Source organism: Xenopus laevis, chromosome 7L, assembly GCF_017654675.1.
Source record: "Xenopus laevis strain J_2021 chromosome 7L, Xenopus_laevis_v10.1, whole genome shotgun sequence".
Lineage (NCBI taxonomy): Eukaryota > Metazoa > Chordata > Amphibia > Anura > Pipidae > Xenopus > Xenopus laevis.
The window spans coordinates 95679505-95751593 of record NC_054383.1 but is presented as its reverse complement, the minus strand read 5'-3'; the positions used below and the strand labels follow the sequence as shown (position 1 = coordinate 95751593).

Below are 72089 nucleotides of genomic sequence, written 5' to 3'. Positions count from 1 at the left end.
GCAGAGCCGAGACCAGGGAGCCTGGCACTTGTTCTGGATTTAGGGCCGATCAGTTCAGTTGTTTTAGAATTACTTATATTATATAATTCCTGCCTGAGTCTCTCCCTGTTCACTCATAGCTCTGGGCTTAGATTACAGGAGGGAGGGGGGAGAGAGGAGCAAACTGAGCATGCTCAAGCCCTAGCCCTGGAGGTTTAAGCTGAAGGCAGGAAGTCTGATACAGGAGCCCATGCGTAGACAATAGAAGGAAAGAAATGTTGTGTTTCTTTTGACAGAAGACTCTGAGCAACACTACTTTGAGGGTTTACTGGTGTATTTACAGTATATAAACCTTTCTGATAAAGCTTATTTAATTTTAGCCTTTCCTTCTCCTTTAAGGAATGAAGATCCAAATTACAAAAAGACCCATTAACCGGAAAACCCCAGGTCCCAAGCATTCTGGATAATGGGTCCCATACATGTATTTTTATTCTTTTCTTCAAGTCCATTTTTAGTATGTAGCAGGGGGATATTCGGAGATCATTTCCAACTGGTTCCCTTTTTCAGTGCCACCTTCCCTAGCAACCCAGATAACCAGGAGACACTATTAATAGAATGATCAGTAATAAAATATATGACAAAATTTGCTTAGCTGTTGCTGGGTGTCATTGTTAAACTATATCATTCAGTTCTTTGTGAAGGGGCCATGCTCACTGCTGACTTCCAGGACAAGTGCCCTTTAAAGTCTACCTTAAAAATGAGTCCTTTACCTATACCCCTTGAGTTACTGTCTCAGAACATATTATGTAATAATAGGCACTAAGTTTGCCCAGGAGCAGTTACCCATAGCAACCAATCAGGAGGTAGGATTTACTGGTCTTCTGTTTAATGCAAACCTCGCCTTGGCTTGCTGATTTACTATGTTTGGCCAAAACATTTCTATTCTATACTTTTCAGCCTGGAATCTATTTCCTGAAATGAACAACTTGAGGAATGAACTGCTCAGAATGTTGCCATAAGTTTATATATTCCCACAAGTAGACTGTCAGTATCTGTTGTGTTCATTCCGTAGTGCTGAGATTTAGTGGGAAACGTATCTGTGCCTGTGCGAGACACGGGAGCTTTTAGTTGCACATTAGATCTTGTCATTTACACAGAAATACCACAGCCAAATTCAATGGAGGTCCAGGGTGCACCCAGCGGTTGCTGCTTTGGTTTGGGGCGGCTGATCTGTAGGTCGGAGTTCACTGGTAAAGCTTGGGACCCATCTTGTCTTGTCATATAGATATTAAATGGGACATAGAGGTCCAGTATTTTTTATTTTGAATACAATTCACGTCAAAGCTGTGTTCAGTTAGCTTTGCAATTAAAATACAATCCAGGCATCAGGTGTGGGGTGCAAGAATTAGTGCACAGAGGTGCAATCGAGCCCTGTATGTGCCACTGAGCAGATGTAAAGAACATGAGTCCCTTTGCCAAAGATGGACTTGTTAGAGTACCAGTGGCCCAATCCTAGTGAAGTCCAGCCAAGAACAATTCCCTTCAGTTCTTTCTTATTTCCACCATAGGTCAATATAACACCTATCACACCATCTACCTCTAATGATTGTGAGGAGCAATCCCATTATTGCACATTGTGACCTCCCACATTGAACATTTCATTAAACCCTGTAATATTTTGCATTGTGTTGCAGGTATTCTGGGATGGAAGTGCAGCTGTAGAAAGAAACAAAGCAAAAGTTCTTTTTCATATCTGATCTTCTGCAGGTCTCGCCTAAATACAGGTATGGAACCTGTTATCCAGAATGCTTGGGACCTGGGGTTACCTTACGTCTACTAAAAAAAAACATTATATAGACCATTATATAAACAATAGGCTTGTTTTGCCTTCAATAAGGATTAGGTATATTTTTGTTTGGATCAAGTACAAAATACTGTTTCATTATGAAAGAAAAAGAAAATATTTTTTTAAAAATTTAAATTATTCAATTAAAATGGAGTCTATGGGAGAATTTTCTGGGTAATGGGTTTCCAGATAACAGATCCTATACCAGTATATCCACATATATCAGTAATGTCATTCAGTAGCACCAGTTCTCACCACCCCTATTATATTTATAACTACAGCAAATGAAAGAGTTTCTAACCAAATGCAGCGATAGGGAAAAAATAACTGCCTTAAAGAGATAATGACACCTTTTTTACATCTATCATAATATGGGCTTTGCATGCTACAATGTAAAATACAATATAAAAGCACAATGCTTTTACGTTACCTGTCTCATGCCCCATGTTCCTGTATGAGGGGGCTGTCATATTTGTGCAGCAGGAGTCCGTTAGTATTAGAAACTTTAATTGGCAGGCTGAGGTGGGACAGTCAGGTTGGCAAAACAGTCAGGTTTAGGAACCTCAACTAACAATTACTTACAAAAACAAACCTCTCAGCAAACATGACCTATAGGTAACTTTTAATGTACATTCATATTTTAAAAAGTCGTTTTTTTTAGTGTCAGTATCACTTTAAATGGACATGTTTTACTTCTGCAAGAGGAGACGTATGACGTAACACAAATTAGAAAAAAATAACACTATATATATTTGTTGGCGTATGTTTTAAAATGGCTGGTCACGGTGACACCTGGAAAATGTGTCTGACCTTGAGAAGAACGTTCTGGCACCAGCTGTCCTGTGACTCTGACATCATGACTGACAGCGAGTGGAGCCAGGGAGCGGCGATGATGTCACAGCAACACATGTCACTACTAAAATTACTCATTTACCTCAACATTTCCCCCAAAACAGAACACCCACTGGAGGTCTCCTGACCATGAAAGGACTTACTAAAAAGGTAGTTTGTACAATAACAAACAGAAATGAGCGAATGGAAATGGACTTGGAATAATTCACTGACCAAGTTCTTTGATGGTCGCCTCTCTTTCTCTGGTGTAATGGCCTGTAGAGAAAATGCTGTATTTGCCTTTATTCTGGAGTGTTTATGTTAGAAATTCCATATTCTCTGCCAGCTGGAAAGTCTCCTGTTTATTGAGAATTTTTCCCTAAAATTAGAGCACTGTTCCATGAAATCTTTCTAGGCCCTTAAGCGAAGGTTGACAGACAGGTACAGTTTTCCTCTAGTGAAAGAGGGTCTGGTAGAGGGATATTAAATATGTCCTTCCAGCTGCCTCACACTACAGCTACTGGCCTCCCACAATAACCGGACTCTGTGGCTGATTTCTGATGGCCAAAGGGACTTGTCGTTATTACGGATGGGTGAATTTTTTCTCCTTGTTTCGCCGCAAAAATGACGCCCATAGACTTGTATGGCGGCGTGCGTCAAAAAATATTTTTTAAAACGCCCATAGTCTTTGATGGACGTTGGCGACATTTCGGCGGCGGCAAATTTTTGTCTAAACGGGTCAAATTTGCCCATCCCTAGTAGTTATACAATAGCTGAATGGTCAGAAAAGTGTTAGTCTGGAATTAGGCACAGATACTGCTTTTTAAAGGGGTGTTTAACCTTTACGTTCACTTTTAATATGGTCAATTGGCCTTTATTTTAAATTTTTTTGTAGTTTTTGAATTATTTGCCTTCTTTTCCACCTTTTAAATGGGTGTAACTGACCCCATCTAAAAAAAACAAATGCTCTGTAAGGCTACAAATATATTGTTATTGCTACCTTTATTCTATTCAAGTCTCTCCTATTCATATTCCAGTCTCTTATTCAATTCAATGCATGGTAGCTAGGGTAATTTGGGCACTAGCGACCAGATTGCTGAAAATGCCAACTGGAGAGCTGCTGAATAAAACGCTAAAAAAACTCCAATTCAAAAACTTTCCCACAACATAGGCATGAATGAGATGGCAATAGTCTGAACCAAGAACATTTAAAGCATAAAGCAAGTATAAACCTGTGGAATCACTGAACACAATGGAGACGTGGCCCAGGTGCTCCAGCCCCAGGCCCTCAGCTCAGGAGAGCGGACAATTCTTATATAAAGCATAAATGTTGGTGCAGGGCACACTGGTAAACTCACGTATTGATCAGACCAAAGGTAGTAGATAAAAAAATTGAAAGCTTTATTTACATAGTCATCTCTCACCTGACATGTTTCGTGTCACTGGGACACTTAATCATAGGCTTCAAGGAGATCATCATCAAGCAGATGGCATACAAAGTAATGTGATGGTATATTACCCCATTAAGTAAACACAAGGTTATTTCATCCACCTCACCTCTATGCTTTCTACATGTACACATGGTGGCATTGTGCTCTATACAAAGCTGCCAAGTCCCCAAAGAAGATTGTTCTCTCAAATACTTGCAGTGGCCAGATGGGTTATAGCCCGAAACTGGGTGGCCCCTAACCTATCTATCTCTACTACAATTACACCAAAGACTTAATTATATTCAAAATATGCACAGCTAGACTTGGAGGACAATTTGGATGCACATTCGGAAATATGGGCCTTTTGGGACACATATAAAATTACTACAGACGCTCCATCGGACAGAAAGTATGCCAAATGAAATGATCAATGACTTGCTTAAAGAATTTGAATATGGTACTAGTAATTTACTGAACGTGAATTAACACTTTTATGGGGAAAATGTCTAATTGCTACAATATATCCTAGGAATGCTATTCAAGCCGGTTATTTTAATTTGATTTTAATTTTTTTTTTCTGTTTTTGCTTGTTTTTTGTTTTTATTCTTTGAAAAATTGCAAAAAAGTATAAATAAAGAGATTTATAAAAAGCTCAAGAGTTATAAGGAATCATTTCGGCGGAGCTCACCAGTCTGTATGATGTTGTATTGTGTGTCTTCCAGGCAGCTACACTTGCGAGACTTCTGTAACTGTACCTCACACATGTGATTCCTTGACTATAACCTTCACCGAGTCCCTAAACTTCACCGAGATCACCGAGCTTTTAATTCTGAGGAAGTACCGGTTCATAAAGTTCCGAAACGCATAATCTTGTATTGCACAGATACTGCCTCAATACTGCCTGAATAAAGCCACACTTTGAAGTACTCTGTGTTGTCCATGAAGTTTCTGGGCTAGGACAACATCAGAGGTTTAAGAGGTTCAAGAAATCGCAAATAATAAAAAATGAAAACCAATTGCAAGTTGTCTCAGAATATCACTCTATTCTTGGATTCTGAGATGTAAAATTGTGTGTGCTTCAATGCTATTCACACCTTAGCACAAGGATCCCCAACCAGTGGCTTGTGTTGAACATGTTTCTCACCGACCCCTTGGATTTTGCTCCCTGTAGTCTCAAAGTAGGTGATACATTTTGAATTCCTGACTTGGAGGCAAGTTTTCGTTATAAAAAATAAAGGTTGGGGGCCCCTGCCTTAGCATCACCCAGCAAGTGTCAATGTACCAGGTCAGTCCAGATATGTTAACTCATCTGCATTTTTTTGGAAATCACCCTAATTTCTTTTTTTTTTAAAGGTAAATTTTATTATTAAAATGTATTTCAATCATTTTAAATAATTGAATAAAATAATCAAAAACATGACATAAAGCTTTGTACAATTTAAGGTACCAGGTCATAGACAAGTAAAGTGATAACATTTGCATGGGGATATAGGTGACAACATGTACATTTAGGGGCATATTTATCAAGGTTCAAATTGAAAAAACGTCAAAATTCGAATTCAAAAATACCAAACGAAATTAAGTGTTTTCTTGTTGAATAGGTCCGTTTTTGATCGAATAGGTCGGTATTCGGCCAAATTCAAATCGTTCGACTATTCCCTAGTCGAAGTACACAAAAATAGCTCGAAATTTGAATGTTTTTTCCATTCGAAAATTCACCTCGACCCTTGGTAAATCTGCCCCTAACAGTATTATGGCACAGAGAAATCTGAGATATATACAGTACAATCAGAACAATAATTTCGAACCAGGAGTTGCATATTTTATGGAACTTATTGTTATTGTTCCTCTGGCTTCTGCGGTCAGTTTTATGTCATTTAAGCCACTGTTACTGTCAGGAATTTGCACTGAATCTGTACTTAAACACACAGTATGAAAAATGTGTGCTGCAACTTGTATGATATTTACCAAAGAGTCATTTAAATTCACAATGACTTGCAATGAATGCAACTTGCAACGCACACAATTTAATTTAAACCACACATAATAATCGAAACCCCTTGACTGTGCTCTGGACAAGATCTGCCTTATTCAATCATTCCATTGGACTGAGTGGTCAGAGGAACAGTATCCTAGGGAAATGAAGGGGAGTGTAATACAGGGAATTTTGTGGAAGTACTGTTTCCCATTGCCCTGTATCACTAAAGGAATGCAGATTTTTTTTTTGCAGCCATCAATCAAAACCCTGTAAGCCTGGGAACCAGCCGTAAACATATGCTTTGGCATCCAGTCCTTGTATTACACACTAAAGTTTACATTTAACTCTTTTTTGTCCTACACAGATGTTACCTAGTTAACAAGGTGAAAAAAACAAGTATATTGTCCCTAATTACATACATTCTCTTATTACTAATCCAGGGGAACCACATGGTATCCCTGTACCCATAGGGAAGTTCCTAAGGTCATTAAAGTGAATGGAGTCTAACAACTTGGAAAAGGATTAATTCATACTCTTCTACGTAAAAATGGCGCCCGTACACTATCTCTAGTCCCACCAATGATGGCCGTACTCCATTCTAAAATGATACATTTAGCTCTAAAAGAGATTATGAATTTACATGAAACCATTGTTGCCCAGTTTACCCTGGGCATTTACTGGGCACCATTGGGTTTTATAGCCAGTCTTTATGTGATCTTCCTTTATTATTAACTTAGGAGCTGTGTTTCCTCTTCTTGCAGACTGCAGAAATAAAGCTTTTATTGAATAATGTCTAGTCATAGTAGATGAGTGGAACACAATACCTTTCAATGTATTACTGGTCTCCAACAGTAAAGGCTTTAAAGGAGCTGAGCTTCCTTCCTTAAAAATGGACAAAGGCCAGTGGAAAATCTATTCTTGGACTTAAGCAACTCATAGGAAACACAGAATTGGGAGAAAAATGAATAGAGCTACAGAGCAAATGCATAACATATTCTCTTCTTAGGCCATCATTAAAGCCTGATACATCTGTATGTATATAACTGTCTGTTATTTTCTTATAAAAAAAAAAAATACATATACAGACGAATACATTTGAGCTGCTGAAAAGTGATTCGCAGCTTCCCTGTGGTGACAGGAGGCTACAGATATGGCTCATATTGTCCACATGGTGTTAATAATAAGCTGCCTTTATTGTGGCTCAGGTATCTTTGATCTGCTGGCAGTTGCATTGCATAAACCTGAACTGGCTGCTAAGGTCACTGCTTTAATAACAAGAACATTTGGCCTTATTCACCCTTTTTCTCTTCAAACTAAATGTTTAGTGACTGAATAAAAAGTTCCACTCAGCATACTTGGTGCTGCTTTGCCCAGTAACATAAGGACTCTGCTCTCTCTCTCTCTCCAAGTCCTAATTCAGGATGAAAAAGCCAGTGTATTCTTTCCAAGAACTCAGCAATGAGCAAAGGGGTTTGTTTTGGGACTTTCCTCCTGTACTTCATTTGTTTGTATTGCACTATGTGCCATTTCTAACAGGGGGAGACTTACAAACTGGAATAATTGGACGATATCCATCCTTTGCATGAATATATCCAGAATCAATTAAATGTCACTTCTTCTTGAACATGGACAATTTAAAGCTTTCTTGGCCAGACCAAAATTACATGTAGACTCCAGACCAAGGCTGCAGCTTACTGGCCTATGTATGGAGCCAAAAGAATAATGTTCCTTTAAAATACATCAGGGTTTGGTGGCAGGTTGCCCATAGGGCTTTGGCCATTTTGAGCTGCTGAGGCAGTCCTTTCCCAGTGTTTGGAGCCAAAGATCAGCCCAATTTGAACAACCGGCTGGTCAAATAACACAAAGAGATGTTTGTTTGGTGACACTGTGCATCTGTTTACATAAATAAAAAGTAAAAAGTGACAATATTTATTTATGTTTCAGACTCATTGCCGGTATGAAAACATGATTAATGAGTTCCATATACACTTTTATGGCAATCAAGTGCCAAAGCGAAAAAAAGCTAAAGGCAAAAAATGTGTCTGTGCAAGTAATCAGAGGACTATGTCAAATAATGGGAGGATCCAATGGAAACAACCAAAATATTTCTCACACCTTATTGTAAACCTTTGTCCATTTCTCCCTCCCCTGCCAGTACGGCTCCTTTTGGAAAATTCCACAACGTGACTGTGGAGCAGCTACATTAGGATCTACAGTGTTTCTCAGCATGGGAAGCTTTCGGGGACAACCCCTTCTTCAGATGCAATTGGGACACTTTGTGCCAATAGAACATTTTGATAATTAGATATTGATGCAATTGGTGTTAAAGGGTTAATGAACTAGAGGGTTAATCACAAGATGTGAAGGGTATTTAAGGAGGAAGGGGTTGTCCCCGAAAGCTTGTGCCACTTTTCTGCTGCAATAAATGCTTTAAAGGCAAGAGCCGAAACTTCCTAAAGAAGTTGTTCCAGTTGGATTGGCAGCCGCCTGGGATTGGATGCACCCTGTAAAAAGTGATGTGTTGAAGAACAAAGTAATTAGCACCCCCTGGCTACTAGGGGCGGCAAAAATGCAGCTTCTGGTGATTTAACAGCCAAATTTTCAGTAGCCAAACCAGAAATTCATCTCTTCTAGCCAGTGTCGACTGGCTCACTGGGAGACCAGGAAAACTCCCGGTGGGCCAAAGTGTCAGTGGGCCCTCATGCTGCTAAACTTTTGGCCTATTTCATGGTCTTTCCCTATTATATGAGAACAAAGAGGCTAAATAGATGGAATAATAGATTACAGTATGTAAAGAAAACAAAAGAATATTAGTACTGAGAGTGGGCCCCTGGTTTAAGGTTTTATGGTGGGCCCCTGGTCAAAGGTTTTTGGGTGGGCCCCTGGTGTCCCAGTCCGACACTGCTTCTAGCACAGAGAGCTCAGCTAGCATTCTGGACCCCCTCTAGTGGCGTTGTGGGGGGCAGCAGCAGCAAGCTGTCTCAGGCAGAGGGGCCAGGATCACCCCCGCTCAGCCCTCAAGTGGTACGTCTATATACATGTCCATGGATGCAGGGATTATTTTCAGCTGCTTGTGTAAGCACACTTACATGCTTTATTTCTTTTAAGGTATCCTGGCAAAACTGAATTTTCATCAGAGGGATAAGAAAAGCTGAGATAGAGTTTGTAGGCACAGCAATTAGCAATCTTTGATGACATAGGTATGAGGGTAATATAGACACCATAGGGCTCATTTACTAGTGCAAATGTGCAAAAATGCAATGTGGAACACAAGCCTGCTGGAAGAACTCCTGTTCCATTCTCTCAGAAAGGCACCCGTCATGGCCCCCATCTATTGACATTGTGAGTTGTGCAGGGATGGGGGGCCTGAGGTGTGACCCAGGTAGCACTACATCATGTTAAAAATCAAGACCTCTGTTTAAATGATAAAGGCTTGCTTGCATTAGATTAGTTCTATACAATACATATTTGTTTGATGCAGGGAAAATATTTGTCCTTTTGCCTTGTAATAAGCAGGACTGATATATATCCATGCATTCTTTGTGTCATACTAATGCAATATTAATGTAGCAGGATTCCCCAGCCTCCTTGAAATGAGGTATCCTGCAGCCGGATTTTTAGTTTTGTTCCCCTTACAGGAACTGTCAAGAGCAGATTTATCCCTCCTACTCCTAAGTCAGTCAGCTGGAAGGAGAGTGCACAGTTAACACTCATCCCCCAACACTAGCCCCCATCATAGTCCCAGCCCTAAGCCTTTGCCTGTGAAAGACGAGAACATTTGGCTCCACTTAGGGAGTATAGTTGGCAGCCTCCAGACTTACAGCCTGCATTTTTAAAGTAAGAAAAGAATCGGAGGGGAAGTAAGAGAAATCCATGGGAAAGCAGCAGAAGGGATATAGGAAAAGCACAAAGATGAATGGAGAGGCCGCTACTGTATAAACAGAGCACCTTAGCAAAGGGGAGGGGGTAGGAACTGACTGTTGGATAGAAGGTGCAAGAGGAGAAATCATCATTTGGACTGGTCAGAATGCATATCATTGTCAGGGAGACAAACTTAGCCCAAGGGATAACACACAGACAGGAGTGAGTCTAGGGAGCATGCAGTGCATTCCCCCAACAAGCTGAGACAAGGTGCCTGGTTAGTCTCTGCCAAGTCATCACCTATCACAGACTTCTGATAAAAAAACATGGATGGCACCCAAGATATTGAGCATCGGAGGAAAAGGTACATCTGGGCATTTCTTGCCCTTTTTGCTGGAACAGTGCTGCTAGCTGGAATTTTCACTGTTTCTAAGTCAGTGCCCTTGGAGACAAAGGTAAGTGCTCACAGCCCATCACTATTTAGTATATTAGATATCATATATATATATGTATAAGGGATGTTTGGGAAATAGTTTTAGTGTAACTTGCTGGTGATTATTATAAGTAAATACACAATTTTCAACCCTAACTTAAGACAATTATTCTTATTTTAAAACAAAATCCCTTGGGCACTCCAGGTCTAAAATCTCTGCAGCCCTGCACTGGTTGTGCTTATACTAACTACACGGCAGAGGGCTTTGTCCTGGTCCCTAGCAACATCTTGAGTATGAGGGGCATCATAAAAGTATATTGCATAACTATTGTTACTTGCTTTCAGAATATATATATATATATATATATATATATATATATATATATATATATAGATAGAGATATATATATATAGAGATATATATATATAGAGATATATATAATATATATATATAGATATATATATATATATATAGATATATATATATATATATATAGATATATATATATAGATATATAGATATATAGATATAGATATATATATATATATATATATATATATATATATATATAGATAGATAGATAGATATGTATATATCAGAAATTTCCAGCAAGCAGGGCTCCAGCTTTTGTTGAACTGAACTTTCCATCATTCCACCAATAAAGAATTCACATTCCAGCGTCATAACACATAGCAACCAATCAGAACGTTGCTTTCATTTGCATTGGAGGGATCAGAGCTTACTGATGATTTGTGGCTATGGGTAATTAGCCCCCTATGAATAGATGCTTTATACAAAGATGTTCCATTTCACACCTTAGTTCTTTTGTGCATAAAGCTGTAGAAAAACCATAAGATACTATAAAAGTAGTTTTGCATCCTGGCGAAATGTGAAATGTGGTAAAGGTATGAGTAAGGTAAAGTATAGGGGAAACAGACACCATGGGGCCCTGCACTGAAACCTGCCCAAACGTAACGCACAACCTGCATTTTCCTATGCTCAGGGGGTGCCACAGCTCCCTCATGTGGCCCGGAGGGGGTTGCAGCTATCTATATTTAAAACCCTATCCAGATCCTTCCATATTGGTAAATTATGTGGAATTTGCATTTACACTTTTGCAATGTGGCTGCACATGTCTCAGCAATGCTCATGGAGCTGGGAATGACATTAAATGTTTATAGACAGAAAAATCTGAATGTTTGATGTGTACACCCTTCTATTGTAGAGCGCTGAGAAACATACCGGTGCTAGGCTGGGAGCTTTATACTGTAGTTGTGAAAACAGTTCATTTCTTTACTTGTCTCTGATAAGAGTCCATTGTGGAATCTGCTTTCTTCCAGTGCTATTATGTAATATCCTTTGGAGGGAAGTCAGAAGTGGACAAAACCCTGGTTACTTATCATATGTTTGTTCCAAAAGTAAAATGCTCCTTATCTCTTTAGGAATGGACTGGGAGCATTTGGCTAATAATGCAAATAGTTTCATGTCCCAAGATGAAACACAGCCCAGGGAAGCCAGGCACATATAATATACAATGCAGCTTTTGTTAGGACTGAACAAGAGGTTTCAGATGTATCTCACAGGAAGGATCAGCTGAGCATTAACAACAGAAAAAGGAGGAGGCCCGTCACCGTTCTACACCATCAATCTAAATATCTAACTGCACTGGGGAATTAGGGATCCAATGATTTCAGGAATTATTACAGATGTAGGTCTGTATTAAAGAGTATTATATAAGCCGGGTCCTTTGGGATCTCATATTTTAAAACAAACTGGACTGCCCAACTCATAAGATATGCAAAATCATACCTCTTTCATATACGAGCTTGTTTAAAAAGGAACATATTAGCCATCTGGTAAGTATTTTATAACTGAAATCTGGGATTTGAAAGTGTTGGAGCTGTCTATGCAGACTATTACTGGCTCAATGGGCATTTCAGCATCCTAGGCCAAGTCCTGAAGGCCCAATGCCTTCAATCCCACAAATAAAAGTAGTGTATCAGTGAAGATCAAATTGGTATTGGGTCAAGTTCATGACCTGGATGCCATGAACGAATGAAGCCTATTCATGTTACTGTTTCATTAAGAATAAAGAACCCATAATAAAATGTATAAAATAACGTATGACGGGTGTTTGACTAGAGGCCATTCTGCTGTTTAATGTAAAAAAAAAAGAAATGTAGAAGATCTTTGGACATCACTGGTAAACTTCAACTGTGTTTTCCAAGACATGCAGGTCAATATTAGATACTGTACCTACTTGGCCCCTGGATATCCAGTAGGTAAAATATTGGCCAATGTATGATTCCAAACTGATTCCAATGTCTGGTCAGATGGGCACTTATATTTATTGTACAGGTTTAAAAATCCTGTTGGGAGAGGACCCCACCTCCGAAAGGTCTGCATAGGCCCCTATTATGATCCAATTATTGGCCTGCGGGGCAAAACAACTTCATTAGCCTGACTTGACCCAGCATTTAGTTTGAGCTTTATATACCATCGCTGGGCGATTTTGTTCTGACTCCAGCTAAACAGTGAACATCGCTATTTCCCTAAAGTCAAGGTCTTCCCAAGACATTTGCAAGTAAAACTGTTGAACCACACACATAGGACAGACACAAAACATTTGCAACCCCTTCCTTTGTAGCCTGCATTGCCAATGATGTTGTCTCTAGTGCGGTGTTGTAGAAAGCCACCTTGAAAATGATCAGCAAATGCCATCACCATTTCCCTAAGTGAATCTTACAGTATCAAGTATAGCGGAAATGCACAGGGAAATAGGCTGAAATCTTTACCACAACCTGTGATTAGATGCCTTTAGTTTGCCTTACAAATGAGTACTAACTTGCATTAACACATTTGCCACGTTTTCAGCTACCATGTGGCAGCAATATACAGTATACTGTATAATAAATATCATATATGATATGTAATGATATTGGCCCTTGCACCAGGTTTTATTGTAGGAGAAGTTATAAATAATTCTCCATGATTTAAGACCATTAATGAACAATCTCCGTGCATTGGTAAAAATAATTTGACATATGCTTGAATGCTTTTCAAGTTTCCTCTGAATACTTACTCCCTAAGCTGACTTCTTGTAGCTAACCCCCTGACTGATGTTAAACTTGGGACCCTAATGCTGCAAGGCTGGAGTGCTAACCATTGCTCTACTGTGCTGCTGCCCAAAGTCAAATGTTTTGTCCAATCTCACAACTCACATTTTGTTTGTAAATCAAAGTACAATTCATTTCCACAGTGAACATCTCAGCATTCTTTCCATTGCCAAGCTACAGACTGTAGGCCTAATTGTGTTCCTTGTCATTGTTTTACTTCATTTGTGGCGCCTATGATGTTTTTCCTTTATCCAAGGTAGACTTTGTTGTGGCTCCAACCCAGGCTCTTCAACTGCCTCTTCAGCTCCCTCGTCACCTGAGGAACAAGCGTTACACGTTGACTCCAGGTCTTCTCAAATGGGACCATTATAATCTAACGTACAGGTAGTCATATGGCGACTAGTTGATGGCAAATATCGAGCTATTTTTGCAGTTAATCTATATTCCATTATGTTACAGGGCCTCACAAAGCTATTCAGACCATGCAGCCCTACTATCAACTGAATAATAACTCCTACACTGGATATATGTTCTGTGTCATCTTTTAATTTCAAAGCACTGAAATTCAAAATTAGTTATGTTTTTATGTTATATTGTTTTATTTTATGAAATAAGTCTGCACAAGCAGTGCGATCAACAGGCTACTGAAGGGGGGCCGGTGAATTTTAGGTTTGGGGTGCACGTAGATAGCAGCATTTCTATACACCAATATCCAGGTCCCAACCCTCGGGTCCTTCCCATTCCTTGGCTGGCAAAGCAATATCTAGTCCCAAGTAATGCTTTGAAAGGCTTTCCTGAACTGGTCAGGGGGTCTGTTTGAAGATATGTCATTCTGATGGTGGTTCTATAAACATTTGTAAAAGTTCATCTTTCAGCAGCACAATTATCTCAAACACAAGACAAAATGACACTGGGGAGCCTCTAGAGCAGTGATACCCAACCAGGAGCTCGTGAGCAACATTTTGCCCTCCGACCCCTTGGATGTTGCTCCAAGTGGCCTCAAAGCAGGAGCTTTTTTTTTTAATTCCAGGCTTGGAGGCAAGTTTTGGCTGCATAAAAACCAGGTGCACTGCCGCAATGTAGGATGACAATCCACATAGGGGTTACAAAATGGCCAATCACAGCCCTTATTTGGCACCCCAGGAACACTTTTCATTCTTGTGTTGCTCCCCAACTCCTTTAACTTCTGAATGTTGCTCACGGGTTTTAAAGGTTGGGGATCCCTGCTCTAGAACAACGATCCCCAACCAGTGGCTCGCAAGCAACATGCTCCTCATGACCCCTTAGATGTTGCTCTTGATGGCCTCAAAGCAGGTGCTTATTTTTAAATTCCTGGCTTGGAGACAATTTTTGCTTGCATAAAACCCAGCTGTACTGCCAAATAGATTCTGCTGTAGGTTTCCAGTTCACACAAGACCATCAAAAAGCCAATCATAGCCCCTATTTGGCACCCCAGGAACTTTTGTCATGCTTGTGTTGCACCCCAACTCTTTTTACACTGAATGTGGCTCATTTGTAAGAAAGGCTGGGGACCCCTGCTTTAGAGCAAAATGTTAAATATCCTGCAATGGCCCATCCTGATCTCAAACTAGCTATGAATCTGTGGCACTACAGCAGAACCTCCATTTTACATTTTTCAGGGGACCAGAAAAAATGGTGTAAAATGCAGGAAAACTTAAAATCGGGGTATGTAAAATTGAGGTTTCACTGTATTTGAAAACTGAATAACCTTAATTCCAGGGAGGAATCTGCCTGGAAGAATTGGGCCAGATCAATGAAACAGTGGGAAAATCTGGCACATTCTTACCTAATACGAATGTACTGGGTAAGCAGAGAATCCGAGTGTAGGATTTGTTATTCAGTGAAATGAGAGAAATAATCATGGAATATGTTAAAAGGCATTGGATATACAATTTGTCATGTTTCCAGTGCTTACATTTAAGAACACTTCATCATTTAATTTCCATTTCCCCAATATAAACACTTGCGGTTCCCCTAAGGAGTTTAATAGATGATACAATAGAACTACATTATGTGCATAGACTATACAGACCATAAAGGCAGGAAATAAAGCAAAAGTTCTGACCAAGTGTCTCTGAGCAGCGGAATATTATAGAATTTAACATAAGGTTTGGATACAGGCGAGACCACAGCCCATAACTGACAGTAACAGATACAGGTTATACATGAGTTCATTTAGAATAGAGCCTCTAAGTATGGCCTGTGGCTTTGAAAATATCAATGTAATCAAGGTCAATAAAATGTTTCACATATAGGAGAAGCTCTTTGGTTACCCACTATATTATAACTCCAGTATCCTTCAAATAAAAAGCATATTGCCCTGCATTACTGACATATCCTCTGATGACTTTATGCGAGAAATGTCATTTCCTATTGGATGGAAGACAAACTCTTTCCAATTCATATCTCCTGAAACTCTCTGTTATTGCTCCCCAAAGGATCGTTTCATTTCCACGGAATCTGATTAATGAAAGTGACACGAGGAAGGGGATGGCCCAGGCTTTCCAGATGTGGAGTGATGTGTCACCTTTTCACTTCAAGGAAGTCCCTGCAGACCAACATAGTGATCTAGAAATTGGTAGGTGGCGATTAGGTTCTTGTCATATAACCTGTCCTACTTTCCATAGCTTTTTGTTCAGACCTCATGTCCTCAGCAATGAAACTTGGTGCCAACACATTTCATGTGCATAAATATGGGATGGAGGTTCCTTCTGCAGGTTGACCTGAGGAGGCAGGTTCTTACTGCAGGTTATACATGGAGATGCAGGTTCCTACTGCAGGTTATACATGGAGATGCAGGTTCCTACTGCAGGTTATATGTGGGATAGAGGTTCCTTCTGCAGGTTATACCTGAGGAGGCAGGTTCCTACATCAGGTTATACAGGGAGATGCAGGTTCCTACTGCAGGTTATACATGGAGATGCATGTTCCAACTGCAGGTTATATGTGGGATGGAGGTTCCTTCTATCTCGAGGTTATACCTGAGGAAGCAGGTTCCTACTGCAGGTTATACATGGAGATGCAGGTTCCAACTGCAGGTTATATGTGGGATGGAGGTTCCTTCTAGAGGTTATACCTGAGGAAGCAGGTTCCTACTGCAGGTTATACATGGAGATGCAGGTTCCTACTGCAGGTTATATGTGGGGATGGAGGTTCCTAGCTGCTGATCATCAAAAAAGCTGGAGTAAAAGCTTGGGCATCCATGAATATCAAGTGTGTCCTGACTTGTAACGTAAAATACCAGTTAAGAGGATTAATAGGTATTTTCTTTTGTCACAGTTGATCTTTGTTTGGTCTTTTATTCTTCACTTTTTTATCAGACTTACACAGGCTCAGATGGATAACCTTCCTCTGGACCAACTTGGTAGCTAGGCAAGTTTAAAGAAAAAAGTTGTACTTGACTGACATGTCAACCTCATCCACTATGTCATGATGGACTTGACCTGCACTATGATGTTTGCATTTCAGGCCTATGGCATTTATTGAACACTAACATGCAGTGTATATATCTTTATATGTGATTTTCCTGTTCCAGGTTTCTATGGCATTAATCATACAGACTGCTTGGAGTCCTATATTCATTATTGCTTTGATGGAACAACGGGAGAGTTGGCGCACGCATACTTCCCAAAAACAGGAGAAATACATTTTGATGACAGTGAATATTGGATTTTGGGTAACACATGGTTCAGCTGGAAGAAAGGTATATTTATTACTAAAGACATGTAAACAGCGCAAGAGCTGAAGATGATTGCTACTGATATGTTTACCTCCCACTATGGTGTTAATGAACCTTATAAGCATAAAGCACCAGACATGGATTCAGTTGACATTTCTGAACATGTATAAAGCCTTTCTTTCAAGCAGAAGTTCTGTTTCTATTTCAGCTTGTTTGCCTTCAGTCCTACAGTTTCAAAAATCTTTTAACTGTTGTATTGGAACTTTACATACTACAGGTATGGGATCTGTTATCCGGAAACTTGTTATCCAGAAATCTCTGAATTGCAAGAAGGTCATCTGCCATAAACTCCATTTTAATCAAATAACTGAAAGTGATTTCTCTTTACTCTGTTATAATAAAACAGTACCTTCTACTTGATCCCAACAATATATTTAATCCTTATTGGAGGAAAAATAATCCTGTTGGGTTACATAAATGCTTAACTGATTTTTTAGTAGATTTAAGGCATGGAGATCCAAAATTTCAGAAAACTCAAGGTCACAAGCATTCTGGATAACAGGTCCCATGCCTGTATTTATAAGTGGAAGATCTTTTCACCTTATGCTGCTGTGTTTACTGCTAATCTTCCTGCGTCCTACCTTCATTTCAAAAAGTATTACTTCTATAAAATCTTATTGCTGAGATTCTAGCTATGGTACTGAAAGTGCATTACATGAATAGGACCACTTAAAGGAAAAGATAAGTCTGTATTTGCTTGGGGGGTGCCAAAAGTTAGGAACACCCAAGTGATTGTATTGACTTACCTGACACCCTGGGCCGGTGCGCAGTAGCGCTATTTTGTTCTACTGCCCCTGCGTCTCCCTCTGGAAATTTGAAGAAAGAAGAAGGAAGCCGATCACTCCATGGTGCTCACTAGAAGAACCCCCAGACTGGTGCAGTTTTCTGCTGATAGGAGCACCGACCCAGGGTGTCAGGTAATAATATTCCTTCTCCTTTAAACCATTACTAGAGTCCCTACATATAGGCACCACAAAGGCAACTATGAGTGATCTTAAGGCTAGGGTCACATTTAGCCTTTGGAGAAATGCTGGCTAAGAATCTGCTCCTCCTGCTTCCACCAGAATACATTGCCTCCACTCGGGGGCAGGCAGACGTGGTGAATATCAGTATGAAATGCAATGGCTAGTGCCAGACTATGTATTGCATCGTGGATTCTCTGCATCTAAGGCTCTTTTTTCTTAGGAGTGTGGCTCACAGACTTGGTTCACGTGGCAGCCCATGAGATTGGACATGCACTGGGACTGATGCATTCACTCAATTCTAATGCTTTGATGCACATCAATGCCACTCTGACGGGGAAAAAACTGATCTCACAGGACGAGATATGGGGAATCTTCCGTCTATATGGTTAGTAGTCAGAGCAGCAGTGCTTATTCCAGCATTATCTATAATGTGTATTGATACAGGACACGGTGTGAACTCTAAAATAACCGCCGGCTTGAAGGTGGTGGAAGCTTTACAGTTGCCCTTTGCCATTAGGCACAAATCGCTAAATATTAAATATAGCAGTAATCGTTTAAACGTCTCTAGAAGACAACCTTAAAGAGTGGGTTCAAATCAATATACTCAGAATAGCAGATTTAGTTTAAAGGGATCCTGTCGTCAGAAAACATGTTTTTTTCAAAACACATCAGTTAATGGTGCTACTCCATCAGACTTCTGCACTGAAATCCATTTCTCAAAAGAGTAAACAGATTTTTTTATATTCAATTTTGAAATCTGACAGACATTTTTGTCAAATTGACATTTAGACATTTTGTCAATTTCCCAGCTGCCTCTGGTCATGTGCAGGGGCGTAACTACAGAGGAAGCAGGCCTGGGAGTGTAGAGGGCCCAATGAAGCCCTAATTAATGAGCAGTTTTAATATATCTTGGTAGAATAATGCATCTTATCAAATTTTTGGGGCCCTTAACAGTAACATTTAGTTACGCCACTGGTCATGTGACTTGTGCCTGCACTTTAGGAGAGAAATGCTTTCTGGCAGGCTGCTGTTTTTCCTTCTCAATGTAACTGAATGTGTCTCAGTGAGACATGGGTTTTTACTATTGAGTGTTGTTCTTAGATCTACCAGGCAGTTGTTATCTTGTGTTAGGGAGTTATCTGGTTACCTTCCCATTGTTCTTTTGTTTGGCTGCTGGGGGGGGGGAAGGGGTGATATCACTCCAACTTGCAGTACAGCAGTAAAGAGTGATTGAAGTTTATCAGAGCACAAGTCACATGACTTGGGGCAGCTGGGAAATTGACAATATGTCTAGCCCCATGTCAGATTTCAAAATTGAATATAAAAAAATCTGTTTGCTCTTTTGGGAAATGGATTTCAGTGCAAAATTCTGCTGGATCAGCACTATTAACTGATTCATTTTGAAAAAAATTTTTTTCCTATGACAGTATCCCTTTAACATCAAATGTATTTTTCCTTCTATACGGTCAAATATGTTATTATACATTTGTCTGTTGTAGGCTGCAAGGATAAATATTTAGTGTGTGCCTCCTGGGCCCACAAGGGCTACTGTGACTCGAGAAGAAGACTTATGAAGAAGTATTGTCCTTATAGCTGTGACTTCTGTTATGGTACAGTATCATTATCTCGAGCTCTCTGCTTCTGAATTCCTGTATCATTGACACTCTGTTACAAAATTAAGTATTAATGTGGTTTCCTTATAGACTTCCCATTTCCAACCAAACAGCCTACACCTCCTCCTCCTAGAACAAAAGTTCGATTGGTTCCTGAAGGCAGAAATGTTACTTTACGATGCGGGAAAAAAATCACGCACAAAAAAGGCAAAGTTTAGTAAGTACACATAATGCTATGAGTGAAGCAGAATTCCCTTTCCCTTTGACAGTATTTGTTGATCAAAAGTTAACCATAACCAGTTCAACGAGAGAAGCAGATTGGCCGTGGTCTTCAAAGAGTCTGCTGGTTTCATCCTATTAAGCTGGCCATAGACATCACCAAACAAGCGGAACTTTCCCTAATATGCCCACCAACGGCAGGGCTATAGCCGAATGATAGGATTACAACGAGAAGCAATGGGCTCCGATGGGTTGATCGCCTAAAAAATGAAACCTTCCCGATCTATATGGTGGCCAGATAATAATCGGGAAGACCAGTCGGAAGCCCCCATACACGGGCAGAAAAGCTGCCGAATTGGTCTAAAGGACCGATATCGGCAGCTTTAATCTGCCCGTGTATGGCCGCCTGTAGAATACCTCCAGATTTGGCTTATTAGTGTGTCTATGAAGATTCTCATTTATCCAGGTCATGATATACAGTATCTAGTTGAAATGAGTCAAAAAGGCAACTGGACTTTTAGAGCTTTCTTGAACATGTTTCATGATCAGAATCAGATGATGGAGCTGTGGCTCCACTTCACTTCTGTATCTGCCAATGCACCATGCACTGGGACTTGTGGCAAAATGGAATATATTGGGAAGGATAGTCACCCTGGTATACATGCACCAAAATCATATGAAAATGTTGGACATTTTAATCAGTGCATGTATAATATGGGTTTTTAAACTTGCTAAATGCTTCATATAATACACAGCTAGTAGGCCAGTATGGCAGTGGTGGGGAGCATTTCTTAACAGGATAAGAAGCTGCAGGACTTGTTCAGCTCATTTCAATGAACCACGTCGGCACACCCCTAGGTTATTGTCCTTCAAGCATTAAAACTAGGAACCTACAGTACCATTCACATAGAAAGGCTTTACCTTGCCATGCACACAGAGGAGTTAGGTTGCATGACCTCCATAGATGCAAAGAATTTATGGAATGATTCTTCGTTCTGTATGGCAAGACAGTGAGGAACAAACTGCCAATTATGTCTTACAACTGGGCTATTCAGCTCTACAGCCTCAAAGCCCTTTACAGTCCAGGATTCCACTTCACTACAGATAATAAGTGGTTCAGACATTATGACCTCTTAATGTCCATGAGGTTGAATAGCCCTGTTCTAGCAAGTCGATTAAGCCGTGAAGGCTACTTTACAATGGACAGTAGAATCACGTACTGTGTTGGCTTCAGATTAAAAGACTTCTCATCTTGTGGTATTTTAACATCTTTCAGATAATCTTATTGATATATACCTTGTTATCAGCTGAGGTCCACCGACTGAACTGGACTATGACCATTCCTTTCCTCATTCTGTCTTCTTACAGCTGGTACAAAGACAAAGAGCTGCTGGAATACTCTTACTCTGGTTACCTTAGCCTCAACGACGACCACATGAGTATAATCGCCAACGCCATTAATGAGGGACTGTACACCTGCATAGTGAAGAAGAGAGACCAGATTCTTACAACTTACTCATGGAACATCCGACTGCAAATGTAAGAGCTCTGAACACAGAGCAACGATGGCCTTATAAACAGGACTGTCAAATACAAGTTGACATTTTCATTATTGTTATTTCCCAGCTGGCAAAACTGTATAATACTCAGAGACTGATAGAGAATACCTGAACAGCACTAAGGGTATAACGATTGTTCTTCCTAGTAAAGGGGTCCTAAGGTTGGTACAAATCCTCCTATTGGGGGGCCATTTCATAAGAATTTTTTACACAACTGTATTGCGACATAGAGGTAATATCTCAGATATTGGCCTTAATCTTTTTAAGAATGGTGCTCACAACTATTAAAAGAACACCTGCTTCCCTCTAACACTCCTTAAGTGCTTGAGTCCGACTTTTGCACTGGTATTCCCAGCCTATAGCTGTAGTATAAATAGCAGAATAAAGACTACCTACATAATACAAGTAACACATATACCTTGTCTATTTGCACAGGTAAAATCCCAAATATTTGTCTATGATACAAACACCATTGCAGATGTCATTCTTAACCAATTGCTTGAGCAACCACAGGACAAAGATGATGATCAAATCAGGCAACGTTGGTCTATAAAGCTGATGTCATAACTAATGCAATGTTTTGAAAGTCCAAAGCTGATGTCATCGGTGGTAGCGTTGTTAAATATTTTTGCCCGTGATCACAGATCCTCTTATTTTATAGACATAATCACAGCTGCTAATATCTGTGATGTCATCTCAGCAAGGACCTATCACTGATGATGTCATATTCATGTTAAAATATTAACTATCATTTTAAATTGAAACTGGAGCTATTTGTATGCCAATGGCAATACCCAAATATGGTTTATGACCAGGACTGTTGCTAGAACTGAGGCATTTTGAACAAATTTGAGAAAATTGGGCCCCACCTTTATAATATTCTAATATAGGAAAAACCTCTAAGTATGATCAAATACAGTAATGTTTCTACATTTTTATGAATACTTTCTAGCTGAATCAGTATCTCCATCATTTTACATGAATGATTCTTTAACATAGGCATGAGTCGTATAGTGCCCCCCCAGAGGTATCACATCTCTGGCCCCTCCAACTATTGTTAGTGGGCAAATGTCTGTCCATTCCAGGTCCAGTGCTTCTTACTGTATGTATTGTTCATAGAGATCATTTAGATAGCTGGTTCTATCAAAACTGACTGCAAGTTGCCATTGCAAAGCTGCTATATAAGGAAAGGGTCCCTTTTAAGTGGCAGAACTAACCATATATCTGTATAAAGCAAAGCAGAGTCAAATAGCAGACACTTAAATAACAATTATAATGTTGAATGATTGTATGTAATAGATTAAAATCTGCATAAAACGTATGGGCTTCCCTGTGATTACTGTCAAGTTAACAGCCTGCGTGCATGGACCATTCCTTTAATTGCTGCATAATAAATATCTCATTGTCACACGTGCAAGTCAAGTATCTAATCTTTGGTTTCTCTGAATGCTGAATTCATACCCCAGATTCCCGACACTGGGTTGGTTCATGTGCAGCAATACATATTTTTGGGACCCTCAAAAATAAGTTGCGGACAGAGGACTGGACTTGTGGAACACAATTGGACAAGGTCAACAAGGCAGATGGGAAGAGCAAAGCATGAGCTGCAGGGCTCACATACTGTAAACTTTATAATAGTGAATAAGGAGAGTGTGTGATTGCTTCTTTTTTCCACTCCAATGTAATGAGAAAGGATTTGGATCAGTGGAATAATCACAAAGGTGTGGAAGATGTTATCACTTGACCTAGAGAAAAAAAAATCTTTTTGACTTGAGATAGATTTTTTTTTTTTACCCATTTACCCAAATTTAATTTGCAAGTGCACCCCATAGACTTTACAGGAAACACCATGGGGGGGGGGGAGAATTCACAAAAGTGGAGAAAGACCATTTTTGGGCGGTAAACTAGTGTAAAATACTTTCTCCATATTCACAAACAGAAATCCTCCTAAATTCTGACAACCACCACTTTTCATATTTTAGTGAAAGAAAGTTTACAGACACTTTGTCTTTCAAAGAAGACAAAAATGGCGCAAAAATTATATTTTAAACATTTTCTCCAGGCATTTTAAAAAAGTAGAGCTCAGTATAACTCTTCCCCATGTGTCAGATCAATTCTACGATAATTGGCTCTGCTTTGGTTCTCTTGTAGGTGCTCCATTGGGGAATTATTATCATATTAATAGGGATTAGCATTTTACAGGCAGGGCAAAAGTTTGTGTCTAACCCTATAGGAGTAAAAGCCTCATTAACAAAACAAGTGAAACACTGATTATACAAAAAAAGTATTTTATACAGTTTGATATGTAAAAAGTTTTGAACTCACATCAGAATTATTTTACTAGTTTTAGCTTAATGAATGAGGCAATATTAGCAATGAGTGAATATATTATCTAAAAGAAAAGTAAAGCCTCTCAGGCTTTTTTTTTTTTAGTTTTGGCAGCAATTAGACACTTGACCTAAGATTATAAACCATATTTCTGATACAAATCCCTATTATATGCAAAATAGCATTTCTTGTATTTAGACCCTTGTTATCTTGTTACAGAAGTGGAATTACACAAACATGTAGGCAGATTCAGAAGGCCAAGGTAATCCTGAAAAAATTATGTATAATTTTCCAAGGCAAAATAAACCCCCTCCCCGAAAAAAATCCAATTTGATGGCTGACTGACAAGTGTAGTAAGAGCTAAAGACAAATTCATAAAAAATGTCTTTAAAATGTCGTTCAAAAGACAAAATCTGAAAAGTGTCTGTTTAAAAGACAAATTCACAAAGTGGAGATAGAGGTTTGTGAATTTGGTGGGAAATCCGACACTTTTATCTTGTCTCAATATCACCACTTTTGTGAATTCCCCCCAATGTTTTTATTTAATATCTCTTTGCCCACCCGTTTCACATCTTTCCTCTGCTCTTTGAGCAGTGTTGTCAGGTTAAACCAGTAACCAGGCAGCCAATCATGCGACACCGTAATGTAGAGTCCTGCAGCGGGTCGGGTACCAGCAAAAACCTGCGGTTGCGGGTAGAAGTTCTGGGTGCGGGTATAGACGCGGGTCGGCGGTTCTCTGGGTCGCGCCTTCTCAATAGGGATTTTTACTCCTTTTTTCTGATCACGCCTACTTCCGATGATGTCACTTCCGGGTTACAATGGCAGCACTTACTAATTCTTGATGGCAAGCGGGTCACAGGTCCGGGTTGAGGATAAGGTACTTGCGGGTCGGGTAGCAGGTCCAATCGGGTAAGAATGCCCGTTGCGGGTCCGTGTTGCAGGTATGGGTCAGGTACGGGTTCCAAAAAATGGACCCGCGCAGGACTCTACCATAATGCTAGAGAGCAGACGTGGAACTGTGTGTAAAACAGAAGCACTTGAAGGTAAGAGAAATATAAAGGGGTAGAAGATTTCTACTGCCATTGCCTGGGGTTGCATCAGGTTGCTGGGCAGATGAATAGCCTTACAGCCCAACGACAAACCTATGTGCAAGTTAGTGGCAAGAAATACTACAGAACAAACATTAATTAAAAATTCTTTTTAATTCTACAAATATACAGTAGTGAAAAATAAATAAGTCAAAGACCTTCGAATATGGAGTTCCAGTCCTTGCTTATGATTCTTGGCCTTCCAAAAGGAATGAAGTTGTTTTTTTTTTTTCTTTAACAGGAACAAATAATTATACATATTTATGGGTGGTATGCTGGAATTTTCAGTATTTGCAGCTTTAAAAGATCCAGAATTTTCCCATGGAAAAAAGGGAAAAATGTTTTTTGTTTTTTTTTTAAAGCGAGTTTAAAATTTGAGACTGAATCCTGGTCCGGCAGCAGAAGCTCCTTGGTTGGTGGTGGTCAGGTGAAAGCCAGTATCTTTAAGATCGTCATCTCCCTAAAAAGATGAAATGAAGGATTTATTAATAGAATAAGCGGTGTAATTCAGAGACATCATGGAAACCAACATGAACCAAAACAAAAAACCCTGGTATTCTGTACACAAACACATAAGGGTGGCAATATGCTGCTGGTTGTCTGGAGATACGATGGGGACCACTTCTTGTAAAACATGGAGGGTTCCTTACTGAGAACACAGCTATGTGCCACATGATGGGACACTTTAGAAGCTGAAGGTGGCTGAATGCACTTGTGTGAAAAGGTTACATGTTGGAGAGGTCACTCTTTTATTAATACTGTACAAGAATCAGCCTATGATTAAGTGTTTGTAACACGAAACGCTTAAGGCAGAGGATACAATAAATCTTTTCTACAACTTTTTGGAAGATTGCCTTTATTTGAGTGCCTGCCACAGATTTTTTCACTGTAGAAGAATCACTCCATCTGATTGAATCCAACACTGGTTTATCCAGGGGAATAGCACACAATCAACAACTCTGCCATTAAAGGAACAGTTCAGTATAAAAATAAAAACTGGGTAAATAGATAGGCTGTGCAAAATAAAAAATGTTTCTAATATTGTTAGTTAGCCAAAAATGTAATGTATAAAGGCTGGAGTGACTGGATGTGTAACAGGAAAGAACACTACTTCCTGCTTTTCAGCTCTCTAACTCGGAGTTAGTGAGTGACTTGAAGGGGGCCACATGGGATATACAGTAACTGTTCAGTGAGTTTGCAATTGATCCTCAGCATTCAGCTCAGATTCAAAAGCAACAGATATGACCCATGTGACCCACTGATTGGTTACTGCCTGGTAACCAATCAGTGTAAACCAAGAGAGCTGCAAAGCAGGAAGTAGTGTTCTGGCTATTATATTAGACATCCAGTCACTCCAGCATTTATATATTACATTTTTGGCTAACTAACTATATTAGAAACATTTTTTATTTTGCACAGCCTATCTATTTACCCAGTTTTTATTTTCACACTGAACTGTTCCTTTAAGACTCGGTGATAGAGTAAACATTAAACCATATGTAGAAATGACTAATGAGATATTTCATGTTTCTGTTATGATTTGAATAGCAACGTAATATTTTAGTCCGACTGTTAAATGAACATATGGGGTGTCATAGTAATGTTTGCAAGGTATGAGAGTTTGCCGAGTTATGGCTAATCAATCCTTATGACCCTTCTGCCAACTATGCTTCCCCTAACTGCAATGATTGGGACAGAAATCTGAAACCTTACAGCTAAATGTAAAGACTGCTTCAATCTCACCAGATAAATAAACCACTAGATTTAGGGAGCAGTGGGTTAAGATGTGCTTTATGGAGTTTTAAAAGATTCCCCCCCATCAGAACATTCTGTACTCAAGCAACTATAGAAGGAGATTTTTGGGGGTGGCCCACAAGACTAATTAAAAGGGGATGTTCACCTTCCAAATACTTTTTTCAGTTCAATTGTTTTCAGATTGTTCCCAGAAATAAACTTTTTTTTTCAAGTTTAACGTTTCAAGGGGTGTTTCACCTTTAAGGTTACAGAACAGTCAATTCTAAGCAACTTTTCAATTGGTTTTCATTATTTATTTTTTATAGTTATTTGCCTTTTTCTTCTGACTCTCTGCAGCTTTGAAATGGGCGTCTCTAACTCCCTTCTAAAAAAACAAATGCTCTGTAAGGCTACAAATGTATTGTTATTCAGCAATAAAGTCAGAATTAATTGCCACACTTGAGGTGTTAGGTGCAGGCTGTAATCCTCTCTGCAGACGTTAATTCCGCATGAAAACAATTGCTGCAGAAGCACTACGATTGGTTTCAACTTTTTATTTGTGCAAATAACACGGCAACGTTTTGGGCTATACCAGCCCTTTATCGAGCCTAGTGTACTGTGTAACAAACATAGTTTGTAGGTGATTCAAGGTGATTAGGGGAGGGGTTAACAATTGGTCACCACCTCCAAATCATGAGACACAATTCCCAGCAGTACCAATTGTATGGACAATGATATTGAATCAATTGACATTGCACTGAGACTGCTGGGAATTGTGTCTCATGATTTGGAGGTGGCGACCAATTGTTAACACAAATAAAAAGTTGAAACCAACAATCGGAGTGCTGCTGCAGCAATTGTTTTCCAATGTACTGTTATTGTTACTTTTTATTACGGATCCTTCTATTCAGGCCCTCTCCTATTCATATTCCAGTCAATGCATGGTTGCTAGGGTAATTTGGACCCTAGTTACCAGATTTCTTGCTGCTGAATAAAAAGCTAAATAACTAAAAAAAAAATCACAAAAACATTGCAAATTGTCTCAGAATATCATTCTCTACGTCATCATTTAAACAAAAGGTTTGAAGCCAAAGCCTTCAGTAGATTTACATCACAATATGGATGTTTTGGACACTTTTGCCACATATCAATCTGCCCAAGTCTCTCATCGGTAAACCCTGCCTCCTCCATGCAGAATTCCAGACTACCCTAGTGGAATAACTCTTCTAAACCCAATGTATAATCAGCAGAGAGTTTGAGTAAAGTTCACATCTGGATTAAAACATCTGCTTCTGATTTGATAATGTAGCAGAACTCAAGACCACAGTAATACTTCCAATGCCAGAAAAAGAAAACACTGCCGTTTGATAGGGACAGAAGTTTGCTTTATGTTTTGCTTTGATGGATTTGTTGGGTAACTGCTTATTTCTAGTTATTCACATTTCCACCTTGAAAAGATAAATGTAGCCAATCAAAACACTTATGGGTATTTTTATGGCTATAAATCAAGGTATATGCAAACTCACCAGCTGGCTGTACCCTAAGCCTCCCTCCGGGGGGCGAGGACTTGTGCCACGTTTAACCCTCTGTTGTTCGCTTTTAGCTGGCCACGTTGGGAACATGGATGGCTCAATTGGAAGTGGGGTTTCACGGAAATATTCGTGCTTTAAGCCATCCTCTGAATTGATTCGCTTTGCTGGACAGTATGTGAGAAACCTGGAAGAATGTTTAATCAATGAATGAATCCGGGCCTGAAAACTATGAATCAAAATTTGAAAAATCTGCTATTTTAGCTAAAAGCGAATGCGGCATACTTGTTCATGAGTTCAAATCCTTGGTCAGAAAGAAGAGCTCCAAATCTCTTACGAAGATTGTTATATGGATAATCAGTGAAGGTCATTTTCTTAATGGCAGGAAGTTCATTGTATCCCGGCCAGATCTTTTCACTGGGCGTACCTAGATCCTGTGACAAAAGAAATGTGTAACTTTAACATGGTCTAAAGGTGGCCATACACGGAGAGATCCACTCGTTTGCCAACGTCCATTTATTTAAAACACAAAAATGAACATAGATAAAATAATCTGACAATCCACTGGAAGTTATATGCACAGGTTCTCAGGAGGCTGGAGAAATCAGTCTAACCATAGCTACTTATAAAAAGCTTCATTCAGAAAGCATTTTATTCTCTCATTCTATTGGAAAGACAAAGACAATGTAATGGCTAAACCAATATTGTAAGAGTTAATCATAATACCTTAAATATTTTATTAATCTGATCAATCTCAGACTTTCCAGGGAAGAGGGGTTTCTGGGTCAGTAGTTCTCCAAATATACAACCTACAGACCACATATCAATAGCTGTAGAGTATTCCTGAAGAGGAAAAACAGAAAAAAAGTTTATTTAAAGAGCAACTATCAATCCACTGAAAACTTAGAATCCTAATAGTGAGCAAGGCACCCACCTTTGCACCCAGTAACAGCTCAGGGGCTCGATACCAAAGGGTGACTACAATAGGCGTATAAGGCTTCAGTGGTGATCCATACTCGCGTGCCAAACCAAAATCTCCAACCTGAAAATCAAAGTCCTTATTATTACAACTGTTCAAGTCATAGATGTCAATCAGACCAGTAGTTTGCATACGGTGATTGCCAGATTCCTCACAATAGCCGACACTGCTTGGCTTGGGGTGTTATTCCAGCAAGCTTAAAAGACACACTACATACATTGTATAATTATACTTGTGAACTTGCCTTTAAGATACCAGCATGGCTGAGCAGCAAATTGGAGGTTTTAAGGTCTCGATGAAGAATCCAGTTATCATGTAGATGCCGAACACCCCTTAACAGTTGAATCATGAGTGTCTTTACTTCACCTACAGAATTATAAAGCAAAAAAAAATTGAAACAACTATGTTTGCGATCACCTTTACAGCTAACCTGGCTGTATTTTCAAACACAAAAAGCCAATGAAGTCCTACAGAAGGTGTAAGTGGCAAAATGTGTTAAAATGCTACAAGATAAAGTGAGCACTGCATATTCACCAAAACCACCAGATAATCGGACAATGTATATCCTCAACTATATGCCTTACATTTTTAAATAGAGATTTTGTGGATACATTTCTAGCTTGTAGTTCTCCAGCAAGAGATAAAATAGTACAATTCATTTCTTTACATAGATATTTCTTTAATTTAACCAGACTAGTAAAAATGAACACTTCCTCAACTGTTGAAGGCTACTGGGCTGGAAAGAGATCATGTAATTAACATAGTATCTCAGGTTTGTTGTCCTCTGCCACCAGATGCATCACAGCTGTAAGGCAAGCTCGGTCGGGACTAAGTTCTCCAGCAGCAAATGCTGAAGTGCAGTTCCAAAGTCTATAGGCCTTTGTCTAATGCTTGTAACCCAGCATAAGAGCTTCCTAGTAAACAACTGGTTGCACAAATAATAGGGAAAAAAACATGTGTTAATTCCTCTAAATACATATCACAAATATGTAGGTGTCAGTGGCCAAAATATGTGCTAGGTCAAGGGCCCTAATTTAACATCCTACACTACCTACTGAACATTGAAGCCCTAGAATAATACACATTACATGTGACATGTATGTTGGTAGAACGTAGAACTGTGTTCACTTACCCTTTGTACTCAAGAGCTATAGGAGCATTTGCAATAATTAAGCCCCTGCAACCATGTGTATTATATGTAACAGAGTATTGTAACCATGTAAACATACATAATATGGCCAATATGGGGTTGTGACACATCAGTTTTTATATTTGTAGGGGTTCACAGGTTAGTCCAAAGGCTGAAAAATTGCAACTGGTCAACTTTAAAGAGTGGGTTAGACAAAGCGCTTAGGGTTTCTCTGTTTTATTTCAGGTATGGGGTCTGCTATCCAGAAAGCCGTTATCCAAAAAGGTCTGAATTACGGAAAGGCCATCTCCCATAGACTCCATTCAAATCAGATAATCCAAGGACTTGGATTTAATAGAAGGTTTAATAGAAGTTGCGTAATTTCATGAAGATGTTTTTGTTCCGGTTTCACATTTTGTTCAGAAATTTGTCTGGAGGAAGGTAACAGATTCTTCCGCTTTAATAATCAACAGATGTGGCAATGAAAAAAATGTAGCAGTATTTCAACACGACTTGCTTTGGAAGGGTGGAAAAGTTATGGTAATTTAGTTTTGAGGATTTTAGAACAGCGAATAAACTGAAAGAATTCTCCAGTGAAAAAGTGAGAATTCGTAGAACCTAAACTGAAAAGTATTTCTGCACATCTAAATAGTGCAACCAAAGGCTATTAGCCTTCAAAATCATCAAGACATCACTGGGGCAGAACTCCCTTTAAAGCCTCAATGTAAAAAGGCCTTAACTTAATCACATTGTTTTCAGAGTATCCGACAGAAAGGTCCCTGCAGGGATAGAAACATCAGATTCTCTGTAGATGAAGTCATTAAATTCAAATTTTAAAAGCTGTAATGGGGTCGCTGTTCTAGTGACGTATGTTTGAAATGTGACCGTGCACCACAGCTCCAAGGTGTGTGTATCATACACTAAAGACTGAAGTCTGGTACTGATGAGCAGCAATAAGCAGTCTCAAATTAAGAGAACATGTTCTTTAGCAGAGCTCAGCACAGTGGCTTAACTACCCTGTGGCCATTTTATAACAAGATTGAAACAGGCTGTCTGCAAGTTTGGATATATGGCTCTGAACCATTAGGCTCTATCTGTGCTGTAAACCAGTAGTTCTGGATGCATAGTTGGCAAAAGGGGCATAAAGGAGTGATTTGTATGTCTCTGCCCATAATGCCTTATGGGAGAGTTAAAACTTACAGTTTTTGTATCTAGGAAGTGCTATATGTATGGCATGAGACAAGTAAAGCTGATTTCAGAAGGCTTCAATTTGCACCTATTTAGTGGTGCTTGCGAAGCAAAGCATCACTACTGTTATCTTGCAAACTTATTTTTTTAGTGGTGCTTGCGAAGCAAAGCATCACTACTGTTATCTTGCAAACTTATTTTTATTCTTCTTCCGTATGAAAGTTTGGCGCGTAACTAGTCCCGCACCGTTTGTCCTAGACCCATGAATGAGGTGTCAAATCGTGCGGCTTAATCGGGAATGGGGTGGTATGACTTTTCTAAGGGGTGGGTGGTTAATTGCCCCTTGCGGGGGCAATTAACCACCCCGAAAAGTCCCATAGATTAACATTGAGGCCAACTTTTGACGGATTCTAGCGCAGAGAGGGAATCTTGTAGAAACGTTAAATTTACCACATTTGAAGAGGTTTGCGACCTGTGTCAGATGATACCCCACACGAGGGTATAAGTTTTACCCCCGGGGCAGGAGAGGTCCCCAAATTTGCCCCATTGACTTATAATGGGGAATTTATCGAATAATTAGTTTGTCGCAGACCCATGAATGAGGTGTCAAACCGTTCAGCTTATTCGGGAATGGGGTGTTGTGACTTTTCTGTCCTATTTTGGGGACCCAAAAAAGTGAGCGGAGCCGCAAACAACCAATCAGATTTTCCCTATTGACTTCAATGAGAAAATGTAAACAGCTGTAATTCTCACAGTAATAAAGCCAGAGCTCCCAAACTTGGCACCGTGGGTCACTGGGTGACTGCAGCCAAAATTTACAAAAAGTGGGCGGAGTCTACAACAGCCAATCAAATTTCAGCCATTCAATTAAATAGGAAAATTTTAAACTGCTGCCGCTCTTAGACGGTTAATGGCAGCCTCCTCAAAGTTGGCACAGTTGGTCACTGGGGGACTGGGATTAAAATTAAGAAAAGTGGGTGGAGCCAAAACCAACCAATCAGATTTCTTTGATTGGTTTTAATGGGAAAAATTAAGAAGGCTGCCATTCTCTCAGTATTGATGTCAGGGACCTTGAATATCACAAATGTGATCGCTGGGGGTTTCCACTTCAAGTTTAGAAAAAGTGGGCGGAGCCACCAACAACCAATCAAATTTCATTCATTGATTTTCAATAGAAAAAAATAGAAATGCTGCCATTTTTACACATTAAATGACAGCATTCACAAAGTTTGGTATGTTAGTCACTGAGTGACTGTGGTTCACAATTAGGAAAAAAAGGGGCGGGGCAACAACAGCCAATCAGATTTGGGCCTGAGTTTTGCCACGGCAAGCACCACTCACATTTTCTTCAGGAAATGTACCTCTCTAGTTTATATATGCAGTCTCCACAGGACTGAGTTTCCAGATGATGCTAAAAGAATGCTCAATGTGTATAACATGCGAGTGCGAAGTCTATTAACTAATGAGAAACAGGATACATCTGTGGCCTAGTAAGATTTCAAATATATTCACACAAAACAGGCTTAATTTATCGTTTGTATAGGACACCAATACCTGGAAACCATACCTGGAAGAAAAGGCTGCTTCATGGTCTCCATTAGACTTTTCAGGTCATGTTCCACATAGTTCATGACAATGTAGATTTTGTCCATATTACTTCCGACAACAATTTCCTAAAAGAGGGATATTTTTAACAATAATACACAAGTATAAAGCATCCAGATATTTAAACACAACAAATTTTGGTTTTAAAGTGTCCTTGCAGATGTGAAACCGAATATTGAGCAGAGTCCTAAAGGAAAATCTTAATAGATGTGCTGCATGCCACAGGATCCTGAAAAACTTGGATACAGTGGATACATGAACCATTAATGACTTCAAACAAAAGACCTCAGTCTAGACCGTTACTCAAACCACAAAAATGGAATCAAATATTTTTCTGTTACCACTAGTACATATAAGTATTCAGAACTATGTATTAGATTGTTCAGGATATTTATCTTTTTGTCCAAAGACTTCTCTGAATATCTTGGCCTCAATTCCCATGCTCATCAAAAGAAATCTTCTGAAATGTGCATCCCTTACTGATCTACTATTAATTTACAAGCTTTTCCTTAAAGGCCAATTTAACCACATTGTTCTAATCTGCAAGTAAAGGGCAAGCAATCAAATAGCCAGGGTACCACCATACCATCCCTGCACCTGCTACAAAATCAAAGGCAAGGGCATGATTGCCACCCAGTAAACTTGTCCATGTGACACAGCCCTACTTTGAGGGAATTGTATAGGAGAATACTAAGAAAAAAGTCATACCCCCATATGTTAAAAAAAGGAACCATGTTTGCCCATGAGCAGTTACCCATAACGGCCAATAAAATGTTTAAACAGGTGACCAGTAAATGCTACCTGCTGATTGGTTGCTATGGGTTACTGCACATGGGCAAACTTAGTTCAGTTTATTACATAACCCTCATTAGTATGTAAAATGTTTAAGGAAGCTCTATGCTATTACTCTGCTAAAGTCTATGTAGCTTTAATGGTGTTCTGAAATTCTCCAGGAAACCAAGTTTCACCTCAGTTACCCAGAGATTTTAAAAAAAAAGCATTATTCTGTCTTAATTTGACCTGAAATTTTCTTTTCCCCTGTGGCCAACTTAGATTTGTTGTATACATGTACACATCACCTGGGACATTTTATACTTACTCTCACTGTGACAATATTTGGGTGCTGTGCTTTTAGGATGGTGTTGATCTCACGAAGAGATGTGATGGGGAATCCCTCTTTCTCTTTTTCCATTTTCAGCCGCTTCAGAGCCACAATTTCATCTATAGAAATATAATGATCATTATGTTAGGCCATAAAAACTGAAGCAATTTAAAAAGAAATTATACAGGAAAAAAATATTCATGTTGTGGTTTTTTTTAAGAAACAAGGACTCCTACCAGTTTTACGATCTTTTGCTCTATACACGACACCATACGTCCCTTCTTCAATTCGATTCAAGCACTGGAATTCCTCCACACTGCGGCAGCCCTGCCAAACAAATTGCAGAGGTGGAATAAAATATAACTCTAAATGAATAATTCTATCAATGCTGCAATCTTTATTTGCACACTGGATTTAAAGGACGCTACAATTAGCATTAAACTGCTCCTCAATCACAGTGTAAGTTTAAGACCAGTGGCACACAAGGTTGTCTTCTTGCCTACGTGGAAAAAAGTGTGTTGGCTACAACTAAGTGCTACGACACGGTATCGGCCTGTGTGTACACATGGGTAAATGAGCTTTGAATATTTCTTTGATTGAACTTTTGCTGAACATGAAAATCAATACTTTTAAGGCAGCAGTTTAAATGTTAGAATCTATAAATAAAGCTTGCATAAAACACACCAAACAATATTTTTTTCCATAGAAGTCTACATAGTTGTAGGAATTCATTTAAAATAAAAAAAATGATCAAAGTAGGATTCAGAGCTCCATTTACCTGAAGGGCTGGAAGGTATTTTGGCAATTCTTGCTTTAATTCAACCGGTGACATGACTGGAGAGTCTGGAACATATTCACCATCTGTTGGGGGATTTGAATGTGGACTAATGTCTCGTATGTCTTCTTCATCCTCTTCTTCTTCCTCGCTCTCAGCCGAGTCATGGTCGAATCTGGATTCTATAACTTCCACAAGTTATAAATCAATGGATACTACCATTCCTTGGCATAATTCACAAAAAAATGCTTCACTACTTAATTCTGTAGATGAAGGACGTGTACTTGCAGACACTTTGTGCTCTACAGACTGCGGTAACGGACCCAGTTGCCATAGTGAATGATCCACTTTCTAACAAGAGAAACTTAAAGCACTGCTGGGCTCAGAAACTTCCCTTCTCCATACACTGAAAGGATCTGAGCCATGCACTGCAGGCAACTGCTGTTACAGAGTGTTCCCAAACATCAGCTGAGGCAGTACACCATGCAACCAGGGTCTCTGCTTTAGTATACAATATACATGCAATAACATGAACACAGAGAAACTTAACCTGACAGACAGGAAAACACATGGGGGGGAAAAAAATCAGACAAATCCTTTCTGTGCTGGAACAAATAGTTTCAGCTCAGAAAACAAACTAATAATCCTAAAATGAACAGTAATGGTTTACTAAGTGGTTATTACAGCTCATATAATAAACGGATTCCTCTGTGCAAGCCACTATTTTATTTCAACCGAACTCTGAACTGCTTACACACTTACTATTCATTGTTACTGGATCACTTACTATGGGGGTTATTTACTAAACTCCGAATGTAAACATCACAAAAAATTTGTGATGTCAGAATCTGAAAATCCGGCATCTCAGACCTGTTGAGGTTGCATATAAGTCAATGGGAGAAGTCCCAATCATTTTTTGATGTGCGCGGGGTTTTGTGCAATACCCCGAAGTTTTCAGAGTTTTCGGGTGAAAATTACGAAAAAAAACGGATGAAACAAATCCGGAAAAAACGTGAAAATCTGTTGGTTTTTTTCCCGGAAAATGTTATAATAAATAAGTGTAAAAAACCTGAGCGGATTGGATCAGAGTTTGTAGCAGAAAATATTGAGATGAATTCGGACTTTGATAAATAACCCCCCAGATGTGCAGTAGAACTCGAGATCTGCTATAGATTTTGTGGCATGCTGACAATGCAGGTGTTACGAACAATTTAATTTCTTGGAGGGCAATGCCACTTAAGCTCCCCATAGACACGACGATTCTTCTTGCCAAACGACCGATTTTAGGGAAGTCCGACCAATCCTTTGAAAATATTGTGCGGTTAGTGGGATTCGAACTATCGTACATCTTACGATTTTTTGGCCAACATCTGTCAGGAAATTGATTGGCCAGGTCAAAAAATCTTTGTCGGTCCCAGTGCAATCTATCTATGTTTGCAGGGCCAAGCAGGCAGCTCCCCTTTGTTTACCTGGCATATTGGTCTTTTTAGTTGATGGTAAATTCGTACGATCGTTCTGAGAAGATCGTGGTCTCACGATGAGGATCTGATCTTTTAAAAAAAAAAAAAAAATCTATGGCCAGCTTTACTCGAAGTTCCTGTCTGCAAGCCTAAATCTCATTTGAAAGTCTGCAGCTAAGGTGATCAGCTTAAAAAAAAAAAAGGATGAATATTTGTTTCCTGTATGGCTATTTCATTTGAATTCTAAAGACAAACATAACTGAAGCAAAATGTTACTCAACTCGAAAGCTGTTACCAAACCAGAAAACACAAATATTCTTCTACCACAGATCTGTCAATTAACTCCAGGCCCAGCGGCAGGCAGTGATCCAGAAACCTAACTATTTTATACATATACTTTAAAAGTAAAAAGGATACTATTCAGAATTACCAGAGGCCCTAGCCTAGACCAACTTTCATCAAAATTCTCTTTTTACACGGCATAAAAAGAGATCCATGTTTTGAGATTCATGGAATTAGAACATTAAATATTGGTTAAAAATTGTTGAGTAGACTGAAAACATTTAGAAAGAGAAAAGTAGTTATAACTATGTGGGCAGCTGAAGGAAATAAACAGGTAGATCTTTGCTACCCAGGTGGGTGGGGGTGAACTGGGGGGCAGAATTGTAACCATGCTATTAATCTCCTTTCCCACAGGCAGGATACTAACAGACTCCTCAGTTCTACCACACAGCAGTTAAGAATTACAGTGCTTGCAAAAAATAAAACAACGTAGTGTCAGGGAACAGTTAACCAAAAAATGTAAACTAAAAAAATACACACGCTGGGAAAACAATCCGATGTTTTCTTTATTTGTACAATATGAAACTAGTTGGGAAAAAAAAAAAAATCTAACCGCAGATTGGCTGCCATGTGTTGCTGCCCAGGAGCAAATCTGCCCCTATATGTTTACATTTAGGCTAGGCAGGGAAATTCTTTGTGCCCCTCTAAGGCATTAGTTGTGGTGTCTTTCTTTACCCCTAGGGAGGTCGGACAGTTGGTCATTCCCAGTTTATTATAAGGTTATAGATAACCACTGAGATTCAGAGGCCCATTTAGCTGGAAAACCAGAAATACGTCAACTGAAGGAACTAGGGAAAGAAAAGTCCTGCACAATGGAGTATGGGGGTACAAAAGCAGAAAGATGTGTGAGCCTGGTGTAACAGTATGAACATGTCGGGCATTAATAAGTACTTTGAGTAATTATATTGTAAACGTAGGGGTTATGGGAAAAGAAAAGATTGTGCAAAGGACTGTGGTAACGTCATTCATTCCAAGCTAGAGTGCTACATAAAGATGGCATTCCCTGGCAATTTCATGTGTACAGACATGTGCTCTCCACCTGTACATGAGTTAAGACTTCATATTTATTTAAGTTAATATGGTTTACAATGACAGACTGCTATGGATCAAGCAGAAAGAAATATACAAGGCAAGAACAATGACGTCAGGAAAATTACAGTTTTTAAACCAGTTTTACTATATATCAGGAATGTCAATCCTATGGCCTTGCCATCTGCTGAACTAAACTTCCTAGAATCCTGTGAGAGGGAAACTAATTACCTTACTACCAAAGCAAACCAGAGACCACTTTTTCTGGTATCTTTTTTTATATATAAATATAGCATCTGCAGAAAATTATACTGATGGTTGTGGTTCTTAAAGAGCAATTTCCCTTCTTACCAACATCACTGGCCAAGTTCACCGTCACTTGCCAACTGCATGTAGAATAATAAAAGCAAAACTTTGATTGGTGCCATGGGTTACCACCCAGGTGCAAAATTTGTCCAGTGTTGATAAAGGAATTGTGAGGGTCCCCACAACAATCCATTGGCTGATTAAGTTAGTAAATATGTGTCTGCTGGCATTTCAGCTCTGTTGCTGCAACAGTAAGCCTCAACATTATCTATTTTGCATTGGACTGCATTAAAAAAATTCAAACTACCTCACCTAACTGGATAGGTATATGTAATTCATGCCTGCCTCATCATCATCAATCTTATCTTTCAGAGCACTCTCTACTAAGCTATAATAAATGTGCATGTGTGGGCCCGTGTGTTCCCTAAGTTTTATTATACCCTCCCTACCCCCTTAAGATCTGTATATGTTTAATTAGTTAAATTGTTAACATATGTTAATGAAAACTGCAAATAGGAAACTTTTATTCCTTACCGACAGGAACATGATTCCCGTTCTCTCGCTCGTCTTCGCTGATCTCTTCATCACTGACCTCCTCTGCAAATAAATATAGTCAGGTATTTGTAAACAGACAAAATTACTCGAAGCTTCAACCTTTGCAAACAAACTCAATCATGCATGATACATGTACAGTAAATGGTGATAAATCAGCCCCTTTTCGTCAAGCTGAAATCTCAAGTAACGTCGTTACTTTGCAATCTTTGGTGATCACTGTGTTAAAGCAAAAATCTTCAATCCATTTCCGTTGTCACAGATGCACAGTAAACACTTTCATACCAAATGAAGATGCTTACATGCCAGAGTATCATTTAAAATGGGTATTTTACCAAATCAAGTTATAGTTTGTTATAGACAGACCTACTATAAAGAAACGTTCCATTAATCTTCATTATATTTATTGTATGCTTCCTGGCTGACAGGTTCAGGGACTCCAGCAACCAAAAACTGTGCAGCTACACTATGTTATTCTAACTTTTTTTTATTGCTTATCTTTCTTTTTTGACCATCTACTATTTATATTTCTTTTGGATTTCAAAAGGGCTGCCCAGTTGCTAAAAACAGCAGTTTAAATTCCAAGCCCGAGGGCTGCACAAGAAAATATGTAAATAATTTTAAAAACAGGGTATTTAAATAAAAACCAGTTACAGATGTACTTATAATATTGCGGTCACCACACAAAGTTTTAAAGCAAATAACTTGTATAAACATTCACTTTTTGGAATGCTGGCAGCCTTACATTTGATTTTGTTCAAGAAGGAAAAATTTAATTGCAAAATCAAAGCAATGCCTCTCTCAATGTAGTAAACTACTAAAATAAAAAATGTTTCCCCTATGCTGATTAACTCTCTTTGTGCGGTTTCATTTGATTCTCATCTATTTGGCAAGTAGTGATAAGCAAGTAGATAAACAGTGCTTTTCCTTTCAGTGGATAGTAGTATTATGCTTAATAGTTTAACGACTTGTGGCCATTTTAAGATAGCAAAAGACAGTTTTACAGTAGTTTATGCTACTGTAATAATGTTTAACACCAGCCCATTATATGAAATATGTTGAGAGCAGAAGTGGATAAAATAGAACAGACTCTCCTCTTCCCCCTGGGTGTCAACTCTAACAGCTGAGCAGTGGTTGTCTCATGCGGCTCTGGTGGGGACCAGTACTACTTTATGCTGGGAGGAAAATTACAGAATTTGCGACAAACAATGAGATTTGAGGAGTAGGACTCCTACGCAGTTGTATTTCATATGCCGGGAACTCACCTGCTGACTGCTCTGATACGGCTTCTGAATTGCTTCCAGTTTCTTCCTCCTCTTCTTCTTCGTCATCTTCCTCTTCTTCTTCTTCCTCCTCCTCTTCTCCTTCCTCAGATTCCTCAGAACTGGTTTCCTCTTCCTCCTCTGAGGCAGAACCAGTACCTGCTGTAGTTAGGAGAGACTGAATTAATATTCCACGGCACGGAAAAGCCAGTTTTCAAATCAAAGAAGAAAAAGCACCTTATATTTTAAAGGCCAACTATGAAATCAGTGTTGCAGTGAACCAATGCATCTTCAGAAAACTGGAGAGTCTTTGCAACTGTAACCCAAGCCAAATGTGCCAATCCAAAAAGAATGTTTAAAGCCTCCGTCACAAAACACATTAGGCAATAAATTGGAAATGTGAGCTGGTCAAACACAACTCATGATGAGATTGTGCAACTCAAACCACATCTGCCTGGAAATTCCCTGACTTATATACGCATATAACCTAGATCTCTCATTAGCTTGACTGTTATTATATACCGTATATACTCGAGTATAAGCCGACCCGAGTATAAGCCGAGGTACCTAATTTTACCTACGAAAACTGGGAAAACTTATTGACTCTAGTATAAGCCTAGACACAACTACAGCCCTGTCTCCCAGCAGCGCACATTCTGCCAAAGCGACCCCCCAGCGATCAACCGGACTTCTTTGCAAAGTTGATGGTGACAGAGAATTGCCAAAAGGATTACTGTGTGCATTGTCCCACTGTCCCACTACCATGTGCAGAGGGTGCTGTTTGATATTGCCATCACTGTTAATCTTTCGTATAACCAACAGAGGGCGCTGTGTGATATTGCAGTCACTGTTGTTCTTTCATACAACCAACAGATGGCGCTGTGTGATATTGCAGTCACTGTTATTCTTTCATACAACCAACAGATGGCGCTGTGTGATATTGCAGTCACTGTTATTCTTTCATACAACCAACAGATGGCGCTGTGTGATATTGCAGTCACTGTTAATCTTTCATATAACCAACAGAGGGCGCTGTGTGATATTGCAGTCACTGTTATTCTTTCATACAACCAACAGATGGCGCTGTGTGATATTGCAGTCACTGTTATTCTTTCATATAACCAACAGAGGGTGCACTGTTATTCTTTCATATAACCAACAGAGGGCATTGTGGGATATTGCAGTCTCTCCCCAAGTGAACTGTTGGTATAGGAATGATTAAAAGTGACTGCAATCTCAGCTACTCGGGTCAGGTACCGCTGACCCGAGTATAAGCCGAGGTAGACTTTTTCAGCACATTTTGGATGCTGAAAAACTCGGCTTATACACGGGTATATACGGTAAAAGAGAATAAGATTTTCAAGAATTGTACCACTGGAACAAGAGGAACAGCCAAAATGTTGTATAGAAAAAAAGTAAAAGCTGAGCACTAGAAATTTGGCATGGGTGCACTACTAAACAGCGTCGTTATCTAGAGACATATTATCATCCATAGATTTGACCTAAGATAAATAATACCTGAGGAAGATTCTGCAGAGGTAGTTTTTCTCTCACTGTCACTGACATCTTGTAAATCTGAGAACATTGTTCGGGTGTCTAGTCTTTCATCTTTCTCTGAGAAAAAAAATCAAATAACACACAGCATCATAAGTTGTTATCAACAGCTATTGTTTCATTGCTGAAGGAAATAGTCTACTGTTGCACATGGCAGATGAAAGGGTCAGTTGAGAATTTCTAATTTAAATCTAGCTTTACATTTTGCATTACTATGGTAAAGACAGGGCCAGCTGGCGTCTCCTGATGCTGCGCACTAGATATGTGCGGGTTGGCCTGCTTGCCCCCGCCTCCTCCCCTCTATTTATAAGCCAGATGAACAAGTAAAAAAAGGGGTGGGGCGTGGCGACCGCATGCCTAAAAAACATAAGACAAAAGTGTAAGGTCGCAGGTGTGGAGAGAGGCAGAAAAGCTCAGCCCGAACCCTGCCCGCGATCCACGGGTGCCGGATTATATATGCAACACGAGGTGTATGGGATTCCTCCGAGGTAGAAGGGATGCCTGAATGTGCATTAAGGGACATGCTTTTGTACCCATTAGTGCTCCTGCACTCCTGTTCAGGGTAATTATAAATTACACACCTTCATAGGACAATCACAATGAAAAAATGGGTATGTTTGCCACCTTATTGCCTTCTGGTTTAGCTAGCTCTCCCATTGTAACACTATTAATAAACCCAAAGAAAGAAAAAAAAATTAAAACCCGACATGTCAGGTCCCCTTTTTACATCTCTAGAAGACTTTCTGGCCAAAAAGTTTTTTTTTTTACTTATGCTCACCTTGTTTCTTCACATCTCCCGCAACTAATCGCTCTCGTTGCTGCCTTATGGGACTTCGACTATGCATAACTGCTTTACTTTTTTCAACATGGTCTTCCCTGGCTGTTCTGTGATGTGCAGCTGCTGCTGAATAAAAACAAAAGAAAGAAACAAATAAATAAAAGTAACCCCGGACAAGTATAATACTTAAGACATTTTAAAGAATGAGTATAAAAAGATTGAGTTTTTAGAGAAGTGATATAAAACTGTAGAATTGCTTTGTATAAGGAGCTTAAAGGTGTGGTTCAAATTAACTTTTAGTATGTTATAGAATGGTGAATTCTAAGCTACTTTTTTTAATTGAACTTCATATTTTCTTGTTTATCGTTTTTGCATTATTTGCCTTCTTCTTCAAACTCTTTCCGGCTTTCAAATGAGGGCCACAAATGTATTGTTATTTTTTATTACTCAGCTATCTATTCAGGCCTGCTCCTATTCATATTCCAGTCTCTCAAATCAATGCATGGTTGCTCGGATAATTTGGACCCTAGCAAACAGATTGCTGAGAAAAAAAACACAAATAATAAAAATGAAAAACAATTGCAAAATGTCTCACATTATCACTCTCTACATCATACTGAAAAGTTAAATCAAAGGTGAACAAGCCCTTTAACGGATGATAAGATCCAAGGAACAATAATATACAGGCTAGAAGAGCTAAGAGAATGCATAAACATAGTACTAGACTAGAGAAGTTCACTTGCTGTGCATCTCATTTTCTCAGCTTAGGGGAGGTTATGAACACACACACACACACACACACACAAGTTGATGCAACTAAAGAAAAAACATTAAAGAAAAAAAAAACTGAAGGCCACAATTGGAGATGTGTTTTTTTTTAATAAATTTATTTTTTTAACTGTGGAGTGTCCAGAGGAGTTGGCCCTCCTGTGTTGGGCCTTTCACTTAAAGGGATGTCAGATTTTAAAATTGAATATAAAAAAATCTGTTTGCTCTTTTGAGAAATGGATTTCAGTGCAGAATTCTGCTGGAGAAGCACTATTAACCGATTAATTTTGAAAAAAAAATTTATATCCCATGACAGTATCCCTTTAAGCTGGCCATAGACTCAAAGATCCGATCGTTCAAATCATCGATAGATCGGACGTCCCCATCTCCCAACCTGCCACTAACCTTAAGTTAAAAAAGAACAGATCAGCCGATGTTAGAACATGACAAGTTACCGGCCGCTCCATCTCCCTGCTGACGGATTCTCATCTGTCCGGCACCGGGGAGACATTCTCGGTGTACCGGGATGCGTGTCTTCTACCGGAGGCCTAGTGAGGGGGGTTTGTTAGAGGGCAGGATGGAGGATCTCCCAAAGGGGAGCCCGCCACCGTCCCTTCTATAAAATGAGCACAAGTGCAGTCCTGGTATTCGCCATTTTTTATTACTAACTTCCACACAGAGCTGCAGGTAGGGTTGCCACCCAGCCGGTATTTAACCAGCCCAGCCGGAAAAAATTACAATTACATTGCCGGTAAAATTCTGAGGGGAGAAACCGCCACTTAATTTTAAGCAGCTTTGCTGCTCCCTCCTCCCTCTCTGCTTGAAATCCCCCAGCTATGCAGCGCCTATCACGTCGCTTACGTAACATGGAAGGTGCGATTCTGGACTACAGGCTGTGTTTAGGGTTGTCACTGCCGGCTCTGCCCCTTTTTGCATCACGGTCTGCCCCTTTAGTACCTGCCCCCACCACTGACCGGTAATTTTATTTTATGTGGCAACCCTAGCTGCAGGTAGAGTCGGGGAAAACAATAGTGGACGAGGAGTGACGGGGGACCCCACGGTGTCGGTGCCTCCTAGAGACTTGCACCTAATCCAGCCCGTGCCTCATTCACTGCATTTCAACTCTCCACATCCGCCGGCAGTCTCCCACTGAGGATCGTCAGATCGGCAATACACACAGAGATATAATCAGCAGCCGACAGAAAATTTCTAACCTGTCAGATCGACTGAACCACCAATCGGCACGACAGATGTTAGGACACCCCACACACAATCCAAAAATAGTACGAGTCGAGGATTCATATGATCTGATCTTTGCGTCTATGGCCAGCTTTACTGAGTGGATCTTTTGTCTCCCTTAACTACTGATCTGTGCATTTTTCACTACACTGGACCGCACAGATCACATTACTTTTTATTTACTTTGGTGTTATATTTTGCACATACCAATTTATGTGTCAGGGTCTTGCTTGATTTGAAAAACACAGAATTGCAAGATTTGTTGAAAATTCTCCAATATTTTTCTTATATTCCCGTTTGTTTCTGTGGAATTTTTGCTTGACTGTGATTTTGTTTTGACAAAGGCTGTGTTTGGGCATCCACATGTTTCTAAATCTTGTTTAAGATGTTTGTATTCCTCGTCTTTAACCTAGACATTAATGGTGTAGAGTTCAGCCCAATGGTGTAGAGTTACAAATACAGATCAGCATGAGAGAGTATACTTGGTATACTTGGTCACGTATCTAGCGATATTATAAGTGCCAGACTTGATGTAGCTTGCAATTGGCCTCAGAGAGGCTCCTCTTATGTGTATCTAAGGAAGTCTATATAGGCATGGTGTGGCTTCGCCTAGGTAGAGGTTATGCTACAAAGCTGGACTGAGGACCTTGTTTTTCTTGTCTATAACCTTTGTTTTAGGTGCTTAGTGATCAAGTGACAATTAAAATTGTGTGTTATAACATATTATATTCCCCTTACTTTAAAATAAAAAACAAGTACTACATAAAGTTGTACTAAACAATACTACCCATAGATCCTGGGTTTAGATCTAGACATTAAGAAGAACGTTCAATAACCCTCCCATTGTACTACAAAGCTCTAAAAATATACAGCTATGAATGCAGAGGATGCCTCAGCTAGGTTTCTTCCTACCAGGGATACATCAACCTCCAACACAAGGAGATTGCTACTGAGTTTTGGTTTGCTGATATTATAATGGCGTATAGGTTGATATTTAGGATTCTCTGTGGTCAATTATATAGTATCAAAGGGGATCTCCACTCAAAAACTGATTTATGGCTAATAAAGAAAGCAGCTTCTCCGTGATGCATTCAAAGCTATGTCCGGTTTTGCACAGGCATGCCACGGTTTCCAATTCCCACTTACCATTAAGATCCGGGATTAAAGACTGTACCTCATAAATGGGAGCAGCTGGAAGGAAGTGTATACTTGGTATTTTCTTTAGGTTAGGATCTCATAGGAACAAAAAATGATAGCCCAAAAGCAGACCCCCAATTTAGAAGTGGTCACAGTATGACTTTCTTACAAGTACAAAAAAAAAATCACATCGGTCAAAAGGTTAGCTTTTGCTGGTTAAACTAAGCACATATCCCAAGATAACCATGCAAACATCATACTGACCACTTGTGAATTCTGAAACCTATAAAAACTTGGCTCTGCTTGCTGAGTACAATACTGTACCATGTAGGAAAGGAGCATTATAATATATATATATATATATATATATATATATATATATATATATATATATATATATATATATATATATATATATATATATATATATATATATATATATATATATACAGTTTCTTCTTGTTAAAGTTAACAAGCAAAAATGTGTACTGGCCAATGGATACTTTTTTGTTGGAAGTCATTAAATATTTCATGTTACCTCAGCAAAGACACCATATGGCAATTTGTTCATTATAGCCAAGGTCTACATAGTGAACTGAAAATCCATAGGAAGATGAAGTGAAAGAGCATCCAACTAATAAATAGGAAATATTTGTCATTGTAGCGGCAATGCTTTAAAGAAAGTAATAGCAGACTTAAACAAAATGATGTCACAGAATTTGGTTTTCCAAGCATTTCACAGGACAAAAATTCAGTTTTATCTTTATAAAACCATGTAGAATGGAAAGATAATAATAATGCCTTTTTGCCAAATGAGTGTGTTCATGGCAGTTGTATGGTACCAGCTCATCTGGCAACAATGGTTGCAGTACAGGATTGCTACAAAGTTATTGGGTTAAGGCAAAACTTACTGTGCTAAACTCTACAAGTATTCTTGCATCTGCATAGTGTGCACTGTAACTTGTCATGTTCTCACTCTCTTGTAAGAGCCCTGGCTTCCTGCGTATAGGAAGCGCAGATCCTGGGAGCCCTGGAACGCATGTTATATAGGTTGGCACACTAAACTGACAAGTGCAAGAAAGGCTTGGATTTTAACTTTATTTTTATAACCGTCATTATCATGAAATGCCAGCAATGCATTCTTCTTGTAAAATAAGCAATGAAACACATGTTTTATGCCTTAGACATTGCCTGCTTGTTCATATATGGCATCAACTTTAGGAAATTTTATATTGCTCTCAGCAGAGGCCAAACCAGGCCAGATCTTATGGAACTGCTGCTGAACAAACTGCGCAAAAACCCACCTGAAACCTGGATTTAAGAACCTTGCAACGGAGGATGGCATAGCGTAAGACTTGGAGAAATGTGCATATCCCTGACAGAATTTGTAAGATGTGTGTAAGAAAACACGAAAGATCAGACAAAACACATTTCTATATTTTCAATGTGATTCAAATGAAATGATTAGGTATATGTAATACATAATAGCACAATCATTAAACAAAGTGTAGTAAATACACAAATTATAAAAAGGTCATGTTCAAAAGGTTTCCCATAATTCTTAATATCATGCATTGCCCCTTTAAGATTAATGACAGCTTGCAGTCTATTCTGATAGTTGTGAATAAGGCAGTAATGCTGCCCATCTGTTTTGGCAAAAAGCCTCCAGGTCCTTAAAGGGTGCCTCCAGGTCCACAGGGGGTTGCCAAATGTAAGGGCATCCCCCCTCCATGAACTGTAATGACTTACCTGGTAGTTCGGGCTGGTTTTCCGGTTAGCAGAAAACTGCACTGACCCTGGGTACTTGTGAGAGAGCCATTCTCTTCCTTCTTTCTTCACACTGTAAAGTTAAAAGCCAGTCTTTAACTAAAAAAAGATGGCTTTTTCGCTCTACTGGGCAAAGATGATCACTCGCTCACAAGTATACTGGGCTGGTGCAGTTTTATTCTAGCAGGAGCACGAGCCTGGGTTATCAGGTAATTCATTACAATCCTTGGGGGGTGCCCTAGCAATTGGCACCCCCATAGATTGGAAATTTCCTTCGCTTTTAAATTCTTTGCTTGTTTAATACAAACTGCATTGTTTGAGATCTTCCCAAACTGGCTCAATGATGTTGAGGTCAGGAGACTGTTATGACCACTCACTTTTTTCTGCTGCAGCCACAGAAAGAGCGACTTGGCCTTATGTATTAGATCACTGCCATGTTAGAAAGTCCAAGTGTGCCCCATGAGCAGCTTTCCTAGTGATCAATGCAAATTTTCCTCCAATATTTTCTGATAGTATGCTCATTCATCTTGCCATCAATATTGAGTAAATTCCTTCTACTGCTGCAGATCATCCACCACCCAAAGCAGCAGAAATCCAGCTAAATGTTTCATTGTAGACTCCAAACATAGCATGTATGGTTGTGGCCATAAAGTTCAGTTTTAGTCTCATCACGCCAAATTATTATGTTCCAGAAGTTTTGAGGCTTCTCTAGATGCTGCTAGATGAATTGTAAGTGTGCAGTTTTGTGGTGTTGGTGCAGCAACGGCTTTTTCTGGCAAATATTGTTACTGTGCATGCTGACACTGCAACTGCACTTTGTTGCAGAGAAGTCTGTGTTTCAGTAAAAGCAGCTTGTCAATTTTCTTTGCATCCCAAATTAATTTTCCAGACAGCTGTGTCTGAACTCTTTCTTAGTCTACCCAAGAGAATGCCTCATTTTCTTCATCAGTCTGAACAGTGCTTAAATGCGTTGTCCACCTTTGCAATAACTTTTAGTATTATGCAGAGAGTGATATTCTGAGACAATTTGCAATTGGTTTTCATTTTTTATTTGTGGTTTTTAAGTTATTTAGCTTTTAATTCAGTAGCTCTCCAGTTTGCAATTTCAGCAATCTGGTTGCTAGGGTCCAATTTATTATCAGGTCAGGCTTTGTGTTTTCAGTTATCATTAGGATTACTAAAGGGCACACACAATTCTCTGATAAATGTCCTTACCTGTTTTTCATGCAGACCGAAATGGGCCAACTGGCACTCTCGGAAATCAAAGGGCCACAGATATAAAGTAAAGCAATATTTGTAGAAAAAAATGTTAAATACAGGCATCTCCATTGGGCTAGCATATGATAGAGTGCCTACTGGGCACAAGGCATAGGGCCAATATAAATGCGGTATTTCAACTTTTAAATTTTGCTTTTAATTTTTGTATCTGTGGTCCATTTCTGTCTGCCTGAATAACAGTTTACTGCCCTCTGAGCGAGGGTTTGAGCCTAGTGCACCTAGAACACCAATTCGAGTGGTGAGTTATTTACATTGGTTAACTGTGGCACCTTTGCTCTCTTCTTTATGAAAATATCCTTAGCTGAATCAATGTTCTGAAATAAAAGAATGGCGTTTGAAAGGATCATTTATATTTTCCAAAATGGTAAACAGTTTACAAATTGTGCCAGGGGGTGTATAAACTTCTGTATATTCTCAAAGTTAGGCTCAGAAGTCATCTACTTATATGTTATAGTAGAGATGCTAAACAATTAAATTTATAAATCTCATTCGCCATGCACTTTTATATACTAAAATTACATTTCCATTAGTACAAGCCAAATGTTGACACTACATACTATACACATTAACAGATCAAAAGCATCTCTACACACAACAGCAGTTCAAATAATCCAAAAGGAATTCGTTCATGAAAGAATGTTTCACTGGGGTTAAACCTACACAGACCGTAGGTACAAAACCCTAATAAAACTACTACTAAATGTAACCTTATTAAATAGTTTTACGAATTCCTGAAGTTATTTCCATTTTCTGCAATAGATTTCTTTGGTTTGCTACTGGATGGGTTTTTAAAAAAACATTTTTTGGGGTTATGACAAAAATAAAAAGCTTGCCACCTTAAACCTGGCACTTTTATTTTATTTTATTTGCCAAAGCAATCTATTGCAGAAAAAGAATCCTGAGCTCAGGAACCCAAAAGGCTTAGTGAGAGCAGGGAAGCAAGATTTGTCTACCGATAACTACAGATAAGTAGGGACATGTTACTACAGATTCAGAACGCAACTTCGCAAGCTGTATCCAGCACGAGGTCTTCAGTAGAGATAAAGTATTTCTGAAGTGTGCCGGGTGTTGTAGAGCAAAACTGAAGTTACTACATTGAAATGTTTGATGTTTTCTATCTACTGGTAACTATATTTTGTGAAATTACGACACAATCACAATATGCTTCAATGCGAAAATATCCTATTCAGAGTTAGCTAGACGATACCTGAAATATTTAAAAAGTATCCCAAAATGTACAGAGTAAGTGATAAGGGACCTCCCTTATGATTATTCTGATAAAAGATGGTTGGTCTGAACAGGCAAGTCAGGCAGTTACTGCCTTGAGTTACAGGAGTATTTCATGAGCAAATTGACTTCCCCTCTCTGTAAGCTTCAAGTCTAGTTTTTGCACTTGATGACTTCCTGTGATCTTATAACGTCTGGGCAATGACAGATCCAGAAGTGAGAGGCGCCTTGCTCTATTTACATGACACAAAACAAGTGGATTATTGCTGTTTGGATTGTTAAACAGGGCACTAAACAACAGCTGGCTGGTCAGATGGTATGTATAACCAATTAAAATAAACATAGTGCCTATTCTTTTCTCATCTAAACTAAAGTAGCTGTCTGCAGTAGAGGGATGGTCAAACTAAAGACTCTACAGTGAAAATATCTTAATAAAGTAATGTGTGAAAGGTAGAAGGCAATTTAATGATGCAGCATGGTGCAAAATGGTGCAAGCAGCCATGTTTTCCACACTTTGCGCCCTGCGCTACCTCTGGTGTCAAATTGTGTGAAGCACAAGGATCTTTCCCCCTCAGCCCATAATCACTGTCTGCATTCGGAAGTTCTGTATTTATAAGGGACAAACAGTGGGCGGTATATAGGTACACCCAATTTGCATACCCTATGGCAGGCAGTGCATGCCACTGTGCACGGCACCTCAAAAATCAAGACCATGATCCAGGTGCAAAGTGCTTCTTGAATAAGCACTAGCTCTGCACATTTCCCCAAAGTAGAAAGAAACCTTTTCAATCTCAATGCAAAATTATATTTTGTACTTGAAAAATATTCCAAACATTAATCAAAGTTTCTTGTTAAATAGTCACCCTGAAAGAGCATGGAGCATTCTGCAGAGATGCAGTCATCCTTTGTAAAAAGTTATAGAGTCTAGATCTTGTTTCACTAATTCTATATTTACCTATATGGATGACACATCATTTCATTGAAATATATAAAATGGCTACAAAGTACCTATACAACTGTATAGTTAGCATTGGATAGGTACTAAATGTAAAGTTACCAGATAACCTGAAAAAAAATAGGGACACATCTAACAAATGCACAGTTGAATAAAATACAGTCATTTTATCCCTTATAGCTTTCAAGAACTGTCCTTTACATGATCTGGTAACCATCAGCCCTCAAAAGATGATACTGCACATGGAGTTTTCACATTAGGAAGTGAAAATGGTTTACTAGAGAGCATGGATACCCTTGCAATGTAAAATTCCAGAAAGAAAAAGACAATTGAATGCGTATTAAATAGAATTCTGTTCATGAAAAAATCAGCAAGACAATAAGAAAGAAAGAGTAATATATGGGGCTTGGTACCTTCTCTCTTGAGGTCTCGTTCTTTGCGCCTCTCCTCAGCTCTTCTTTCTCTCTCTTTCAACTCCCTTTGCTCTTTCTGCTGTTCCCTCACTTTTCTTTCTCGTTCACGATTACGCTCCAACTGTTCCAGGCGGTCCCTGCAAACATCAAAGTTCCCCCTAAAATTCCATATTTAAGGTCACATTATGTTGAAAGAGACATAAAAACACTGTTTAAAATGTTTGTACTGCCTAAGTGTCCCAAAACTAAATAATCTTGAACTTTCTTAAATAATGCAATAAAGACATGCAAGGGGCATTAAAGTTTTTGAAAAGGCCGTATACCACCTTTTAAGATCAATGAATAGGGCTTACATTAAACACTTTTTTCTACTGTTTTAATGACAGAAAATCTTTGGTTTTGTTATTTTGAGGTCAACTGGCAAACAGGGAAACTGTTTGCATTTAAAATGTCAACTTGAAATAACTAAACATTAGCTGGTACTGATGCTAAACTGTCGGGTCTATCTGCAGAGAAATATTCCATTACTGGAAGCCAGCTAGCTCATGTCGAATGTGCTCTCTAAATCAGTGATCCCCAACCAGTGGCACGGGTGAAGCATGTTGCTCATCATTCCTTAAATTTTGCTCCTAGTGGGCTCAAAGCAGGTGTTTTTTGAATTCCTGGCTTGGAGGAAGGCTTTGATTGCATTTAAACCAGGTGTACTGCCAAACATAGCCTCCTGTAGGCTGCCTGTTTGCATAGGAGCCAACAAATAGCCAATCAAAGCCTTTTTTGGTACCCTCACGAAACATGTTTCATGCTTGCGTTGCTCCACAACTCAACATTTGAATGTGGCTTACGAGTAAAAAAGATTGGGAACCCTGCTCTAAATTTTATGCTGGTGTAAATGTAATTACTATTGAAAGCAATATCTGTCTGGCCCTTGCAGCGGAGGAATTACTGGGGGTGGAAGGGGTGCAAATGCACCAGGGTCCACACCCCCTAAGGCCAGCTGACGGTTAACGCGAATCCGCCAAAAAAAACAACAAAAACTCTTCCGGAGGGGAGTGGAGGGTCCGGCTGCATAGCCTGCACCTGGGCCCCGCGTTCACTAGTTAAGTTACTGGGCCCTTGTTATTTTCCGCACTACGTAGACCACGAACCAATGTGGTAGAAATCAGCCTTGATCCTTAATCACCCTTGCACATAAATGGCTGGGTTGTTCTCTTGTTCATTTGCATAACTTTATATGGGTGCTGTAGTAACAGGGCAATTTTCTGCATTCTTGCTTTACTATGTCTCACACAACTCTTAACATTTGTGCAAAGAAGTAGATGCTGGTTATGCAGAAAACAGGAAAGAAAGCCTGTACAAGAGCACCAAGAATGCCATATACCTAGAGACATTTTTAAACGATTTAGATACTTTCGAAAAATGTGTATAATCCAATTTTTTTTCAAGATGGGGGTGACCAATGAAATAGGACAAAATAACTTCACCTCATTTTTTGGGCAAACCGACCGCTGGCAAATTTTCTCTCTGTTTGAGGACAAAAGAATTTGCTTGCTTTACATGTAAAGCAGCCCCTAAAATGTATGTTGGATGCACAGTCTGTAAAAAGTATTTATAGACTTAAAAAAAAAAACAGTTTGTAAGTAGGGATGGGCGAATTTGACCCGTTTCGTCAAAAATTCGTCACCAGCGAAATGTCGCAGACGGCCATTAAAGTCTAAGGGCGTTAAAAAAATTGTTGCACGGCGAAATTGTTTTGACGCACGTCTTTTTATTTTGTCGCACGCCGCCAGGGATGGGCGAATTTGACCCGTTTCGTCAAAAATTCGTCACCAGCGAAATGTCGCAGACGGCCATTAAAGTCTAAGGGCGTTAAAAAAATTGTTGCACGGCGAAATTGTTTTGACGCGCGTCTTTTTATTTTGTCGCACGCCGCCATACAAGTCTATGGGCGTCATTTTTTCGGCGAAACAAGGCGAAAAAATTCACCCATCCCTATTTGTAAGGATCTTAAATAAATAGGTGAAATGGGTATCTGTCCAGGGCATACTAGGTGAACAATATCAGTTCATTCAAGTGCAGTAATTTTTAAATGTTGCCACCTGGTCCAATCATTTTAAACAACTGGAACAAATGTATCATTTTTTCCCTTAAACTCACTTACAGTACATTATCCATCTACATCAGGAGTGTCCAAAAGGTCCAGTAGACCTTTAGCTGGTGATCAGTAGATCTCAAGACACGGTCAACAAACCGCTAAATCACCCTCCTGTTTCATGCTTTTCATTCAGATATTTATGACATTAAGGTTACATAAGAAATACGTTTAAATATAACAATATCCATTTTCTCATAAATCATTTTCCATGGAACAAAATACTAACAATGCTTTTATGGATGTAGCTCATAATTGGGCAACCACTAAAAGTAGACCTCACATTAGGAAAATATTGGCACTCCGATCTACAGTACATACACCAAAATAGACATGCATGTCTGTCTAATAATTACCTCTCTCTTCTTGAATGTTCTCTTGCCATCTCTCTTCTTTTCTGTCTCTCCCAATCACGTCGAGCTTTGTCTTGCTCCTCTCTGCGCCTCTTTCGTCTCTCATGTTCTCTGTCTTTTTCCTTCACACGAATAGGTTTGCCTGATAATCAGTATTTATAGTATTATTCACAATGTGTACATGGGCCCTAATCATGAAAGCTTTATATAGTAGTCCTGCTTTATCATATTTTTTTGAAATGTTCCATCTATTTTGATGGTTATATCTTTGGCACTGTTTTTATGAATCAGTGTTAGGAGAAATAAGCAGTTATAAATAAACAGCTATAAATAAACATATCTATATTTTTTAGGTAAAATATATACTTACAGAATCCAGGAGCTGTTATAGTTCACAGTGGCCAATATTCTGTTATGGACTTATTTATGGATATCTTTGACTTCCAGTAAAATACCACCTCTATGGGATGTCTATGAAGATTCTCATTTATCCAGGTCATGATACATACAGTATCTGAATCTCTAAGGGATATGACTTCCCTTTGCAAAGTTTTCTTTCAATCTTGGCACTTTTCAATAAGTTCTGGTAGTTAACACCTTATGCATGTTGAATCTAAATGTGCAACTAAACAATTAAATACCTGCAGGTCCTTCAGCTGAATGGCTACGGTGTCTGCGCTTCTCCTTTCTCTTTTCATCTTTTCTGTGATGTGATTTTTCCTTTCGCAAAATCTGCTGTGGAGGTTTTATAGCCAAGGACTCATCTTCCTCACCTCTGAAAGATTAATTAAGCATCAGACACAACATTCATCGGCATAACTTATTTAGCATATACATAATGAGCATTAATGTGCAGGAAAACATGGGGGTGCAAAGGTCTTGGACCAGTAATGTACAGGTAGACAAGGGGGAAGCAAAGGGTCTTAGAAACATTCATTATATCAGTGCAAGAGAGACCATGAAATTTGTTTTTTAAAGGATTCGTAACATCAAATTGTTTTAAAAAAACAAAAATGTTAGTATAGAACGAACACAAAAACATATTAAACTATTAAATCGCTAAGTCTTTATTAATAAATAACTTATCGAAACTCCGCTTGTGCTCCTCTTCAAAAAAGGCGTCACAGCGACGATCCATCATGAGGCGCTCGATTTCTCCTATAAGGAAAGCAGGGAGGAGATTGCCTTTTCTGAAGAGGAGCGCAAGTGGAGTTTCGGCAAGTTATTTCTTAACAAAGACGTAGCAATTTAAAAGTTTAATTTGTCCTTGTGGTTTTTTTTTCGTTCTATACAAACAATTTTTTTTTTTTTTTTTTTTTTAAGTAATTGATGTTACTGGTCCTTTAAGAAGTATTAATGTAAGTCAAGTCCACAGCAGTAGACTGTTGGATAAGAAAGAAAATAGAAGGAAAGGGGCTTATTTTATTGCTACAGCCAAAAAAACTATAACTACTACTACTACTACCCTAAACTATATGGTATGTATAAAATATACATTGAAAAATTAAAGTTACTTCTTTGTATATGATTATGGTAAGATGCACAAAATATTTTGGTTGCAGTAAATATACAATGCCAGGAATACAGACTTATTAAAGAACAAAGAGTGTTCATTTCCAGTGTTTCCAATGAGTGTAACCATGAATTTATGCATGTACCTATCTTCTATAGAATCCTCCCTTCTGTAAGGGGAATTTCGAATTGTGATCTCCATCTTCTGATCTCTTAGCTCGCCCTCTTCAAGAGAATCTCTTTTAGAATCACGATCATCAGCCTATAAAATTATAAAGAGAAACATTTAATTGCAGCCACATTTTTGTAAACAATAAAGGGGTTGCTCACCTTCCAACACTTTTTAGTTTTTTGTCTTTCTGAAGCAGCTTGAGGGGGGGGGTTAATGATACCGGAGTTTCATTAAGGCTAAGGCCACACTAGGCGATAGCGCCGCGATTTGACTCGCGGCGACTTTTCGCCGCGACTTTTAATCCGCAATCGCTGGGGAAACTTTTGCGCTGGCGTCTATGGGAATCGCGACAAATCGCCAGCGTAAAAACACACGCGGCGATCTTTTTTCTATTGTCGCTCGAAATCGCCTAGCGAGGCAATTTCGAGCGACAGTAGAGAAAAGATCGCCGCGTGTGTTTTTACGCTGGCGATTTGTCGCGATTCCCATAGACGCCAGCGCAAAAGTTTCCCCAGCGATTGCTTAAAAGTCGCGGCGAAAAGTCGCCGCGAGTCAAATCGCCTAGTGTGGCCTTAGCCTTAAAGTGGTTTTAGAATCTGCTCCTGAATTACTGAGCTGCCAGACTGAAACACCAGAACCAGGAACATAAACTTTAAACATAAATTGTTTAAAAATGGTAGACAATAAAAGATGGAAAGCAATTGAAAAAAAAGTCTATTTCTGGAGAACAATCTGAAAACACCGAACAAAGTGTTTAGAAGGTGAAACCAAATTATAATGGGGTGTGGCCCAAAGCCACAAAAAATGGCTCCAGAAGACCTGCCTTGGCAACCACTACCTCATGGGGCAAAACAAATCTCAAAAACGGGCTTCCCTGCCGCTACAAAGCTAGAAAAATGTTCAGCGAAGAAAAGCAAGATGATGCCAACACTTCCATAGGTGCTCCCCCTTCACCTTCCTCGCCACCTCCAGCTCCTAAGCCTTCACTACAAGAGAATCAGCAGGATATAACAGTGAGCAAAGACACCTGCACCAGCCTCATCAGCTCCAAAACAGATAAAATAAAGCTGGATCTCTCGATCATTAATCATGACCTGGCAAAAGCACACAACGGTGGTTGAGCAGAGAGTGAGTGACCAGAAAGATGCATGTGGCCTGCTCCCAGGGCGACTATAAGAGCTCCAGCGACTACTCTACTAGAAGAATCTCCAAGGCAAATGATTTGGAGAACCGCCTCCACTGGAACAACCTTCGCTTCGTGGGCTTCCCTGAGAAGGTTGAAGTGGACAAACCCAAGCATTTCATTGAATCTTGGCAGGCGGAGGTGTTTGACCGCACAAACCATTCCCCCACTTTTGTCATCACTTTTGGCCCTTTCAGAACTTGGTTAAGCCCTTGTACTTTTCCTCCAAAGCTTCCCTGTGTGTTAACTCTACCCTAACCACACCATTCTCCATAGCAAGAGAGAACAGGCAGGGGTGTCCTCTCCTCCCCTTTTGTTTGCACTGGCAATTGAGCCCTATGCCCAACCTGCCCGACAGGCACACAACATTGTGGGTCTCAACTTACAGGGCATAGTAGAGGGCATAGAACAGGAAATTCAACTCTATGCAAATTACACCTTTATATACTTGAGGGACAGGGGCCCCTTGCTTGCTCATCTCTTCTCCATAACCAGGCTTTTTGGTGGCTAAAAGATAAAATAAAATCTTTGGGAAGCCTCACACACAGCCATGTAGTAAGAATAAAGCTTATCTAAATGGTTGTGATGCCAAAACTTCTATATATGCTATGGTACAACCGATCTGGCTACCCACAAGACTTTTTAATAACATTAATGCTGTCCTTAGGAACTTTATTTCGGGCAGATCTAGATCCAGGTGAGGATGGGCTTGCACTACTGAATATGTTATATGACTTATCAGCTCAAATGACACATGTATTGGCTGTGCTCCAACAAGCCTTTTAACCCCCGCCCCAGGAAAAACTATGGGCAGCAGTAAACCAGTCTCAAAACTTCCCCTGGGATGCATTACTAAATAGCAGTGATAAACCTTGTAACAATCTGCTTTACACACAAGCTCAGGCCTTGCAAAAGGTACATGATCTAATGAAATTTACCCAGCATGTCCCACAGACCTCCCTGTGGAAGAACAAGGCATTTTCGCATCTGGCTCACCTCCATCCTCCAAGTAGCTGGCTAAACAGAGTAATAACTATCTCGGATGTATGGGCACAAGACTCACCTAAAACCTTTGCTATGCTGAAAACTCAGTATCATTTACTAAATACACTATGGCTGATATATTTGCAAGTTAGTAGGGCACTAAAAAGGCAAGCTGATATATTTGCAAGTTAGCAACGCACTAAAAAGGCAAGTTATCAGGACAGCTCCCTTCCTATACTTGAATCTCTACAAAAAGTGCTACAGAAAGGTGCTCGTTTAGCTTTGTACAAAAGGCTAATGAAAGTTCAGGTTCAACAACTATAAAACGCAGGGATACCTGGGAGAAGGACCTGTTTTTTGTAACTAATGACCAATGGACAGAGGCCTTGCGAGTCCCAGCATATGTATCCCTTAGTTATAAGTAGAAACAGAATATTTGGAGAGAATCACCTAGACACCATGTTTGCTGCAAATGGGGAGCTTACCCCTTTTATTATGACCACATGTGCACCATTGGTTATAAGGACAGGCAGTTGTATATGATACACAGAGCGTATTACACCCAGGGCTGTGGAGTCCGTACATAAATCCTTTGACTCCTCAATTTATGGTACCTGTACCTCCAGCTCTTCTGTTTTGACATACTAATGTATTTTTCATGTTATTTGAAAGAAGTTAAGTACACAACATACAAAGCATTTTATCACTGCCAAAGCTAAAAAAAAATATAAAACATCCTTTGGTAATTCTAAAACAAAATCAAAGTTAAAATACATAAACCAAAAACAATTGGAAAACCTAAAACTTATTTATTAATGGAACCTGGTATATTTCTGGCTGTTAACGGAGACATATTAAGTAAAAAAAAAAGACAAAAACGTAACAGTACATCACTCTTTTAGATATAGTAGGAATGTGCTTTAAAAAGTTGTTTCTGGTTACTTTATTGAAAATGTCAGCAAAAACCCTACAACCCCACCCATCTGTTCCACTTCCTGTCCGCTGAGTTCTCAGGCTGTGCAGGGGAGCCAGCGGAACTCTGCACACTGCACTGTAGGATAGGAACCAATCAGCATCTAGGCAGACCTGACATGGAACTGAAGCCTGTCTTTGCTTGTGTAACTACAGGGCTGTGATTGGCTGTCCCCCTCCTACTAAGCTCCAATAAAGGAGCCTTTTTTTAAAGATAATATAAATGGTTGGCAACAAGCAAAACTAGCACCATATAGTATACATTATTGCATACAAAATTAGGGGGTTTCAGTTATCCTAGGTCTCCTTTAAATACAATCTGAAATTAGCTAAAATATTGTTCTTTGAATTGCTTCTACTGTATCCTCCTTTCTAGAAGTTCTTAAATCTGATTTAATATTTCCAGAGCTTGTATTTAAAGTTATTAAGAGTCAGAGTCGGTACATTTTTGGTGACTCCGACACCAGATACCCAAAATTGCTTCCAACTCCACAGCTCTGATTACACCAGAGCCAAGCTAAACCAGATGTAATCTAATGTGTCCCGTTTGTTTCAGATGTGGAGCTCATTCAGCTACTTCACGCCACACTATGTGGCACTGCCTTAACTTGCAGCAATATTGGTCTACAATCCAACAACTCCTATCTAGATTATCAGCCACAACTCTGCCAACTCCACCAGCAATGTGTATGCTAAACACTGGGGTTAAAAAAAAGTGTACCTGCGCTATACAGACCCTTAATCAAAAAAAAAAAGATTGATTTATGGCTAGCACTTATATTGTCTATATCTCATAAAATTAATAAAATGTAAGGAAATGTAGTCATGAATGGTAACAGGCTGTTTCTATTCATGTGTATGGTAGGCTGCATGGACAGGTACTGAGACTTTCTCCACCAGAGTGTTTGGGTTAGCTGTAAGCCTTAAAAGCAAAAAACTGCATGGGGAACAGTGCTGATAAACATGCCCCCTCCAGCCAAAAACAGGATTTTCCCTTCAAATAAAGAGTTATTACACAAACAGGATATGAACAGTGTGTCAGATTAATGATTTTTATTATTTTAGCTATTGGTCCTTTAAGATGGTTATTATCTTATGGCGGTGTTTCTTTAAACAAACATTCTTCTCTCTCTCCATATTACAACTACATGGCCAAGAATATCTGGACAATCCATTTATTACAGGTGCATAATTTCCAGCATACAGCCAAGCAATTCCCTAGACAATATTTGCAACCCAGCTAGATATAAGCATTAGTGCGCTCACACTTCTGTCCAGGAAAGAGAAAATAATTGTTATGCTTTACCAAATCTGCTGTGAAAGAAATTGAGTGGCCTGCAAAGAGGACAACACATAAAATAGGGGTTCATATGAATAAGGTTCACACCAAAGTCTTTGAGATTTATATATCTTTAAAAAGAACATAACACATACGATACTTACATTTTTGTTGTGCTTTGGATCTATTTTTTCTTCTTGTTCCTTCCTCCTCTTTTTTTCTTGCAAAATTTCATCCAATGTTTTTACTTTCCAGTTTTCTTTTTCTTCCCCCATTTGGAGTTGAACAGCCAGAACTAGAAGAGTTAAATTTGCTATAAGATTTTTTTGTATCAATTTCTAAACGGAAGCCTCTCTGTGAACCTTCATCATCCCATCGTTTCCCAAACAGGACACCATTATCAACTACATTTGAAAACAACAAAATTAAATGCTTGGGAGTGCAACATATTGTACATTAGATACTATTTTAAACCTCACCATCATAAACTCAGTAAAACAACTGCATTACATTAACAACAGATTAATTCTTAATTACAAATCTAGTGTTATTTGTACAATAAGTGCTTGGTTTTGGTGAGAGCTGTGGAGTCTGAAGCAATCTGGAGTTGCCAAAAATGTATTGAAAAAGAAAATACAATACAATATGCAATGTCCTATTTCACAGATAATAATCATTAAGTTCTTCTCTGATACAAGAATAAAGGCCAGCTTGTAGCGGTTTCACTAGTGTAAAAGCCAGCTGAACTATTATGCACTGAAGCATTGAAAATAATCAAATCAGATTGAAGAGCTTCTATGAAGGAGGATATGGCAGAAGGAATTCTGTTTCAAAGAACAATACTTTAGTTAATTGTGGATTGCATTTAACAGCTATTCTACAGGTATATACAAGGTTCAATTAATATAGAAGTCGTTTTAGGTTTTTCCAATGTCTTTTTGGTGTACAGTTTAAAGGAGAAGGAAAGGTTAAAACTAAGTAAGCCTTATCAGAAAGGTCCATCTAAATATACCAGTAAACCCCCAAATTAGTGCTGCTCTGAGTCCCCTGTCAAAAGAAACACAGCATTTCTTTCCTTCTATTGTGTACACATGGGCTTCTGTATCAGACTTCCTGCCTTCAGCTTAAACCTCATTGCCCTGGGCAAGAGCGTGCTCAGTTTGCTCCTCTCCCCCCCCTTCTCTGCTGTAATCTGAGCCCAGAGCAGGGAGAGACTCAGGCAGGAAGTGATGTCACACCATGTTAATACTGCAGCACCTATCCTAAACAAAAAGTTTCTAGAGCTTTTTACTCAGGTATGGTAAAACATTCTACAGAATAAATATAGCATTCTAGCTTGCACTATTGCAGCTAATCTATTGGCAATAAAATACCTCCGCAGCTTTCCTTCTCCTTTAACATTGATATTTTTGAACTAGTAAAGTGGTTTCAGGTTTTTTATATGCTAATTCTATTACCTTATACTTTAAAGCCTCCTTATGAAATATTTTTGAATTCATGGTTTTAAGGCAAGATTTAGTTGCATAAAATACAGGTGTACTGGCAAACAGAGCCTCCTGTAGGCTGCCATGGAGCATAACTACTGTACAGAGGAAGCAGACCCTGTGGCTGCAAAGGGGACCAGGAGGTATTGAGGCCCTAATTTACATGCAATTTCAATAAATATTGATTAAACAAGGCAACCTCTAGATGTTTTGAGGGCCTGAAAAATGATTTGCAGTGGGGCCCCATAATATCTAGTTATGCCACTGAGGCTGCCAGTCCTTATTTTACACCAGCCAGGAAAATTTTCCATGCTCATGTTGCTCCCCAACTCTTTTTACATATTATGGTTGCTCACAGGTAAAAAAAAAAGTTTGGGGAACTCCGGGTTAGTGCATTAGCTTCCTAGCCAGTAGTTCTTTGGTTTGTTCACAAAAGCAGACATCATCTTCATATAGCTATAAAACTGCTGAGATTGTATGTTGTGTACTTAACTTCTTTCAATCAACATGAGAAAATACATTAGTACATTAAAAAACAGAGGAGTCTGAGGTACCATAAACGGAGTAGTCGGAGTCAGAGCCGGAGTCAGAGTTGAAGAATTTATGTACCAACTCCACACCCCGGGTTTTAGCAAAGGAATGAAACTCTATTGTAACTTTATAAGAAGGCAAGATCAGTTACATTCAATCACAAGGCACTGAGGTAATCTCCTGTTTCTAGCAAAGGTCCCATCTTGGGTAACAACAACCGCTTTGTTTTTTGGAGTTCTTTTTGAGACTTGATGCCCCAATGCTACGTGAGCTGTGGTTTGACGTGAGCTGAAAGTAAAATCACAACAAAGCACTGTGGAGAAATGATCTGTCCAGACAGGCCAATGCTAAAAGAATAGCTTTGCTTACAAGACTACTGAAATTCTTCTGGGAGCCTATTAAAATGCCTAAGGGAAAGGCTTCAGATTTAATATAATTGTTATTACTTTCTCGTATTCACCATCCTACAAACACAATTTTTGCATGTGCTTTTGCTCTTTGGAAGTTATCCCAGATGAATGCTGCCCAAAATGATGCGTCTATAATAGAATTATTACTTTTTTATACTGTAAGTCAATCTTTAGGTCATAGAAAGAGTGTTGGGGCTGACTTGTAAATCAACAGAAGTCAGCTTTTTTTGTTTTACAGAATTTGAGTTTTGCAACATCATAATACTACAAACTGTAATAAAAAAAACCAGAGCAATGATTAGAAAGCTCTAAAGGCAAATATCCCTTTTGAAGGGGGAGTTCAACTTGAAAATACCTTTACTTATTCTATAGACTGTGATATTCTGAGACAATTAGCCTTTTTTTTTTCTTTTTTTACCCACAGTACAGAAAGTGTATCCAGAATTCCTGTGTCATCACAGGCTAATGCTAAATCCCATTCTCCTCAATTTGCCTGCAATTTACCGATGTGCTTACACTTTAACAAAACACATAAGTCAGGTTTAGCGTATAATTCATTAGATGCAAGTTGGTGTGTAGGGAATAGCATTTTAGAGCTTTGCATTTGTAAATAGGCCTTACGAGAGCTCTTATACAAAAAGCTAAATAATTGAAACCATAACCATTGGCAAACTGTCTCAGAATGTCAATGTCTATGGCATACTAAAAGTTAATTTAAAGGAGAAGTAAACCCCTTATTTTAAAAAACGCTACCCCCTGCAAATGCACCTAACTTTTTACTTACCTCTCTGTGCAGATTCACGGTATCAGAGTTCACCGCAGTCATCTTCTTCTCTATGGTCTTCATCGGGAAGTAAGTTCCTTATCAGCGCATACACAGTTGGAGCAGTCTTTGGGTTCTTGTCAACTGCGCTTGCGCCGAAAGTCATGAAAATTGCCGAAGAGACAGAAGAACCGATGAAGACCGAAGAAGATGGCACCGGTGAACTCCGATGCCGTGAATCTGCACCGAGGGGTATGTAAAAAGTTAGGGGCATTTACCTGGGGTAGCAGCTAGGCTGGGGGAGGGGTGTATATGTATGGTAGGGTTTTTTTTAATAAGGGGTTTACTTCTCCTTTAAATTAACTTTTAGCATGGTATAGACATTGATATTCTGAGACAATTTGCAACTGGTGTTCAATTTTTTTATGGCTTCAATTATTTAGCTTTTTGTTACAATAGCTCTCCAGATTGGAATTTCAGCAGCTACCTGGTTGCTAGGGGCCGGTTTGTCATAGGAACCAAGCATGGCTTGAATATGAGAATATGAAAAAGAGAGGGTTTGAAAGGAACAAAACGTATCAATAACAAAAACAATTGTAGCCTCACATAACAATAGCTTTTTGTCTAGGGGGGGGAGTTGAAAACTGGAAAGAGGAGGAAGCCAAAAAGATTTAATATATAAAGAGTACCAATTGAAAGGTTGTTTAGAATATGCCGTTCTAGAACTTAAATTCATTTAAAGTTGAACAAACCCTTTAATAAAGGGACGGAAGGTGAATGGCCATTGGCCCAGGGCAGCTTGTGGGCAGGACAGCGCAGCATCGTAAAGAAATAACACAGACGTCATTATATTTGCTAAAAAAGCTGAAATATAACCTATTATTTCCCTCTAACTTTATACTGAGCAAAAAAAACCTTAAAACGTATTTTTTACAGCCATGGTTAGGACACATGTCCCGACATAACCCTACAGCCGCGGATCAAGATAAGATGGACGGCCACAATTTCATGTGTGCTAAAATTCTTGAGAGACGTGAACTCATAAAAAAAAAAAAAAGTGATTCGCCATCACGTTACCTGAAAACTCCTACGGTTTTCCGCATAAATCGGCACACCAGACGAAGAAAAAAAAAACCTCACTGCTCCGTTCTAATGCGTAACTTCCGGCGCGGGATTCACTAGTTTCCGGTAGTGGGTAGTTCCTAGCCTCGGATAGAACCTCCATGACGTCACGATCATGTGATCGTACTATATGACCGCTCCATTGCTGCTTACCTAATATTGAGTGGTAAATTTAAACATGCGAAAGGAATAATGGAGGACCTGCAACTTAATCCCCGGGTTTGCCAACTTGTAATGTAGGTTTGCTACAGGTTGTCACCTCTACTTTCTGTGAGGTGAGAGGGGGTCATGTACCTCTGAATTTCTATGGAGTTGGGGGGGTCGCTGTACCTCCCAATGTCCTGGTGGTGGTGGGGGTAGTGTTGCTACCTGGCCAAGGCTGGGGCCGGTATTACAAATTTACCTAAGGTAAGAAGAATTTCACCGGCACACAGGAGTTGCAGTAGCAGGGCAAGCCCTTGCAATTTTATTATGCAGTAGAGCAAAGTTTCGGGGTCACGCCCCTTTGTCAAGCGTGACCCCGAAACGTTGCACTACTGCATAATAAAATTGCAAGGGCTTGCCCTGCTACTGCAACTCCTGTGTGCCGGTGAAATTCTTCTTACCCTTGTTGTGAGGTGGCCGATTCCTCTATCACTGGGCACCAGGATAAGAACCTTTGGGTGTGTGTGGTGTGCGGCTTCTCCAAAGTTTACTTACAAATTTACCTGCAATGTAGTTGCCGGTAAATTTGTAATACACCTAAAAAAAGACAGTGGCCTGCCCCAGCCTGCTCAAAACTGACCTTTTTTTCTGGGCTTCTTGCCAAATGCATGCATTGGCTCCGCCCCATTGATGTCACTACCCACCCAGCCAATAGCTCATCACAGTCCGCCCCTTTAGCATCACTACCCACCCTTTTAACCTCGCCCCCTCCACCTGCCGATGAAGATTTTTTTTAAAAGGTGGCAATCCTAGGTGGGGGTCACTGTAGCTCTGAATGTCCGTGGGGTGGGGTCATCGTGCCTCTTAATGTCTGGGGGGTCACTTTGTCTCTTAATGTTCTTTTATCGTCTCCATTGTTTTGTTACTTGTGTGTAGGGTTGCCACCTTTTCCAGAAAAAAATACTGGCCTTCCTATATTTTTATAATTTTTCCTTATTAATAACATTGGGATCAACCATCATTTTCACCGGCTGGGCCGGTAAAATGCCGGCCAGGTGGCAACCCTACTTGTGTGCAATTTACTTCTTTATAATTTATTTATTTTCTATTGTTTTGCCAGGAATGGAAGTAGGGATGCACAAAATCCACTATTTTGGATTCAGCCGAATCCTTTGCGAAAGATTCTGCCGAATACCGAACCAAATACTAATTTGCATAAGTTAATTAGCGGTGGGAAGGCGATTTCCCCTTCCAGACCCTACTTTGCATATGCAAATTCAGTTTGCCGGACAGAAGGATTCAGCTGAATCCTGCTGAAAAATACAGTGCATCCCAAATGGAAGTCCTTAAGGCAGAGACACAATCTTCTTCGGGGCGATTAATCTCCCCGAACTTCCTCCTGCCGGCTAGAATCCAAATCACCGGTGGGATGACACTCGGAGCACTTCATTTTCCAAATCGCCCAAAGTTTCCTCATGAGGCAACTGTGGGCGTCTTTGGAAAATGAAGCGCACCGATGCCATCCCACCGGTGATTTACATTCTAGCCGGCGGGAGGCATTTCAGGGAGACTAGCTGCCCGAAGATGAAGACATTTGTCGATGGGCGACTAATCTCCCCGAATCTGAGCGTGTGTCTCTGCGCTAAAGAAAACTATGGTTTTATTTACTGTGTCATATATTTGTTGCCTGATCCTGCTACGTTTTCATTTATTTTTGAATAAAATTATAAATAAAATTACCTTTTTTGTTTGAAGTACAATTTTTTGACTAGTTAGTTTTTAAAAGTGAAAAGGTAACTATGTTCTTGGCCAGAAATAGACCGTGCACAATGTTACACTTGTCAAAGTCGGCTTTAGTTGGTTGTATTGTAAGTCCCAGCTGAAGACTTTCAGGGCATTTGGGAGCTGTAGTTCAGTAATATGTGTGAATTAATTTCCCACAGAGAAAGTGATTTCACCACAATTTCTTTTTATTTTTAATCCATTAAAATAAAGTAGCACTCTTGTTATAACCCTTTAGTGTCTGAAAAGATCACAAAAGAAGTAGCATGTTCATGTTTAACAGAGCTAGATCACTGTTCACTGCCATATGAATAATCTATTTTCTGTCCAATAGACTCACGGGTCCCCAACCTTTTTTACCTGTAAGCCACATTTAAAATTTAAGAGTTGGGGAGCAACAAAGGCATGCAAAAACTTCCTGGGATGCCAAATAAGGGCTGTGATTGGCTATTTGGTAGCCCCTATGTGGACTGGCAGCCTACAGGAGGCTCTGTTTGGCAGTAAACTTGATTTTTATGCAACCAAAACTTGCCTCCAAGCCTGGAATCCAAAAATAAGCAGCTGCTTTGAGGCCACTGGGACCAAGGGGTTGGTCAAGCTACTGGTTGGGGATCACTGCACCAGAGGGACGGTCCTTTTCAAAGATAGGAACTAGTCACTACCATTCCCTTGAACGAGCCATGTTTATCGCTTTTGGCAATTGTTTAGTGTATCACGTCCTACTTCCGCATAAAACGCGCTAGAGATGCTGCAGTCATATCCGTTCCAAATCTTGGCTTGTTATACTGATGTGGGAGATAGAGACGTTAAAGGGGTTGTTCACCTTCCAAAAACTTTTTCAGTTCAGTTGTTTTCAGATTGTTCTCCAGAATTAAAGACTTTTTTTCAAATACCATATTTTATTTTTTTTTATAGTTTTTTCCAAAATCTAAGTTTAATGTTTCTGTTTGTCTGGCAGCTCAGTAATTCAGGTGCAGCTCCCAAACTGTTACAATTTTGTAATATTTAGTTGATACATTTCTCAGCAGCATCTCTGGAGTATTAGCAACTATTGTATCAATTCTAACAGCTGCCTGTAATGAAAACCAGAGATTCTGGTCACAGGGACAAAGATAAGAAATGTATCAATTTAAAACAGTTTACAGGGTTGATGACCCCCCCTCCCAGAGCTGCTTTAGAAGGTGAAAAATTACACTTTACACTTCAATACTAGAAAAACATAGAAAATAGAAAGTAATAGGAAAAAGTCTATTTCTGGTGAACTATCTAAAACCAACTGAACTGAAAAAAGTGTTGGTGAACTACCCCTTTAACATAAAAAAAGCTTTCATATACAGGCCACAACTGTACTCTTTACTGTGTTGTACTTTGTAGTTGCGTACATATTCGATTTTTGTCATTGGGTTTAAAAATCGAATTTAATAGAAACATTTCAGAAAACATTATAGCTAAAACCACAATTGTTAGACATAGTTTTGGTTTAGTGTGCTTTCAGTCATGTTAACTGGAAATTACTTTCAAAAGTTGTCACCTACATTATATGGCAAAAAGAAACTGCTTTTCATAGCTAGACTGGATTGTTAAAGGGATCCTGTCATTGGAAAACATGTTTTTTTCAAAAGGTATCAGTTAATAGTGCTACTCCAGCAGAATTCTGCACTGAAATCCATTTCTCAAAAGAGCAAACAGATTTTTTTATATTCAATTTTGAAATCTGACATGGAGCTAGACATATTGTCAATTTCCCAGCTGCCCCCAGTCATGTGACTTGTGCCTGCACTTTAGGAGAGAAATGCTTTCTGGCAGGCTGCTGTTTTTCCTTCTCAATGTAACTGAATGTGTCTCAGTGGGACATGGGTTTTTACTATTGAGTGCTGTTCTTAGATCTACCAGGCAGCAGTTATCTTGTGTTAGGGAGCTGCTATCTGGTTACCTTCCCATTGTTCTTTTGTTTTGCTGCTGGGGAGAAAAAGGGAGGGGGTGATATCAATCTAACTTGCAGTACAGCAGTAAAGAGTGATTGAAGTTTATCAGAGCACAAGTCACATGACTCGGGGGAGCTGGGAAATTGACAATATGTCCAGCCCCATGTCAGATTTCAAAATTGAATATAAAAACATCTGTTTGCTCTTTTGAGAAATGGATTTCAGTGCAGAATTCTGCTGGAGTAGCGCTATTAACTGATTCATTTTGAAAAAAATGTTTTTTCCCATGACAGTATCCCTTTAAGTCAGTTTACCTTTAAATCTAAGTGTCACAGAATGCCCTATTAACTTATCAATTGGTCTTTATTTTCATAGTTTCTTTTTCTTATTCTCTTGCCTCTTCCCAGATTTTAAATTGCTCTGCGAGGCTACATTTTTTTTTTGTGGTAGAGGAGTGTACACTGCTGAGACTAGTGTTTATTGCCAATACTCAGAAAGATGCGACTCTTTCCCAGTGTGTGCGAGATCCCATTGCATGTGAGATCCCATTGCCTGTGTTCCCTCCAATCAATGGCCACTTACTGACTGGAGCAAGATCTTCTTGCCTTTTTTCTGTAACAGAAAGACTACATGATTAGTATCAAACTAGCCATATGTGGGGATCATTACAGAAGTTTGATACTAATCATGTATTCTTTCTGTTACAGATAAAAGTATATGAGTCCATTTATGATAAAAAATAATTCTTGAAGTTAATTTGAACAGTTACAGATAATTTCTTCTGCATTGGTTACTAGATCAAGTTTATTGGTAGGCTAACTACAGGGCAGTTCCTTATGTTGTTTTGCTTCTAATACGTATGGACTTTAAACCTTGGATGCTACACAACAATGCACTTTGGACTTTACCTACAAACTGAAATGTAAATACACACAGTATATGGACTTGATTGAATTTTATTTTGGAATTGGATTGCCATGTTAAATAATATAATATTTATCTGTGGCTACACAATTAAAAAGTGGTGGTCTCTTCCTGTTTACCTATATACTTGCAATTTGTGAATTGTTAATAACACTTGATAAAGGGCACATAGCCCGAAATATGTCGGGGGAATAAACACTGTTTGCAGCAAGTTCTGCCTTTTGGCTCTTTCTCAGCATTATACATGTTTAGCATATGCAGCTACACCTGTGACGGGGGTGTGTACTGAGGAGGAGCATCTAAACTGATCCATACTTGGTCACATTTGGCTTGAGTGATAGTGTTTTCCTCAGACCTGGTTTGAGTAAATATTTTTTTAACGTTAATTCTTTGGTCAGTATGGTCGAACAGGAAATTGGAGCAGGCACTCAAGAAGGCAAAACTTCCACCAGGCAAATGTTCAGATGTGAAGAAGTTTTGTGTCAAGCAGCCTGACACGTTTCGTGTTCCAAACACTTAATCATAGGAACAGGAAATTGTGACTGGAAAGCATGTTTAAGTTGAAGGTAGCAAAATAACATACTAGAAGTGAGGTCATACTCCTGCTATAGGGTTAGAAACTCACCTCCTTCTGTGATGTCATGGTTTTATTTTCGTGATTGGCCCAGTAGCTAACTTCCGATATGAGTTGAAAGCGGGGTGTGTGTTGCCCCACAAAGGGGTCCTTTAAGTTATCTTTTAGTGAGTCCTATTCCTAGCAACTTTGCAGGAGGTTATTTCTTTTCCTTTTTTACCTCTTTCCAGCTTTTAAATGGTGGTCTCATATCCCCAGCAGGCAAAAAAAAATTTCTCTAGGAGGCTACAATTTAACGGTTATTGTTACCATTTATTACAGATCTTAGTATTCTATACTTATTCCAGCTTCTCACTTAAACCACAGCCTGGCTGCTAGTAAATATCAGACATAACAACTAGATAGCTAGAGCACTAGATAACCGATGACATCACTAAACAACATTTATAAGCATATAATTTACAGAACATTCATGGCTCTTGTGTATGATATAGTGAATAAAGTACCCCCTCTTGTAAAATATAAGGATATTATAAGTTACAGAGGAGTTTCATGACCATATATAAACACGAGGCCAAAGGCAGAGTGTTGTTATACAGGTCATGGAACTCCGAGGTAACTTATAATATCCTCATATTTTGCAACTGGGGGTACTTTATTTATTATAATACACAAATTTCAGTGAGTCATGTGACAGAAATGACATCAGAACTCACCGTTTATAAGGATATAATTTACAAGATATTCATGGCTTTTGTGTATTATATAAATATAACGTCTTGAGAAACACACAGGGCCCAAGGTGCTGTTAACCGACTATCAGTTACTGGTCAACGAGACTAGTTAGTGATGGTTACAGGAAAGCGGAATGGTTACCTCTCTGCTAAGAGAATTCATGCAAGCAATAAGTGAATTGGATTGTCCACGAGTTCATAAATTCATATTTATTTATTCAAGGAAAATGACAAAAACTGACTTAATTTACAGTAGGCATTCGGCAATGGAACACTAAGCCCTACAAATACAGTCGATACAATTGGTCTGCAAGAGACATGTAATAGTTATACCTCAGTCCATAAAGGCACAGAACAAAATGAAAAAAAAATAAAAGGCTAAAATGAAATCCAGTAAAAATTTTGTAGAACACCTAATTTAATTAAAGGACGGAAGAAAAAAGGTTTCATTGCAATGTGCAAAGCACCACATGTAAAAAACTAAAACAATATTAAAATAATAGTGATTGTGCTGTTTAGCAGAAAAACATTCTATGGCTGGAAGGAATCATTAATTATAATTAACAGGGACTGAAAGGATAGTACCATTAAATAAGAAAGGCTCAAAAAACAGTAAAAACAACGGCCTAGTGTAGTGCCACTTTTTTGCTGGTGTAGAGCGTTGTGAGCACAAAGTAGTTTGTAGAGCAGTTCTGGTTAACGACTAACTCTCAATTTCCTTTACATATGGACGGGAAAGGCAATACTATAGTTCATATATATGCTAAATAAATATTTAGAAACGATTGTTTCTAAATAAATGTTTTACCCTATTAGGTTAGACCTATTTATATTGCCCAGCAGCCAGAGCATAAAACAAATACAGTCATATGAAAAAGTTTGGGAACCCCTCTCAGCCGGCATAATAATTTAATCTACGTTCAACAAAAAAAAAAGGTAACAGCGGTATGTACTGGGGTTTTTTTTCTGAACAAAGCTTTTTAGTGAAGCAGTATTCAGTTTCTATGAAATTAAATCAAATGTGAAAAACTGACTGTGCAAAAATGTGGGTACCCTTGTAATTTTGCTAATTAGAAATGCATATAACTGCTCAATACTGATTAATTGGTTGGATTGGCTCGTTAAGCCTTGAACTTCATAGGCAGGTGTGTTTCAATCATGAGAAAATGTATTTAAGGTGGCCAATTGCACGTTGTGCTTCTGTTTTACTCGGTGACAGCATGGGATCCTTAAAGGAACTCTCAAAAGACCTGAAAACAAAGATTCTCCTATCTCCGAGGTTTAAACTGTCAGTTTCAACTGTAAGGAATGTAATCAAGAAATGGAAGGTCACAGGCACAGTTGCTGTAAACCCAAGGTCTGGCAGGTCAAGAAAAATACAGGAGCGGCATATGTGAAGGTTACAGACAATCCAAAGATCACCTCCAAAGACCTGCAAGAACATCTTGCTGCAGATGGTGTATCTGTACATCGTTCTACAATTCAGTGAAATTTGCACAAAGAACATCTGTATGGCAGGGTGATGAGAAAGAAGCCCTTTCTGAACTCACGCCACAAAGTCAGTTGTATTCAAAAGCTCATTTAGAAAGCCACAGTCATTTTGTAACAATAACTTTGGACTGATGAGAGAAAAGTTTAGTTTTTTGGTCATAAGAAAAAGTGCTTTGCATGGCGAAAAAAAGAACACCGCATTCCAAAAAAAAAAAACAAAAACACCTGCTACCTACTGTCTACTGTGGAGGTTCCATCATGCTGTGGGGCTAGTTCAGGGACTGGGGCCCTTGTTAAAATCAAAGGTTGGATGAATTCAACCCAATATCTACAAATTCTTCAGGATAATGTTCAAGCATCAGTCACAAAGTTGAAGTTACACAGGGGTTGGATATTCCAACAAGACAATGACCTTTAATACATTTCGAAATCTACAAAGGGATTTATGGGAGAAGTACAATATTCTGGAATGGCCGTCATAGTCCC

The 72089-nt window shown here is 39.2% G+C and overlaps 2 protein-coding genes and 1 long non-coding RNA gene across 3 annotated transcripts; 1 reads left to right on the top strand and 2 right to left on the bottom strand.

Moving 5' to 3' along the window:
• Window positions 1–9471: 9471 nt before the first annotated feature.
• LOC108696550 (matrix metalloproteinase-23) lies at window positions 9472–22910 on the top strand. The gene is made up of 8 exons (XM_018226022.2): window positions 9472–10380; window positions 13732–13859; window positions 15935–16074; window positions 17032–17199; window positions 18421–18585; window positions 19700–19810; window positions 19904–20030; window positions 21401–22910. The coding sequence occupies exons 1-8, from the start codon at window positions 10252–10254 to the stop codon at window positions 21573–21575; spliced, it is 1143 nt and encodes a 380-aa protein (XP_018081511.1). The 5' UTR covers window positions 9472–10251; the 3' UTR covers window positions 21576–22910.
• On the bottom strand, window positions 12499–21461 carry LOC121395564. Its single transcript, XR_005962555.1, has 2 exons — window positions 21329–21461; window positions 12499–13791 (listed from the first exon to the last, which is right to left on the bottom strand). It is a non-coding gene; the product is annotated as an uncharacterized LOC121395564 (long non-coding RNA).
• Window positions 22911–46891: 23981 nt separating the features above from the next.
• Window positions 46892–64064, bottom strand: cdk11b.L (cyclin-dependent kinase 11B L homeolog). Its single transcript, NM_001094692.1, is given in 7 exon segments — window positions 46892–48834; window positions 51116–51273; window positions 53621–53759; window positions 54259–54392; window positions 55276–55391; window positions 59884–60014; window positions 63985–64064. Coding segments are annotated over 6 exon segments (666 nt in total). The 5' UTR covers window positions 59995–60014; window positions 63985–64064; the 3' UTR covers window positions 46892–48826.
• Window positions 64065–72089: the final 8025 nt, after the last annotated feature.

Bases quoted from the DNA above. Each gene is read 5' to 3' on its own strand.
- LOC108696550 (XM_018226022.2), top strand. From the start codon at position 10,252: ATGGATGGCACCCAAGATATTGAGCATCGGAGGAAAAGGTACATCTGG. The intron at 13,860-15,934 runs GTAGTCATATGG...TGCTCCCCAAAG, and splicing joins CATTATAATCTAACGTACAG to GATCGTTTCATTTCCACGGA. The intron at 17,200-18,420 runs GTATATTTATTA...CTTTTTTCTTAG, and splicing joins ATGGTTCAGCTGGAAGAAAG to GAGTGTGGCTCACAGACTTG.